At 35.9% G+C, this 72,089-nt stretch overlaps 1 long non-coding RNA gene across 1 annotated transcript; it reads left to right on the top strand.

Moving 5' to 3' along the window:
- Window positions 1-30,076: 30,076 nt before the first annotated feature.
- Window positions 30,077-37,762, top strand: LOC116538711. The gene is made up of 3 exons (XR_004263760.1): window positions 30,077-30,162; window positions 30,953-31,006; window positions 37,616-37,762. It is a non-coding gene; the product is annotated as an uncharacterized LOC116538711 (long non-coding RNA).
- The last annotated feature ends 34,327 nt before the right edge of the window (window positions 37,763-72,089 follow it).

Raw genomic sequence — 72,089 nt, 5'->3', positions numbered from 1 at the left:
TCAAAAAAAAAAAAAAAGAACATTGTACATAGATCTTAAAACATCACATAGATTACAATTTATTTATTTCTTTTATTTACATAAACCAAACTTTATTACATATCCATAAAGAAGAGTATATGCAACACGCATGGATAGTTTATAGAATAATAATAAAATGAATATCACTGTTCTTGCCAGTCAACTTTTGTGACTGTAAACTTATGACTATCTCTGAAGCTTCCCATTTGTCATCCTTGCTTGGATGTCCTATCTTCCTACCAGACGTACCAACAAATTTTATATTATTTATTCTTTTCTTTATGGATTTTGCTGTTCATAACTATTCATAACTTTTTCACACCTTTTTTCTGGATTGTTGGGTTAATTGTCTATTTAATTTTGATTCACAGAAATAAGTATATTATATGTTATATGTGTTGCATATGACAGGATTTCATTAACTTTTATGGCTGAAGAGTATTCCATTGTGTATATGTGCCACATTTTCTTTATCTATTCCTCTGCTGATGAACACTTAGGTTACTTCCAAATCTTGACTATTGTGAATAGTGCTACAATTATCACAGGAGTGCGGTTATCTCTTCAACATATTAATTTCCTTTCTTTGGGGTATAAACCTAGCAGTGGGATTGCTGGGTCATATGGTAGCTCTATTTTTGGTTTTTTGAGAAACCTCTAAATGATTCTCCATAGTAGTTGTGCTAATTTATATTTCCACCAACAGTGTATGAGGGTTTCCTTTTCTCCACATCCTCGCCAGCATTTGCTATTTCTTGACTTTTGGATAAATCCATTTTAACTGGGATGAGATAATGTCTCATTGCAGTTTTGATTTGAATTTATCTGATGATGTTGAACACTTATTAATATACCCATTTACCATTTGTATGCCTTCTTTTGATAAATGTCTATTCAGATATTTTTTACCATTTTTCAATTTGATTGTTTTATTTTTTTTCCCTATAGAGTTGCATGAGCTCCATACATATTCTGATTATTAATCCTTTGTCAGATGGATAGTTTGCAAATACTTTCTCCTATTCTGTGTCTTTTCTCTTCACTTTGTTAACTGTTTCCTTTGCTGTGCAGATGCTTTTTAACGTGATCCCTTTTGTCCATTTTTGGTTTGATTGCCTGTGTTTATGGTGTGTTACTCAATAAATCTTTGCCCAGTCCAATATCCTGAAAAGTTTCCTGAATGTTTTCTTGTGGTAGTTTTATAGTTTGAAGCTTTAGAGTTAAGTCTTTAATCCATTTTGATTTGATTTTTGTGTATGGCAAGAGATAGGGGTTTAGTTTCATTCTTCTGCATATGGATATCCAGTTTTCCAAGCACCATTTATTAAAAAGACTATCCTTTCTCCAGTGTATGTTCTTAGCGCCTTTATCAAAAATGAGTTTACTATGTGACATGATTTGGCTGTGTCCTCACCCAGTTCTCATCTTGAATTGTAGTTCCCAAAATCCCCATGTGTCATGAGAGGGACCCCATGAAAGGTAATTGAATCATGGGGGCAGTTGCCCCATGCTTCTATTCTTTTGATAGTGAGTGAGTTCTCATTAGATCTCATGGTTTTATACGGGGCTTCTTCCCACTTTTGCTTGGCACTTTTCTTTGCTGCCACCATGTGAAGAAGAATGTTTGTTTCCTCTCCTGCCATGTTTGTAAGCTTCCTATGGCCTTCTCAGCCATGCTGAACTGTGAGTTGATTAAACCTCTTTCCTTTATAAATTACTCAGTGTTGGGTATGTCTTTATTAACAGTGTGAGAATGAACTACTACACTATAGATGTACTGAGTTCTGAGTTCTGAGTTCTCTATTCTGCTCCGTTTGTCTTTGTGTCTGTTTTTATACAAGTATTATATCATTTTGGTTACTATAACTCTGTAGTATAACTTGAAGTCAGCAAATGTGATTCCTCCAGTTTTGCTTTTTTTTTTTTTTTTTTCTTCAGCATAGCTTTGGCTATTCTGGGTCTTTTGTGGTTCCATATACATTTTAAAATTGTTTTTTCTAGTTCTATCAAGACTTTCCTTGATATTTTGATTGGGATTGCATTTGAATCTATACATTGCTTAGGATAGTTTGAACATTTTAATGATATTGATTCTTCCAGTCCATGAATATGGAATATCTTTCCATTTTTTTGTGTCCTCTTTAATTTATTTCATCAATGTTTTATGGTTTTCATTGTAGAGATCTTTAACTTCTTTGGTTAATTCTGAAGTATTTTATTTTAAATATAGCATTATAAATGGAATTACTTTCTTGATTTATTTTTCAGAGTGTTCACTGATGGCATATAGAAATGCTACTGATTTTTATACATTGATTTTATATCCTGAAACTTTTCTGAATCTGTTAGTTTTAATAGTTTTTGGTGGAATCTTTAGGTTTTTCCAAAATAAGATCAGGTCATCTGCAAACAAGGATTATTTGACTTCTTCCTTTTCAACTTGGATGATCTTTGTTTCCTTCTCTTGTGTGATTACTCTAACCAGGACTTCCTGCATAAAGATACTTTCTAATAATTTGTGCTAAATTTTGGAGTGCTGGTTTTCAAAGCTAAGTTTTCATCTACCTGGAGTCGATTTTTGTGGATAGTGAGATGTGAATTTAATGATCTTTTATTTACTAAGCCATCATTTTTTTATTATCAACTTTAATCTGTATCAGATCTTAATATATACATAGATCTGTTTCTGGTATCTCTATTCTAATTCACCAGTCTAGTTGTCCATCTCTGCATACTAGCAAACTATCTTATAGATTTATGATAAGTGTTAATATCTCCTAGAGCTTAGGTTTTAAAATGCCTGATACATTGCTCAGATTTGGGAAGCAAAATGCTATCTGCTTTATTTCTGGTAAGTTTTTACTTTATCTTCTATTTGACTCTCCTTCAATATAGCTACAGACACATTTCATTTAGAATGTGCCTTGAAGCTTTCTTTTTAATCTTTTAATTTGAATCTTTCTTTGTCTTTAGATCTGATTGTTTCTCATACTTTAAAAGTACATAAATTTCTTTTCACTTTTACTTGGAAAATATGTATATTTTATTGAAGAATTTAGCCTATTTACATTTATTGTGATGTCATTAAAATATATTTGAAATTATTTTTATTAAGTTTTTTCTATTTTTTTAATTACAATTCTTCCTGCTAGCTTTTGAGCTATAGTCCATATTTATTCATTTAGTGGTTACCCAACAGATTTAATTTATATTAAAAGGTTTAAGGTTAACAATATTATTAACTTGAACAATAATAACATTTAAGTTGGGGGTGAACTATTTAGAATACAGTAAGTTTATGTCCTTGTATTCTATGAAGAGAAGGTAATGTCTAGCAAACTCTACACCAGAAATACTTTACATTTAATTTTTTACTTTTTTGTGGGATCACATAGATAAGATGAGAGGAGGCCTCAAACTGATAGGGGGAATGTCTTGTTGTTAGGAATTCTTACAGAAAACTTTTTCCATCCACTCAAAAGTAAATTATCTAAACAATCCTTCTCCGCAAAACAGGTTTGTTGTTGATATCGCTTGTTTTTCATTGTTTACTTTTTGTTGTTTTTGGTATGGTTCTTCCACTAAACATGCACGTTTGCAAGAATATCAGATATGAGCTTCCAATTTTTGTAAAACCAACATTTTGTCTCCTCCTTGAGCAGTGCATCTAGCCTGTTATACCTAAGCTCATCTCAAATTACCTGAGATGAAGGATTAGGGTTTTAGTTGTTGTTAATTTCTAAACCTTCATAGACCAGTACTTTAGTAAAATACATTAAAAATATTAAACTTATGACAAAGTATATGTTTATAAACACGTCATCTCTTTCAAAGGTACTATTCCAAACCAGAAGATATTCTGTACAAATAAAATTTTTTAGCTTTTTGTGTCTCATATTGCAAAAAATGTAAGGTTTGCATTTTTTTTATTCTTGAAAATTTATTTTAGATAACTATGCTATATTCTAAAGTTAACCTTAGGAATTCTTTCCTGAAAATATTGTACTGCTGACACCTGAATTTATTTTAATAATGCCTTTATGTTATTTTCTTAATAAAGTAATTAATAACTCTAAATTATACCTTTTTTTTTTTTTGAGACGGAGTCTTGTTCTGTTGCCAGGCTGGAGTACAGTGGTGCAATCTCGGCTCACTGCAACCTCCGCCTCCTGGGTTCAAGCGATTCTTCTGCCTTAGGCTCCCGAGTAACTGGGACCACAGGCGCGTGCCACCATGCCCAGCTAATTTTTGTATTTTTAGTAGAGACGGTGTTTCACCCTGTTGGCCACGATGGTCTCTATCTCTTCACCTCGTGGTCCGCCAGCCTCGGCCTCCCAAAGTTCTGGGATTACAGGCATGAGCCACTGTGCCCAGCCAATTACACTCTTTACAAAGATTAAAATGTTTTTCACCAATGTGCATAATAGTCAGAGGTAAAACTTTTATTTTCAAGGGCAATACTTTTCAGTGTTATAACTTTATCAAAGTATTGTATATTCACATGCAACACAGAAATACAGGTTTATAAATTCAATTCTGTCAAAAAATTATATTGACTACTTAGTGATTTAATGTCCCTAAATTTGCTTCAATTTAACCTAAAGTATTTTCTTATGTGTCATTTACTGTAAAATTTGTTTTCCTTTTGTAATTAAATGGAAGGGAAAAATATAACATAGAATACAAGATTCATGATAGAAGAATACCAGGCGCAATGAACCCTGCATTCTAATTTATATGCACTCAGTAAGTGTTATACACAAAGTATGATCCCAGTTAGATTATATCTGAGACTTTACTATATTTGGCATGTCGTTATAAAACACAAATCCAGACAAGAAATAATTTCCTACTGACATTGTGCTTCACTGAAGAAATTAAAGAGCGATAATGTCATGCCTGCTGACAGAAGTGCAAAAATTCAATAGAAAAATTAACCCATGAGACATGTTATCTGACAGTTAATACTGAACCTGCACTATGTAAGGTTAAAGATTTTTAAGGTTATTACTGATAATGGAAGAAAACAAAACAGAGTTCATGAGTGATAATTTTCAAATATATGATGTGCAAATAGATCTCTGATTTGAAAGAATAATTTGCTAACCCATTTCCATCCTGTAAATAATATTCGAACTTCTCAATAATCTAATATGTTTTGTTGCTTTTATATTATTTATGTTCTGGCTATTTGAAATGACAATCATCATTTTACAGAGCAATGAAAATGAACAATGTTGAAGGCCTCATATGATAGAATTCACATTGACTAATGTAGGAGCTGCTACAGCAAATTTTTTTCTGCCAAACGTAATATTCAACCCAATGTTTTGGAAAACACTTGTAAAATTCACTAAAAAAATTTACCTGCTAATGATGCATTCTCATCACTCTCTTCATGAATGTTGTCAATTACAAATTTTTTATTAGGTTGGAGAAATGAATGCATTCCTACCAAAACATTTATATGTGGTCATTTTTGTTACATTCCCAAGATCATTATAACAGGACTTTAATCCATTTTAATAAGGAGAATGGAAATTCATTACTTCCTACAAACTATATTTTATTTAATAACTAAATGAACATGGTTTTAAATATACAATTTGAAATTGCTATCTGCTGAAACAGAATTTATAGGTGAGCAATTATATTTTGTTCAATAGTAGATGAGAAAAAGCACTTATATTTTTGTTCAATAGTAGATGAGAAACAGCATTGTAAGATTTCTATGAGTATCGATACCTTGCGGTAATCTTGAAATAAATAACGAAGATACCTCAGCTTCTTTTCCTCAAACACTTTTATAATGTTATGCTATTCCATTAAAAAATGTTTGTGTATTCATTCACATAAACTTAACAATATATTTGGCAAAATGTTCTTAGTTTACATATCAAATATTCTTCTGTAAAATTTCATTCATCATCAAATATACAACTTCTGCATTTTCTCTCTACATGTGTTATGAAAGTAATACTCCCCAATAGTACATTCTGTTATGAACTGCATAAGAACTATACTGGTTAAAATTTGTTAGTGTTTCTAAGACTATTCCTGAAAGTAGTAACTAAAAATGCTATATTGAAGAATTATTAGGTACAATAGTTAGAAACTTTAGTACTCAATTATTTTATACTAAAATTTTTGTGGGTATACTAATCCAGTGTAGAATATATATATATATATATATATATATATATGCACACATACACACACATATATATGTATATATATGTGTATATATATAAAATATTAAATATCAATCAAAATTCATTTGTATTAATTATACACAAACATTAAATTATGCAAATGTTATCTGTTTAGATTGAGCTGTACCTAAATTTTAAACAAGAAACTTTCAGAAAGTTGCTAACAGCATTTCTTAAAAAAGGAGAAATTATTACATTTGACTTTAGTAGAATACTTATTTTATTTTATTTTCATTTTTGAGATAGATTCTCACTCTGTTGCCAGACTGGAGTGCAGTGGAGCGATCTCGGCTCACTGCAACCTCTGTCTCCTGGGTTCAAGCTGTTCTCCTGTCTCAGCGTCCCAAGTAACTGGGACTACAGGGGCATGCCACTACACCTGGCTAATTTTTGTATCTTTAGCAGAGACAAGGTTTCACCTTTTTTTTGAGACAGAGTTTTGCTCTTTTACTCCAGTCTCCTAGGCTGGAGTGCAATGGCACGGTCTCGACTCACTGCAACTTCCACCGCCTGGGTTCAAACAATTCTCCTGCCTCAGCCTCTCGAGCAGCTGGGACTACAGGTGTGCACTACCACACTGGCTAAAATACATATTTATATAAAGCAATAATTTATTGAACACTTTCAATGTATTCAGTAGCTTAAATTCTATATTCATTTTAACACACTTCCCCTTACCTTCTGTAATTCCCCAGTGAAAATTATATCTTCTCATTGGAATAATATTCCGAGTACCATCCCCCAAAAGAGAATTAGAGAATATGTTGAAATAGTATATTTTCCAAGTATGAGGCACTTTATGTAGGTAACGTTGCATGAATTTCTCTCTGTATAATGCATTGCATTTAATTCCTTTCGTTCATAATTGCAGTTAAGTTCCAAAGGAAAATTTTTCTTTTTAAAAAGAGAAATAACGATAAACCTTGTTGAAGTGGAAAAAGTAACTGCATAAAATTTATTAGTTCTGACTTCATAAATATTTTAGCTTTGCAGAAAGTTAGCAAAATATTTCATGCTGCTGAAGTTTCTTGTTATTTTCTTGGTATCTTCATGTCACCACATATTATGGAATCCAAGTGGTAATATCAAAAAAACTAAACAGGTTATTTGTGCATACTGGATTCAGGCATACACTAGCAACGTAGCAGCCTGACCTTTGAAAGAGGACAAATCATGTGTGCATATCTTATGCTTGTCTGCATATCTTATGCTTGTCTGCTTTCCACATACTTCATAACATGATGGTCCCTCCCAGCTATGTTGATATACTTCTGTCCACTTGGCTGGCTGTAGATAGGAGACAAATGATCTGTCTTTTAAGAGGTGATCTTCTTTGCAGATGTCTCACTTATTCAGAGTAGAATATTGGTAAACATAAACAGGTGTGCTACTGTATCTAGTCCCACTCTTACATGCACTGCTTTCACTTGCCTTATATAAAAGGTCATTGAAAATACTGCTGTAAAGTGGCCAGAGAATGAGTTAACATGTTAGGGTCAACAACTTGAAGGGTCAACAAGTCACCTGTGGCAATGAAGAATGGGAAAGCCTCTCTGAGAAATATATTGCATGTCTTCACGAATAATCCAACTATAATGATGCTTTAATTTCCTTCAGGAAAAGGAATATTTTTCATTACATACTAGATTAAATTATATGAAATTGCCAATATGGAAATATTTTTGCTCCCTACTAATGCTGAACTTTTTAATGGTTCAACCTAATATATCTTAGGATCTAGTATAAAATTTAGAAAGTAATTGACATCCGCATTTTTTTCAGATTTATATCTTTTTAAAAAATATAGACTTCTCTCTCCCCCTGAATTTCCAGAAACATTTTTAAAATGATCAGTGTTGTCAGGCATAGTGATTCACACCTGTGATCCTAGGACTTTGGGAGGCTGAGGCGGGCAGATTGCCTGAGCTCAGGAGTTCAAGACTAGCCTGGGCAGCATGGTGAAACCCCCTTTTTACTATAATACAAACAATTAGCCTGGTGTGGTGGCCAGCGCCTGTATTCCCAGGTACTCAGGAGACTGAGGTGGCAGAATTGCTTAAACCCAAAAGGCTGAGGTTGCGGTGAGCCGACATGATGCCACTGCACTCCAGCCTGGGCAACAGAGCAAGACTCCATCTCAAAATTGTGTGTGTGTGTGTGTGTGTGTGTGTGGTCAGTGTTCCAGAACTCCTATAGCATTTTCTACTGATTTCAGTGGTTTTTCCAAGGTGTAACGTTATGTCTCACATGGTAGGTAAGGTGAATTTGGTATTATACTGATGAACATGAAAGCTATTAGAAAATATTTAACTAGCATTTCAAACTAGTATACATTTTTCTATAATATTTCTTAAAACAGTTAAATTTCCCTAAGTGTTTTAAAAGTGGCTCATTGAAAAAATAATTAAGTAGATAAAAGTATTCTTAGCCCTCATCCGTATGCTCAGAGTATGAAAAGCACTGGGCTACATAACTGCAACTTACCAGGCATTACCATGTACTATAGTGCATACATTCCCAGGTTACTTCAGGGAAGACAAGAGAACTTATACTTAGTTTGACCATATGAAATTGTCATTTTTGTTAATGAAGACAGATAAATATTGGTAATATCATATGGTTTGACCTTAATATATCTCTGTGACCACACAGCATATAATGTATAAAAGGTATTAGCAAAAATCAAATTTTGATTGAGTGAAAAGATTCAACACAAAATTTCAAGAGTTTTTTGGGTTCCTTTTTTTTTTTAGACAGAGTCTCGCTCTGTTGCCCAGACTGGAGTGCAGTGGCATGATCTTAGCTCACCACAACCTTCGCTTCCTGAATTCAAGCGATTCTACTGCCTCAGCCTCCCAAGAAGCTGGGACTAAAAGTGCGTACCACCATGCCTGGCTAATTTTTGTGTTTTTAGTAGAGACGGGGTTTCACTATGTGGGTCAGGCTGGTCTGGAACTCCTGACCTTGTGATCTGCCCACCTTGGCCTCCAAAACTGCTGGGATTACAGATGAGAGCCACTGCGCCTGGCTCAAAATTCAAGATTTTTGCAAGCAGGCCTCAGTGTGCAGGTTATGACATATATGAGGCCAACAAACATATGAAAAAATGCTCATCATCACTGGTCATTATAGAAACGCAAATCAAAACCACATTAAGATATCATCTCACACCAGTTAGAGTGGTGATCATTAAAAAATCTGCAGACTGATACTGGACAGGATGTGGAGAAATAGGAACACTCTTACACTGTTGGTGGGAGTGTAAATTAGCTCAACCATTGTGGAAGACAGTGTGGCAATTCCTCAAGGACCTAGAAATAGAAATTCCATTTGACCCAGCAATCCCATTAGTGGGTATACATCCAAAGGATTATAAATCATTCTATTGTAAAGACATATGCACACATATGTTCATTGTGGCACTTTACAATAGCAAAGAACTGGAGCCAAACAAGATGCCCATCAGTGATAGACTGGACAAGGAAAATGTGGCACATCTACACCATGGAATACTATGCAGCCATAAAAAAGGATGAGTTCTTGTCCTTTGTAGGGATGTGAATGAATCTGGAAACCATCATTCTCAGCAAACTGACACAAGTAGAGAAAATCAAACACCTCATGTTCTCACTCATAGGTGGGTGCTGAACAGTGAGAACACATGGACACAGGGAGGGAAGCATCACACACTGAAGCCTGTTGGGAGGGACTAGGGGAGGGACAGCAGTGGGTAGGGAGTTGGGGAGGGATAACATGCGGAGAAATGCCAGATTTAGGTGACGGGGATGGAGACAGCAAACCACATTGCCGTGTATGTACCTATGCAGCAATCCTGCGTATTCTGTACATGTACTCCAGAACCTAAAGTGCAATAAAATATATTAAAAAATATACATCAACATGTTTAAGAATACTTGCCTATAAACAAATGTCAACTGAAACATAAAGATACTAGTCAACATGCTTAACTCTTAAGTGAATATTAGAGAAAAATGAATCTTACACAACACTCTTCCCTGGATATTATACAAAAATAAATGATTATCACTCCTAGGAATTTACACCTTTGTTGACTGCAGTTCAAATTGGATCATGATCAAGGATGAATTAACTTAAGATATGGAGCCTAGTGAATTAAGAAAAAATGCCAAGGTAAGAATGTTTTTTAAAAAGAAAGAAAAAGAAAAAGATCCTGTGTGTCTTTTCCTCTAGAAAAACATGTAGTTAGAAGCAAAATAATGAAATTCAACAGTTTAAGTGAACCAAATCAAGCACTTTTTATTTTTTTAATGCCTTGTTTTAGACAACTAAGCAAAAATAACGTAATGACAGAAAATTTAATAAACTAACTTTTAAAAATTAGCTTACTAAAACTTCATCAGAGCTGAAATATGCCAACTTTTCTTAGCAGATCTTTTATTCATTCTTTTTTAAAATATAGAAAGACTGCATATTAGTAGTATCTTCAATAAGCAGTAAGAAATCCACAACCTTTTGAACATTGTTTGCCACACTGTGACTGGGAATGAGGATGAGGAGTGGTAGGATATTACTTAAGGGTGACCAAAGTAAGAAACAGATAAATTGCTTTAACACACTTTTCACCATCATGTGATTTCAACGCTTGTTCACGCCACTCAATCCCTATCCTGTTAGCATACACATTCTAGCTACGATACCAAGGACACAGAAAGGAGCTTAGAGAAAAGGCACCTTTATTTAGAAATTTATGTAGGCCAATGATATAAAAAGCACTCTCTCTCCACATAAATAAATGTAAATGTTCTTGTAAATCCTATATAACAAATGACTGTATACTTTAGAAAAATAGTACAGGTTTCAGTTTAACTGCAAGGAAGGAATATGTGCATTTTTATGCCTTTGAAAATATTACATTTCAAACCCAATGTCTGAATTTACTAGCCAGTATTAGCGCAACAAAGTTAAGAAGGTTCTAGATAATTTAGGTTGCCAGATAAAATGTGGAATAGCCAGTTAAATTTTAATTTCCAATAGAAAATAAATAACTTGGCTGGGCACAATGGCTCACACCTGTAATCCTAGCAGTTTGGGAGGCCGAAATAGGCAGATTGCCTGGGCTCAGGAGTGCGAGACCAGCCTGGGCAACCTGGCGAAATCCTGTCTCTACTAAAATACAAAAAAATCAGCTGGACGTGGTGATGAGCACCTGTAATCCCAGCTACTCAGGAGGCTGAGGCAAGAGAATTGCTTGAACTTGGGAGGCAGAGGTTGCAGTGAGCTAAGATCATGCCACTTTGCCCCAGCCTGGACAACAAAGTGGAACTGTATCTCTAAATAAATAAATAAAGTATAAGTATTCACAAAATATTGTATGGGAACACTTACAGTAAAATTTTATTTGTAGCTTATCTGAAATTTAAATTTTACTCTGCATCCCATGTTTTCATTTCCTAAATCTGGTAACCGTTAAAACAATTGATGTGAAAAAAGAAAACAAGTCTTTTTATGTAACAATCCAAAGAACAAAGAGCATTCCTGGGTTGGTAGAGGTGGTCAAAGAGTCGAAAATTTTAATTGTCCCCAAAGCTGGAGAAGATCTCCAAAGCTTCCAACATCCCCACCAACTCCACCATGTCTACAGGTTCTTGGGTATCTCATCTTCTCATATGCTTTCTTTGGTAGTGGCTATAGATTTCACTGCTTCTTTCTCAGAAGTGAAAAGAAAAAATCATTCTGAGTTTGCTTTCCAATATCTATATATAAAATTATGTATAGGTTTTTATATTACACAAAGGCAATGAAGACCAACATTTAAAAATACTACAGTTAAACAAAGTAATTCATTATAACATTAGAAGATAATATAATTTTGCTAATTACTCACAGCTTGGTGCCCATTTTTTTTTTCACTGCCGCCAACAACTGCATGCTTTTAATCTCTGTAATAACAATAATGGCATACATCATTAACCTTATTTTATTCTTTTTTAATTTTTTATAATGCTGTTAACAAAGATCATTAACCTATGTTCTGTTTAACATCTAATCAGCCATTTTAGTTAAATAAATATCATAGAAAACATTAAACATCACTTTGCTATGCTACACAGGCTCTCAGGAGGGGAATTCTTCCAAATGCATTATATTAACATTAGTTTACTCCACAAGTGTCAAATCATGAGTGGCAACAAAGAAATAGATAAAGAATAATTGACGGCATTAATCAAATCAGTTCAAAACTGTCTTTTTCCAAGTAGTTCTAAATCTTACTTGTATCATTGCATTTTGTTTGTGAGGTTATTTTCTGAAGCTGTTAAAAGAACGTAGATACCCTGGTACTGAGATATCATCAGATAATTGTACATGAGAATGGCAAGATGGAGAAACCCAGTATGTTTGTGAAGGGAATTTCTGAGAATAACTGCTCTCTGAAGCATGGGAATCCTGTGTGAGATTCCTGATGTTGGTAGTAGTTACTTTAAATGAAGATTCTCATTAAGGGCATGTGTCTGCTGGCTATAACATGTCTGTAAGTTTAGCAGCTGAATCACCATTTCATGCAATCAATGATGTCAAAAGAACTACAATGGTAAACAAGATTCATATCTAAAATATTTAGTAAAGCCCTGTCCTATATTCCAAATAAATAGTTATTTCTCTGCACATGAGTTTTTATTACCACCCTACCTCTAATGGGAATAAGCATATAGCTCAGGCAGTCCCATGCTATACAGTCTATCTCCCCTATGAGGCTTGGCTAAGGAGACTGATAAAAGGAAGATGGATCAGAACCACAGATAAGGAGAAGGGGTTTGTGATAACATTATTAAAAACATATATGTATTATTGACAGAGAAAAATACCAATTAGCAAAGGAGGTCAGGATAAACTCAGGCTTATAACCTGATAAATAGCAGTGTTTATAAAATACTTCTATGCTTCTCCCAAATTTCTGGTCCCAAGATTACAAATTGGTACATTTTTTTTCGAAAGCAAGCAAAGACATTTTGTCATACTAATTTGACAGCCAGGAGAAAAAAAAATGCTGTCCTCCCCCAAGATACATTTCTGCACCTTATCTAACTTTCTAATATGAGCACATCTCAGAAACTGATGTAGATGGTTTTCTTAATCAAACAGATTACATTAGATGTTTTGCAAACAAACATCTAGTTCCAACCATGATGTACTTTTCTAAGATAGCTCTTGGTCAGAGAAAGGAGAATAACTAAGGAAGAAAAGAAAGGGGCTTCTATAGGATCAGGAAATGAAAGGTGGTCTCTTCCCAGCTTCCTATGACATCCTGCTTGAATCACAGTCTGTACATACAAGTATACACAGTAATACAGCTCTCTCAATGCTCCACTTACTGACTCAGCGTTAGCTAACACACTCTTTTCAAGTATTCAAATACTATCTTTGAGTTTTAGATGCCACAGACACAATTTTAAAAACACAGAAGTCAGAAAACAGATTCAGAAAGGATATGACCAGAAACATGGCCTAAGAAGAAAAGCCGAAAGAGTTGGAGTTAGTTCTTACCAAAAAGAATAAGCTCAAAAAACACACGGCTATTATTTATGCTCTTTTGTCTGAGCACATTTAGGCTCTTCTACTGTTTTCCAAAGAAAAGGAAACATGGCTTCATAATTAGAGTCTGGCTTCTTGTCTTTGATTTACGATTCTTGACAATTTCTCAGAGCCCATTCCACAGCCAGCATCCGATGTTCCAGCACCTTTTTTTACCCCCAGATGTACCAGAGAGGTGGCCTGGGGCTATAGGATGCACACTGTGTAGGGTGGTACGTGGGGCACCGGACTAGGGAACGCCAGGCTGTAGCAGATACTGCCACCATTTTTCTATCACTTTTTTGTATTCCATTTATTGCTTCCTTAATGTCAGTAACTGAATGGCTATTATTCTTCCTGAACCTGACCTCTCTACTGAAAATTCTATTCTGTATTATATTACTTCCATTCCTACTGTCCTATATTTAGTTAGAAGTTCCTCGACTTTATGGGCATTCTTTAAAGACTGGTGGTAGGATGCGTCAAACAGTCTTTGATAAGGTAATCAATAAATGCAGATCTGATCTTAATGAGCCATGGACCCAGACAGCTACAAAACTGAGTGATGATGGCAAAAGAACTCTGACTTTTCTATACAATGATGTCAGAAAAAAAAAAGACAAAGACAAAAAAAAAGATCTTTCTGTATTTTCCTATACCTTATTTTGGCTAAAAATTCCTGATTTCTTTGCTCCCAGTGCAAAATGCTGCTGATTTAAGACACTGAATGAGATATACTGTCTTGTAAGATTTGTTGACATTTCACACTTTCGAATAATATATAACTAGCACAGTTCAAGAAATGAAATAATTTTTAAAATTTAGATTCTGTAAATTAAAAAGTGATTGCTTTCTAATGTACTAGTACATTAGAAATATCAGAACACAATAACTATTTGTTTGTATTTTATAACATGAAGTATCAATGGTGAGCAATATCCTTTCTGTAACTCCTGGGTATGATCAGATGGGCTTTGGTTTGAAAAGAAAAACATTGTAAGTAAAAATTATCACTACATGGATGTATATTTATATGACTATTGTATATGTCACAATAAACATTTTGAATACACAAACATATATTATAGCTTCTAATTCAAAGAAAAGCATTATTGCTATACTGGTACCATTTTCGTGAGTTCCATTAAGACTCTTTAGCAATGGTAAAAAAGAAATCATTTTAAGATTTGTATTATCAACCCTGTCCCTAATATATGGTATTATGATTTCAAAAAATTAAACCCAGTTATCTCAAGTGAAATGTTATCTACTATAGCCAAAGTTAAAAGGTGAGAACTGATAAACTTTATTGTAAACTTCTAGAACATCTTGAATCTTCCATTAGTCAGGACTCAATCCACAAACCAAGCTTTTTCAGAAAGCTGTTCCAATGTGGTAAAACGATTTTCTTAAAGTATAACCTAAATTCTTTTTTAAACAAGGTAAAATTTTCCTTAAAAAGGATTTTTTAAAAGAATACAAATGGTTTTGTTCTGCTATTCATAATATTAGGAAAAACCACACAAAATTTTATTTTTATAGATCAAAAGAGTGGTCAAATATTAGTAATCATATGTAGTTCAACTGAATGTTATTCTAGACAGATTTAATGTTCTTTATAAAAGTCATCTGTGAGACAGATATGTTGAAGTCAAATTTTCCTGGATTCTTTCATCAAGCTTAAAATAGAAAATACTCCTTCAATAACAAATGAAAGACAAAGATTTGGTGTTAGGCTATTTTCTAAATGTGGAAGTTATATATTCCATGCCATAAAATGTTCTGAGACTATACTTGATGTCTAAGCATTTTACTAAGCATATTCTTCTGGAAGCGGTTATAAAGAACCTTAAAATTTTTTTGCAAAACTATAAAAACAATAAGACTGTCCAAATTTTTTTGTTTTTGGGAAACATTTATTTTAGAATATGTAGTTATTTGTTTGGGAAAATATGTTATTTTTGTTAACTAAAATCAGTTTGTTAGTGTTATTTTTAAATGAATTAATTAATAAATATTTTAATTATACAGTTTTAATATTCAGCATGGTAAATATCAATAGATATAACCCACAAAAGTCAAAGCTCTGTGGGGTTTTCAGTAATTTTCAAGAGCATAAAATGTCTCTGGGACCAAAAAGTTAGAGAATCATTGGATTAATTAAAGAGATAAATCAGAAAAAGAGAAGGAATGTAACATACATAAGATATTTTGTAAATCATATTCTTTATTCTGTCCTAAGGGAAACTAGCCTAAACCTCATCTCATTACTCACTTGGGGTGGGATGAGTATAGAGATTTCCACATATTCCTAAGCCTGTTTCCATGTACTTTTTCAGGGCTCACAGGTGCTGCAGAATAACTTGTGGGTGGGAACAATCCTACACATTAATATAGTGCAGCAACAGGTATCCTCTTACATGATTCATTAAATTTAGATATAATTTCAAGGGTCATCAGATTCTTCTTTTATCATAACAATATTGAGAGATTAAGAAAAACAGAGGTGTTTTCTTCTCAGTTTACAGATAGGAAAACAAAGACGGACAGTTTCAGGGTTTTACCCTAAGGCACGTGGATTGTGTTGGGGCAGGTTGTGGAATTTAAGGCACCGGCTTTCATGCACAGTACTTTATCTACCAGGTCAGTGTCTTGAAAACTGCTCTTTAGCACTAGGAATTTTTCTCTTAGGAAGTCTTGCTCAGGATACCCTTATAATGCATGAGAAAGAGAGCTGCTCTAGACGGAGAGGGGCCAGCCATAGAGATCCACTCCCACCACCCCACCCACACCCCAGCTTGGGACACCAGTCTCCCCAAGACCCTCTCTTGTTTATTTGCCTCTTTATGTTCAGCTACTTCTTCTATTACCCTACCTTCCTATGCACCTACTTAAATATGTTTACTGTGTTTACTTAAATATGCACATAGTATTGGAAAATAGTACAATTGTTTGTGCTTATATGTTTACATTACACAGAATCTGTTATGCTGTAAATTGAGTTCCACTTCTTACTTTGGCCCTGTTAACACTATTCTTAAAAATCTATCCAAATTTTTATTTCTACATCTAGCTGGTTGCTTTTATGTACATATTTTTCTATAATATATATTAATAAATGATATTTTATTATCCATTTCTCTGTTGATGAATGTAATTCCCCACCAACAAAGAGTGAAGAATTGTTTTGACATATCACCTTTCAGTCAAAGGGAAAAATTTCTCCAGGATAATCACTGATTGTTGTTGTAGACAGACATAATCTTACCAAATGTTACCAAACTTCCCTATGAAAATTCCTCACTAATCACTAAAACTTGCAACTTTACTTTTCTAATATTCCTTATGTGTTTATGGAGTGCATGTCGTTGGGTGTCAAGTCCATCTCATTATTGTTCTAGTTAACATTTCTCTGGTAACTCTTGTTATTAAGCATTTCTTCAAACATCTATTAGATTTTGAGTTTTTCTGTGAAATTGCATATAACTTTTGTCACTTTCCTGCTGGGTTTTATGTATTTTTCTTGGAAATTTTCAGTTTTCTTTTCTATTTTAGACATGAATTCCTTGTAAGTTTTAGACATTTCAAATATCTCTTCTCAATATGTGACTTTATCATCTTCTTCATCCAGTAGGAATCCTTTATTTTGAGATTGTCATATTTCTATCTCTGTTTTAACCTTTGACTTCCTATTTTTGAATTTTGCTTGAGAAGCTGTTTTTGTTAACCTCTAGATCACAAAGATATTCTCCTACATTTTATTCTTTGTGTTATGGTTGTACCATTCACATTTAGATCTTTCATTCATTTGGTATCTACTGGTATACATGGCATAAGATACGAATCCAGCTTTAATTTTCTCCATTTAATGAGGCGATTTCCCAAACATCAGCTGTCTACCTTTCTTTATGGTGCCTCCTCTACTACATGTTATATATTTTAATCCAGTTTGTGTCTGTTTGATTAGTGAGTTGTATTTGTTTTCTGTTAAATTAGAACATTTCTTTCCTCATATTTTTAATCATTATTTATTTATCTTTTTTCTCTTAAGTACTATGAATATTCTTCTACCCTTAAAATCATACATTCACTTTATTCTTCTGGTCATTACTCATTCACATTATGTTTATCTTTCTCTAAGAATTTCTTAACTGTATCTGGATTCTTACCTCTCTTCTGTAAAACAGGACATGTACCTGGGCTTCTCCTTCAGCCCCACCCAGGTTGACATGTCTGAATTTTTATTTAATTGTCCAGTTATTATTTTTGCTTGTGTTATTTTTCATGCCTTTTAAAAGAATACAACTAGCACTTAGTAAGTTACTCACACCCTCACTTTCCATTTGCCTTATTACTACCTTCTGTATTTATTTCTCTTATTTTTGGAGTACAACCTCTAATACATTCACCTCTTTAAAGATTTTCTTAATGTGATGTATTTTCATGCGTTATCTGCATGAAAACATATTTATGACACCCTCACATTTAAATGAGAGCTTAACTAGATTTTTAAGTTCTAGTCTTAAAATCATTTAACTTCAACACTTTGAAAAAAAAAGGGATCCTTGCCTTTTTTCCTTCTTTTCTGCTTTTTTTCTATTATTTGACACTAAAGTTCTATTTGACCCATAGACATATAGGAGAAAACAAAGGATAGGGAAGATTGAGATGAAAAGGGAAATCACACTTAGTGTAAGGAACACAGACTTCAGAGTTACAGAGATGAATTTGAACATGACAGAGCATACCCAGAAGAGAGAAAAAAAGTCCACAAACTAGGGCAGTGACCTGCGTTTGTTAACACAGGAAAAATAAATTCCCCAGTATTTTAATGTGGTTTTTATTCATGAGTTGTAACCAAGAACCCACTTAAATTTCAGGAGCTGATGGCCAGATTCAGGTGTTTCACATGACTTATTATACCTACGTATTTTTTTGGCAAAAAGAAGTTGGACAGTATATATATATAATATATATAAAGTAATGAACACACACACACACATATATATATATATATATACACATATATATGTGTGTGTGTATATATGTGTGTGTGTGTGTGTGTGTGTGTATATATATATATATATATATATATATATGGGTTCATTACTTTTTTCTGTGGGTTCATCACTTAGTCAACCAATACAGTGTAAGTGTTAGATCATATGGTACATAAATATGGATATCCGATTCACTCTGAAGATTGCACCATTATCATTATAAAATGCTTTGCATTTGATTCAATGTTTTCTAATGTTACTAAACCGCCTCTGCTTTCTTTTGTTTGCCTTTGCTTCTTATATCTTTGCTTATACTTTTCCTTTCAATCTTTCTCAATTACATGGTTACAGATGTGTCTCATATATTCATATGCCAAGAAACAGGTTGGAATCTGTGAATATGATAAGCCCATTAGATACACCACCCACCCTCATGGCATCTGCATTCTTTCAGGACAAGAGATATCAAAGTAGGCATTATGTGTGCTTTACTTGCTACTTCATAGAACTAAGCCCAGTACCTGACATATAAGAAGATAAGCATAAATATATATTGAGTAAATAAGTTTATTTTCTAAAAGCAATTACTTAATCAAAATGCTGCTGAAGGCTTTAGAATAAAATTGCACAGAGCTAGAGGAACATTTAAAAGAGAGATCTGACCTCGGGATCAGAAAGCTATCCTTTAAAGTGACTCTTCAGCTCAGAGAGGCTGGACAATGAAGAATGGGAAAGTGTTCCAGAAAAAGGAAACAGTATTCTCTTCCAATTTTCATTTAGCTGTATTTTCTAGTTTTGTACAGAGAGTAACATTTATAAAACAAGTAAATATCTTAAGCAGAGCAATCACTAAAAAGAGCAATTTCTGGTCGCATTAAGGGCTTATGATAAACAGAATAAGGCAAGGGCAGACAATCAGGAAAAGACTCCCCCAAAATTGCCAGTTGATGATTTATCTAAATATTAAATGGATAAATAAAAGTTTACCAGTAAAGGTATCTTTTCATCACCTCTAAAACGAGATTTCTATCTTCGGAATTCCTATGAAAATTAAAAAATAGTTAAAATAAGCTACCTTAAATCCAGTTTCAAATAAGGCAATACATAATCATGTAGAAAGATATTAGGCTCCTAGTGCAGTGCCTAATACATGCAGTCACATATCACTTAACGACAGGAGTGCATTCTAGGGAATGTGTTGTTAGGCGATTTCATCATGGTACAAACCTCATGAGTGTATTTACACAATCCTAGGTGGTGTAGCCTACTACACACCTAGGCTATCTGGTATAACCTATTGCTCCTAGGCTACAAATGTTCATAGTATGTTACTGTATCAAATACTGTAGGCAACTTTAATACAATGGTAAGATTCTAAACATATCTAAACACAGAAAAGGTGCAATAAAAATACGGTGTTATAGTCTTATGGGACCATCGTGTGTGCAGTTCATTGTTGACTGAAATGTCGTTATATGGTTCGTAACTGTATTAGGCATTTAATAAATGATTGTTATTGTTATTACAAGTTCACAAGTAAAATACAGTTTTTATTATGTAAACTATATGTAATACTACCTATTTTATAGAATTATTTTGAAGATTAAATTAAATTTAGAAATGCATGTACAGTATATATTACTGTGTTTGGAATTTAGGAGGTATCGGCCAGGCGTGGTGGCTCATGCCTGTAATCCAAGCACTTTGGAAGGCAGAGACGGGTAGATCATCTGAGGTCAGGATTTTGAGACCAGCCTGGCCAACAAAATGAAACACTATTTCTACTAAAAAAAAAAATAAAAATAATAATACAAATAATTACCCAGAGTGGTGGTGCATGCCTGTGGGAGGCTAAGCAGGAGAATCGCTTGAACCCAGGAAGCAGTGGTTGCAGTGAGCTGAGATCACGCTGCTGCAGTCCAGCCTGGGCATCAAGAGTGAAACTCCATCTCAAAAATAAAAATAAAAAGAATTTAAGAGGTATCAAAATTACCATGTTTCATAGATAAAGATACATGAATCAATAGGTAGATACCTAGACAGTCAAAGATATTAGTAGCATAACAAAATTTAATGTGATGAAGAAAAGAATTCATAAGCATTTGGAAAAGGAAGGTGTGTGTGGCAAAATTTCTAGAAGAAATGAGGAGCTATGAAAATGAGAAGAAATTGAATAAAAAAGTAAAGATGACTTGACTTTCCAAAGGATATTGCCATTCTGAAAGAGTCACAGAGCTTCTTACCATTCAAAAATTTCAAAAAATGAAGAGATACTGTAATTCTATATTGAAGTCAGAGAATTAACAGACATAAAGTAAAATTTAATGACCTATAATTTTAACAATCTGAGAAGGATCTCAAGTTCATGAATAGAGCTAACTGCCCATTTTATGTAGCAACTGAAAATCCTGATTATATCTTGATATGGTTTGGCTGTGTCCCCACCCAATCTCATCTTGAACTGTAGTTCTCATAATCCCCACATGTCATGAAGGGACCCTGTGAAAGGTAATTGAATCATGGGGGCGGTTTCCTCCATGCTGTTCTAGTGATAATAAGTTCTCACGTATCTGATGGTTTTATAAGGGGCTTCCTCCTTCGCTTGATTCTCATTCTTTTTGCTGCCACCATGTGAAGAAGGACATGCTTGCTTCCTCTTCCACAGTGAATATAAGTTTCCTGAGGCTCCCCAGCCATGCTGAACGGTGAACCAATTAAACCTTTTTCCTTAGTAAAATACCCAGTCTTGGGCATGTCTTTAATAGCAGCATGAGAATACACTAATACATGTCTCCAGCCACAATTCATGAAAAAAGCTCTGTCATTTTTCCATTTTAGACGAAAAATAAAGCAAGATCTCCATACCCTCTAAGGTTAGCCATTATTATCAAGACAAAGAGTTTTTACAGCTCAAAAATAATGACTTTAAAGGTTTATAGTTAAAGATAATGTATTGAGCCATCAAAGAAGAGAAAAAATGAAATAATCAATCTCCTGGCCTGAATTTCTTCTTAGTATTTTTATGAGAATAAAGAGATTAGAGAAAAACCAGGAAAGAATAACCTACAACTAAAAGCCCTTGATAGATTTACTGGTGGGATAGGGAAAGAGTGAACCTAGAAAAAAGGAAAAAAAAAAAACCGCATGCCTCAATAGAAGAGGTAGTGAGCACCTCAGCTAAATGTTCCTGTAAACATTTCTTATTAAAAAGGTAAATCATATGGGCTTACTGAAGTAAGCAATAAATTCCCTCAAATGCACAAACATCATGGAATTATGAATAAAAATCTGAGTAGGAGTGTCTATTTTTGTTACGACATCTCTATGGGAGAACCCCAGAGAGACAGTGAAGCTGGTCGTACCCCATAAGCCTCTTAAAATGTTCACTCAGGGTTTGCTGCATACATCCAGTGTGGAAATAAAATGCTTCTTGGATTTTATTGATTCCATCAATCCAGGATCATAAGTATGTAATCAGGTATGTTTCAGGATATTACATTTTAAAATAGCATACTTATTTTATTTGTGTAATCTCTTATTGTCCTCCAAATCGGTTATTTGGGCACTTGACTTGAGTAATAAATAACCTCATGTTTTCTTCTTGAGTTCTGTAAACAGCATAAAAAAGGAAGCAATTTGGCATATCATTTAAATATTAACTAAACATTTCAAAGTAGAGAATTTTGTTCAACACTATACAGATTATCTGACACAATTCCTCCCTGGATGCCACACATATTTTTAAAGCAAAAAAGAACACATAAAATGTAAAACAAGTGATACTAGACTGCTAAAACAATCATCAAGATCATTCAGGGATAAATCCCACTTTCACCCAAGCCTCAGCATAATAACACTGAGATGTAAGACATTCTTCACCTGAATCAAGCACAACATCAGTCCAATTCTCCATGTACCCCAAGCACCAGAAACTTGGTAGGAAATGAATTATTAAAATGAAAGTATATACCTATATTGCTGTCTTATCTTGTGATATGAAAGAGAGCTTCTTAAACTTGATTACAGGTCTGGATAAAAAGAAAAATTTGTCATAAATCCCCAGTGTTTACTTAGGTTGCCTTTCATGATAATATTACTTACACTTTCCTGGTATAAAAAATTACATGTATTTAACAAGCATTTTCGGAAGTGTCTCTAACTCCATGCTAGAGACGGTAATCCAGGCATTAGATATGCTGAAAAATAATAATAAGTAAAATTTTGTTTCTACCTTTTTACAAATATATTACATAGGAATTGCATACAGCTACTCACAACAGGTATGTGTATATAGATGAGCAGCCCCAGGCTGGTATGGTGGCTTCTGAAGCCACCAAGGACTCAGACTTCTTTGATCTTATCCTTCATGGTCTTTAATCCTCAAGGTCACAATCTGGCTGCTGGAGCTCTAGCAAGAAGGAGATTTTGCCAGAAAGAACACCCTCCCCAACTCCACATTCAAGGAACTTTTTTCTCTACCTCCCACAACTGCAAAGAACACTGGCAAGAACTTAGAAACATGGGCACACCTAATCACAAGGAAACCTGAGAATTTTTCATTAAAAAGGGGAAGAGGAATAAGAGTTTCTGCCGTAACTAGTATAAAAATAATTAGCAATGCAATGTGATGAGTACTTTAGTGCTGGATTTTCAGGATAAGTTGTATCAAGTTGTATCCTGTAAGGGTACAGGAATCCTAGGCAAAATAATTAATGTATGCCTAAAGTATCAAGGAGCCAATTATATTTAGGAAATGGGAGGAATATTAATGTGGATGAAGAGTAGCATGCTCAGGGAAAGTGGTAGATAAGACTAAGGTTAGCTATATTTTTATAGCATAAAGGTTAAAGCTCAGACTCTGGATTCAAACTGGCTGGATGACCTTGAGAAAATTAGTTAACTACCTTGTGTTTCATATGTAAAACGGGGACAACAATTCTACATACTCCAATGGGTTGTTATGGGTATTAACTGAGATAGACTCAGAAGCAGCTAGAAAACTTGCTAAAATATAATTGTCTAACAAATAGTATCTATTGCTGGTAGTCTATGAATGGCCTTGAATGTGTTTGCATAAGGGACACAGCAACTCCGTTAACTAGGGATTGGGACCCACCGGGGAGCATAATCAGGTTTATTTCTTGGGAAGAATTCTCTCTGGTGTGGCAAGATTTAAGCTGTTGTCAAGGAGATTAATTAGGAGGACGTTTCAACTGAGATGATCAGGTTCTGAACTAAATCAAGAAAATCTGCTACGTTTTAGACTCTTGATAACATTTCTGGTTGGAATTCTAACAATTTTGACTACCACTGAGAGTACAAGTGATACGTCACAAAAACCTAACATACATGTTCATCCTTTTTAAAAGAATTGCAAATTTGTTAAGTGAAAATGATGTTTTATTATTTCTTTAACTTGTAATTCTTTTTTGAGGCTGAATTTTTTAAGTTTACTAGCTGTGTATTTCCTACTTGTGTTTATATGTTTATATCCCTCTCTGGTTGTATTTTAGAAACAATGCTTTCCCTACTGTTTGTATGAACTGTTCATATATAAGTGATCTTAGCCATTTGCATGCCCTATTAGTTTCCAAGATTAAAGCTGCATGGAAAAAGAGTCAAAGGAGGACCGCCCCTGACTTAATTATAGATTGCCAAAAAAGAGGCAGACAAGGGGAGACAATATCAGGGAATGTTCTTGTGGATAAAGCCTTGTAACACTTCCAGCCAAAAGTCAATGACATCTTTGGTAAACTGTACAAAGTTCTTAAATACTTTGAGAGTATATTTCCTACAAAGTGAATATGAATACCCACTGAGTCCTGCTTTGAAGTCAGAATCAGTGGGAAGTAAAAACAGAATTTGTTCAAAGGGACAACCAACCACGAGTTACTCTTGTTAAGATTATGCTCATGTATTTTATATAATCAATGTCATTATAAATTGAAAGATTTTTTCTATTATGATTTCTAAGTGGTTGTTTCTGGCATATAAGAAAGCAATTTTATGTCACTTGAATTCATTCTTAGAAATCCTGACCTTTCAGTTGATTGTCTTGAGTACTAATGATGATTTTAGTGATTATAATCCTTGATTATGCTAAATTAATAAGAGTGAAGTATTGTTTAACTGTATAAGAATCAAGGAGAGAATAACATTTTATCAGGAAATTAATAAAGCATTATATCAGACTTTATGTTTTTTTATTTTTGAAATACTAATGTGTTATGTCAATATCTTCACAGCATTTTACTCATAAATTTTATTAAATTCATTAAGTATATAAAATATGTACAGATTGGAAAATCTTGCAGGGCAAGGCTAAGAAAGAAGACCAACAGAAATAAAACTTAAAGATCATAAGTTGAACCTTAATCAATATGCCCTGTCCTTTTCTGGTCCAATTGAATCTCACCTCCAGAAATAAATGGAAATGAAAATGGGAAACAGCAAAATTTAACAGAAATATGATTTGGCCAAAAATAGTAAGAACATGACATACTATTAGTTTTTAAAGTTAAATGATTTGAAAGAACTGTCTACATTTTTTGTTTAAAAGGAGACTTCTTATTATATATGATTGTGTGAAAAAAGAAAATCTAAATACAACCTATCTTTCCAGTTTCTATAATAATTCCATTTATCAGAAAGAATTTTTAGTAGATTTAAGATGAAGATAAGTTAATATATCTACATAAGAATTTCTGATCAGAGGGGCACCACACATTTTGATAAAATATGAATATTATTATTGTAATTTCATAAAAACTAAAAAGTAAACCAAAGCTTTTGAGTAAACAGATTTCTCATCAGAGAATCTTCATGTTCTTTATGGTCTTGACTCATACAAAATGTTCACTCATTCAACATGTTGCTTTTTTGAATTTTCTGGACAAGTTATTCAAGATGGGGCCAAGAAAAATGAAGTCAAACATAAAGAATATAGAAATTGTGTGTGTGTATTCAAAAATTCTGGACAGAAATTATTTGGGTAAAAGATGTGGTTCATCTCTTGTTTCACTTTAAATCTCTTATCTGCAATTAAATTTCTTCTGGGATTTTCAACTATCTTATCTTCATGTTTTTGTCTTTATATCCAGCCTTAAGATTTACTTGAATTTCTCCATTTTCCTAGCAGGAAAATGCTATATGTACTTAAGCAAATATAAAACTTTACTGATTGACATTCAGCTATGGAAAACTGTCTCCTGTTTTTTCCAGAGTTTTGTGAACCTGAGGTTCAACTTTGGAAACATCTTTATTCTAGTCTCTCTTTTCCTTTTAAATATAGAGCTTCAAGTAATGTGGATAATTCAACTCAATACAGAATAATCAAGTAAAAAAGGAAGCCTCATTCATTGCATAACTCTTTTGTTTCTCTGACCCCTTCCTTTTGATACATCCTGGGTTAAAACACAGAGAGTCAACAATTTCTAGCATTCATATTAGAATGTTGGTTTGCCCTTGCTGGGAATATTTGTATACCCAACACTTCTGGTGGGAAGTTCATTTTATATTCTGCACTGTCTTTAACAGAAAGTGACTAAGCATTCAAGTCAAGATTTCTGGAAAATAAGACCATAGCGTAATTGAAAAATGAACATTTGCTTTACAGGTAATAATGCACTTGAACCACCCATGCTAGCTACAGTGTAAGTTAATATGGCACTTTTAGTAAAAGTGAACTTTAAAATACTGTAAAACAATGCCACATGATTTTGGGTGACTGCAATGCTCAAAGCTTCTTGGCTCCACAGGACATTTTAAATATTTTCTTTTATATCTCTCCACAAACATTCAATTCTCTAGAAAAGTTTGTCTAAATTGCTGGAAAATATGTTTCTGGCCCCTTCATTTCATATGAGCACTACATATTGAGACCCTCTAGCCGGCGTTTCAGAGCCATAGTTATAATGTGACTGTGTTGACAGTTATTCAAACCTACTGCCCTTGTTTGGTGAACAGGGATTCATTTGCTCCAAATACAAAAGGTCCCTGAACTCATTTAGAACACAAAAGCAAATTATAATCATTTTAAGGCAATGGAATTCTGAATTATCATAAACTAATATTTTGAGCTTTTTCTGCATCTTAGAACACACACATCCTTGTTTAAGATTCAAACCTCTGGACACAATTATGGTTGACCAGTAGGCTTTTTAGCTGACAGATGACTGGCTGACTTGGAAACCAGTTCTTAAAACCTCCAGAGAGCAACATGTATTCCTGAGCTCTTGGCTCTAAGATTTTTCACATCATTTTTACAAAAGAAACACCTCAGGTGTACCAAAGCTTTGTGTAATGAAATCTTTCAGAGCAGCCAGAAAAATATAACTCTTCCCCACCTGGATTCAGTCATGGGTTAGAGCACATTTAATTTCAAGTCAATAGGTTCCCTGCACATCAGCACTTAAGGGATTAAAGACAAGTCTAGTTTTGTTGCCCTAAATGTACTGTTATTGTTATCAATTCGTGCAGCCTTGCAATAAGTTTTCAATAAATCTAAGATTAACTATTATTTTCTTGCCTATAAATAAAATATAATCATCTTAAAAATCAATGAAGGGAAAACCATCAAATCCATTAACCTGGCTCAGAATCCCTTCAGGCTCTTGCTATGAAACACAGTGCTGTGGATCTTTCATTTTATTGAGCTATATCTCTTTGTATGGCAACCAGCAGGCAAAAGAAAAAAAATATCTAATCTAAAAACCAAAGACTATGAGGTTTTCTAAAACCACTAAGGTAAGGGCTGAATATTCTTTTTTGCCTGGGGTTAATTTTTTTTTCTGCTTTAATTTGCAATCATGCAATAAAAAAAGGCGGGGGGACATTGCCTCAAGTAGCTAGTGGCTTTATTACCATCTCTCCTGCCAGTCCCCACTTTTTATCACTTTCAAATCCTTTGTTTTTAAAGTCACCTGCACAACCCTGCAATGTTATAAACACCTTCAGTTGTCTTCACCAACTGTCATTTCGTACTATCTGCTGCTAGAATCTCAAAAGCAGTAATGCATGGGGGTCAAGGCCACTTTCTCTCAGGAAACTAAAAAACAACAGAGCCAAGTCATTTAGTTGGAGTTTTTTTCCCCTGTCAGCTTTACTATACCCTGGAGTGGACATTTTCCTTGCCTTTCAGTTGTGAATATTCCTCAAAAGACATGAACTTCACAATAAGGTAACCACACAAAAACAAGGTTTTATAGACAACCCATTATCTACTAGCAGAAGGGGGTGATTAGTCATCTGCTCCACTTGAAATAGATCCAAAGAATTCAAGCTAGTACTGCAAAGAGAAAAATGCATTTATGTCAGGATTTTAGAAAGGGAGCCATTCTGCCTTAATGTCATGGGTATCAGCACAACCTTTCAAAAGGCTGTAAGCAATCTTAGAAGTCAAGCAGCAAGGAATTGACCCAAGATTCAGTATTTTTTTTTTTTTTTGCACTCCCATACCTCTCCCACCTGAATGATCAACTCTTCTGATCATTCTTTGGACTAGAGACAAAAAGGACCACCTTCTGTTTTTGTTGGCTGCTAAAAATGGTCAGTTCGGCTGGGTGCAGTGGCTCCCACCTGTAATCCCAGCACTTTGGTAGGCCGAGGTGGGTGGATCACTTGAGATCAGGAATTGAAGACCAGCCTGGCTAACATGGTGAAACCCCATCTCTACTAATAGTACAAAATTAGCTGGGTGTGGTGGCAGGCATCTGTAATCTCAGCTATTCAGGAAACTGAGGCAGGAGAATCACTTGAACCTGGAAGATGGAGGTTGCAGTGAGCTGAGATTGTGCCATTGCACTCCAGCCTGAGTGAGAGAGACTCTGTCTCAAATTAAATAATAATAATAATAAATAAATAAAATTAAAATGGTCAGTTCAATTAAACTAATTCAACCACATATACCAGATAGGATGTCTGAAGACTTAATCATTTCTTAAAATGAAACTTACTTATCATCATATTCCCCTTTTTATATTTTCCACAAACCATTACAAATTCACATGAAATTCTTCAACCTGCAAGAGGCCTAGTTTACTCTCAAGACAGTTCACATACAAGTCCAAGTTTTCCCCCCATAAATAAAATATAATCATCCTAAAAATCAATAGGAGAAAACAATCAGAACCATTAACCTATCTCAGAATCCCTTCAGCCACTTGGATGAACCACACAGTGCTGAGCCTTTCATTTTATTGAGCTGTATAATTCTTTGTATGGCAAATGGCAAGGGAGAAAAAAAATCAAAGACTCAGGTGTTGTGTTCTGAAAATCAGAGAGAAGTGGGAATGTGATAGTAGATTTTGACCCTTTTTGATTATAGAAATAAATAGATTTTGGAAACCCCAGAAACAATGGTTTTGAGCAACTGGACAGAAGTTAGTTTGGTTTATCTTCTCCCTTTGAAAATGCTTCCTCATGAGCAGTTTATAAACCTGGACGTCAATTATTTTTAAATTGTCAAAAATTTTTCTTTAAGATTTAAGGGAAAAAAATAAGACGTAGAGAAAAAAAAATGATTATAAAAGTGGAAGTGTGAGTCAAATGCACTAAAATGACAAGACTGATTGAAGATAGGCCCTGCATGGTGGTGCAGACCTGTAGTCCCAGCTATTCTGGAGGCTGAGGCAGGAGAATTACTCATGCCCAGAAGTTTGAAACCAGCCTAGGCAACATAGCAAAACCCTGTTTCAAAAAAAAAAAAAAAAAAAAGACTGATTTAGTCTCAAGCTTATAATATTTGAACTGAAATGAAGATACTCATATGAAACTGATTGCTATTTACCACTGCTCAATGGTCACTTCTTAATTCTCTTCTTTTCCACTGAAATTTGTTTTGTAAAGTTCAATAATGAGGAAATTTACAAACTATAACTGGACTTTTAAAATCTAATTTCAACTGTTATTTTAGATTTGGGGGTACATGTGCATGTTTGTTACCTGGATATATTGCAAGATATTAAGGTTTGGGGTATGATGATCCCACTACCCAAGTGCCCTTGCTCCCCTTACTCCCTACTCATTCTAGTAATCCCCAGAGTGTATTGCTGCCATCATTAGGTCCATGAGTACCCACTGGTCAGCTCCCACTTATAAGTGAGAACATGTAGTATTTTATTTTCTTTTCCTGTGTTAATTCGCTTAGGATTATGGCCTCCAGTGGCATCCACATTGCTGCAAAGGACATGATTTCATTCTTTTTTATGGCTGCATAGTATTCCATGTACCACATTTTCTTTACCCATTCACCATTGATGGGCACCTAGGTTGATTTCATGTCTTTGCTATTGTGAATAACACTGTAATGAACCTGAAAGAACATGTGTCTTTTTGGCAGAATGATTATGACTGGATTTTGAACATCTAACTTCATTAATGTAAGTAAAGTCAAATAATAAATTATATCTCATAGATACATTCTTTTAAAAAATAGCCTTCTTCCTCTTCCTTATACTCTCTGCCCCTTTGGGAAAAAATGGAATACCTCTTCACTTAATACAAGGATAAAGTAAATAATTTTCCTGTGGTTTATCTAATTAGCCATGAACATGTTAAAAATATAAGGACATCATTATAATATCCACACAAAAACAGTCAGCACTGCATGGGATGAGAAAAGGAGCAGCTTAGTAATTAGTCACTATAAAAATAGAGAGAGGTTTTGTTAGGATTTTGGGGAAAAAAACACATTTTTAATATCTGGGTAACACTAAGTTTAAATGGTCATTTTGCTATATATCTCCACCACCCAGTTTAATAACTGAACATTTGGAGAAAGAAAACTATATATGGCCTCCTTAGTAAGAAGATAATAAAGAAATAACAGAATCTAAAGTAATAACAGAATCTAAAATACAAATTTTATTTTCCATAACTAAATACAAAAAATAACATTTTTTATCACTTCCAATTTTAAAGTTTTAAATTACATCCTATGCCAAACAAAAGTGTTAAACAAAAGAGAGAAAGAGAGATACTATTCTTTACCAGCAGTTAGCATATGGCCAGATATTTAGCCCATTTGCATTTATTGGAATGATCGATCTTTTTTAATCTCAGTTTATGTTTAGTATTTATTGTAAATTATTGTTGTTTCTTCTATTCCCTTTTCATAAATTTTGCTGGCTTAAGTTTCACTTTATCTTCCCCCTTTTCCTCCCTCTCCAGGTAATCTGTAAATTAAATTGTGCTTATTGATTTCACTAGTGATGCCTAATAATGGTAATTCTAATATTCTTTATTAATGTATCAACATTATTTAATAACTGTGTCATGCTTGCTCAGTCACTGCTTCCTTCCCTTTTAAGTCTCCCACTGAAGGAGACTATTAGAGTCTCTTATTCCCCAACTCCCCATTTCCCCCACTGTAAAGGGGCTTTTACAGTGCTTTTGTTTGCCACAGAATTTTACTTAGGTAGTCTATAAATTTTAATTTTAAGCTATTATTAGATTATCCCTTTTGGAGTTTCTCTATTGTTGAATTAATTCTTTATATAATAAATTCCCAGTTAATTTTTAAGCACCTACTAAGTCTTAATTATTGCAAGATTTGTTACCACTTTTCCTCTTCTATTCATTTCCCATTCCCTTGAAATGGATAATCTGATTCCATTAACAAAAAGTTGGAAACCATCCTCAAAAACTTTACTTAAATAGGTGACTGAGTAGTATATTTTCCAATGTCTTGACTTGCTCTTATTCTGACAGATAAATAGATAGGTAAAGAATCTTTGTTTAGCAGTTCTTTTTCTCTGATTTCTTTAAAATGTATGATCTTTTCTCTGTAAAAAAAAAATATATATATATATATTATTTATATATATATATATATATACATATATATAAAGAATGTTTATAACAGACTGATTCTCTTTCCTTCACAATTTATCTTTCAATTTCACAAGGATATGTAGAGTTGTAAGTTTGTTTGTTTTCATTAACACTCTTTGTAACTGAATGAATCCTTTCCATTTAAATATTCAAGTTTTCTTCAGCTCAGGAAATTTTCCTCAATTATTGTTGAATTATTTTGTATTAGTCATATTTTTGCTGTAAACATGCTGCCTAATCTATAAAATCTTACTGACTTACAAGCCGCCTGTTCAAGTCTGTAAGTTGGCAATAGATCAGCTGGTCTTGACCTATAGTAGGCAGCGCCTTTGGGAAGTAATTAGGTTCAGATGAGGTCATGAGGTTAGAGCCTCCATGATGAGATGGATGACTGCCCTTGTAAGAGAAGAAACAGACACCCGAGCTGCTTCTCTCTACCATGGGAGGATACAGAAAGAAGGCAACTCTCTGCAAACATGAAAGACTGCCTTCGCCAAGGACCAAATCTGCTGACACCTTGATCTTGGACTTCTGAGCCTCCAGAACTGTGAGACATAAATGCCTGTTGTTTAAGCCACCTAGTCATGTGTTTTGTCATAGCAGCCAAAGGTGACCATGACAGCTCTGAAAAATCCTTTTTATACTCTAAATGTATCTCCTTGAGAGTCATTACTTGTTTCTTTAATTTCTCTCCATCTTTTTCATTAGTTCTAATTTGATAGTACTGTTTCTAGTCTAGTTCTTCAATTTGGTCTTCATCATCAGGTGACTTAGTCTTGAAAAATTAGTTATGCTCTCTATGTGACTATACAGGGCTGTGTCTTCTTTCATTGTTACAATGGGTCAAGTTGTTTGTCTCTCTCATGGAGAGTGAATCTGACTAGATCATGCAGGAGAAAAGTTTCTGTTTGTGTGGACTAGCAGCATAAACTGGTAAAATGTCATCCTTCTGCTGACACTTGAAAAAGTCCTCTCTACTCTCAGGGCCATCTTAGTCATCTTCTAGCTGCAAGACCTAGAAATGCTTCCGCATACTACTGTGGTCCTCTTTCGAAGGTCCGAAGTTAACAGATCTAGGAGCTCTTCTGGGCTGAACACAGCAAGCGTTTACAGAGACACCTTGAAATCTAGGATCTTTCCCTAAATCCTGAACTAAGGCAAGCCTTCAACTTTTACACTGGTAATAATTTTTTTCTTAATGATACCATGAAGTCTCACCAATATGGTAGCCATTTGCTGTGTATGATCACCAAGCACCTGAAATATAGATAGACTGACATGAGATGTCATATAAGTGTAAAATACACACCAAATTTTAAAGGACTAGTACAAAAAAAAGTAAAATATCTTCTTAGTGTTTTTATATTGAGTACGTGTTAAAATATTTTAGACATATTAAGCTAAATTATTTTTTAAATTATTTAAAAATTGAGTAAATTACTGAAATTAATTTTTGTTCTTTATCTTTACCTTTTTATTTTTTTTTTCTTTTGGAGATGGAGTCTCGCTCTGTCACCCAGGCTGGAGTGCAGTGGCATGATCTTGGCTCACTGCAACCTCCGCCTCCTGGGCTCAAGTAATTCTCTTGCCTCATACTCCCCAGTAGCTGAGACTACAAGTGCACACCACCACACCCTGCTAATTTTCTGTATTTTAGTAGAGACAGGGTTTCACCATGTTGCCCAGGATGGTCTCGAACTCCTGAACTCAGGCAATCCACACACCTCGGCCTCCCAAAGTGCTGGAATTACAGGCACGAGCCATGGATCCTGAACTATTTTTACCTGTTTTAATATGGGAAGCTGGAAAATTAAAAATTACATATATAGTCTGCAGTGCGGTTCACATTATCCTTGTATTAAACAGCACCACCACAGAGACTGAGGCCCTGTCTTGCTCAGCTTCCCCTAAAAGAAGAATAGTTCAGTCTATCCTTCAGGCTTCACCAACATAAGGGGAAAAGGATGGAAAAGAGGTTGGGAAAAGTACTTAGACAACCTTCATCCGAATGACCTTGTCTTAAATGAGTTTACATTTTGTTTCTATTCTTGAGCTTTATTCTTACTACCATTTATGATTTTTATTTTCTCAAATTGGCATTGTGCTTTCAAAAACAGGAATAATTCCTAGGAAAATAATACAAATTGGGAAATTCAGCCTTCAAAAATATTTGTAATTTAAGGATACTGAGTAAAATATATTCAATATCCAAATATACATGAAATGTTAATAACAAATTGCTTAAAACTTCCAGAATATCCAACTTCTGCTTACACAGACTCATGAAGACATTTAACATTTCTGCAACTTATATGGAAAAATCTATGTCCAGTGTGGTTACAGGTATACTCTTAATAACTCGAGCATTTGAGTAATTCACGCTAGAGAGAACTGTCAAATTTTAGAAGACTGAATAATAGTCCTCACAATTTTGAGGGGCTTAAACCATCAATAAAGGAATGTAAAATAACTGAGGGACTTGGTTTTCATTTAGTTTTCATCACTTCACTCTTCCAAATTTACAGCACTTCTCAAATAAAAAAATGAGAGATTCGCACAAAGTATTCAATAAGCTTTGATAAGTTAGTGTAGGCTCAATCATCTCTGAGGTTCTAATGATTACACGTCACGAAAAACCCAAAACAGTACTAACTGGTTAAGCACACAAACTGCTGAAGTATAGGAAATGTATCACCCTGTTTCCCTGCCACACCCCTTTTTTGCTAACACTTGCAGTCTTGCTGACGTCTTCCAGGTTTAGGGGTTTCTTCTCCCCTCATTCTTCAAGGTTCCCCCTTAGCTTTACCTGTCCTGAACGGACACCATCTCCTAAAACTTACCCTTTCTAACTTCTTCTATAAAGTTTAGTAGGCTTTTTCCCCCACAAACTCATTTCTGTTGTTGGGAAATATCAGAATTCAATGGTGACTCTTCTGTCACTATTGTGAAAATTTAAATATCTATTACTTATATGACATATTCTATGGGAAACACCAGCAATTTGAGGCAACTATATAATTTTGTAGCACTGTCAAGACTTAGCCTAGATGTGTACTAAAAGCTTAAAGACTTTCTATCTAAACTAAAATTTTCATTCAAAAATGAAAGCGGTGACTATAAACAATAGTCAACCCAAGGGAAGTTGACTTGGTGAAATTTAAAATAATAAGCACTTCAGACAAACCCATATGTCTAACACTCTGATAAGCAGCTTTTCTTTTACTTACTTAGGTACTTAGCAGACTGCAAATTCAGAAACTGCAGCTACGTCAGAGAGTCATCTGAGCACTCTTTAACTTACAACCCACGTAAAGGCTGAAGTTTTGTCTCTTAAGCTAATGAGGTCTTGATACGTGGCAGCATCTGTTTCTCTCTAGCCTTCAATCTCCTTACTGACCCATTAACTGGTCATTCAACATAATGACTCGAAGTTCTGGTATTGCTATGATGTATCTTCCTATGGCTGAAAATGTGAGGAAGCTTTGAGCATTCTTCCCTTCTTACTGGATATTCTGTTTTACTGAATGCTCCAATTTGGGGTTCAAATCCTAACTCAGCAATTTGCCAGCTATGTGTCATTGGGCAAGCTACTTACTGTCTCTGTGTTTCAGCTTCCTCATCATCATGGTGAGGATAATAAACCCTATCATAGATTGTTATGAGAAATAAAGGAGTGTGTGAATCATGAAGAACACTGCCTGACAGCCAAATAAGGATGCAGTGAAAGCTGCTCATGGGATATCCTGTTACAGAGATCACGGGTTCTCAATGTTGGAGGCATGTAAGAAGCAAACACTGATGCCTGGTTCCCTACCCAAATTAATAAATTAGAATATTTGGGTGTAGGTCCCAGGTTTACATATCGTAAGATCCTATGGCCAGCACATCCTCAAAAATGTTAATATCTGTTTAATTACTATTCGGTGTTTACTGTGAGCCATGCTATGTGTCTGATGGCTTTACTTAGGTGTTGTCCCCTGAGCCACACTCCAGAGAGGATAACAACACCCATAAGCCATATTTGAGATGTCAGTCTGAGAGTCTAGTGTGCCTATGTGGAGCTTTCCCAGCCACAACAAGCCATGATGGGAAGGTTGAAACTGAGAGTGTAATATTGGGGTTCAGGGGTTCAGGTTGCCCTCAGCTCCCCTGAGAGGATGTTTCTCCAGATTCTTGGTTTCCTACCCTCTCAAGAACGAGACAGGGGACCATGGTGCAGTGCACAGTAAATGCTGGACTCAAAAGTGTTTGTAGAAAGTGATTTATTTAAAGAGAGTGAGAAACAGAAGAAGGAGAGAGAAAGAAACAGCTACCTCTTACGCTGAATGAGAGAATCCAGAAAGATGGAATCCAGGAAAGGAAAGCAGCTTCCACGCTGAGTGGAAGGGAATAGAGAGAGATGGAGTTTAGGAGGGAAGACAGGCTTCCACGAGAGAGTGTGGAAGGGGACTCCAGAGGGGGAATCCAGGAGAGAGAAAGATGGCTTCCACGAAGGGAGTTTTCGTGGAAGGGGACCCAAACATGGAGTCCGAGGGGTGTGGAAGAAGGGGACTTTTAACCTGGGAGGAACCCCCACCTTCTCTAAGATCCCAGGCCAATGAAAGGAGTTCCTTAGAACTTCCGCTGGGGTGACTGACTTTTAGTTTCTTCCCGTGCCCCTGAAATTTAAACATAAACCCGTAAGTCTCCCAGATGGAGAAAGATGGGAGGGGGGCATGGCGCTAGCAAGTTCTTGCCCTGAAAACTACACCCCCTTGTGGACCAGGAAGGAGAACACCTTCCCTCATTCCCCCCTCTGAACAGGAAAGCCCAACTTTTTTAGCGATTACCATTGATTCTCTTTAACTACTTCCTGCTGAAATGGGGTGTAGAAGGGGCCTTGCAGTTGAGGTTTCCACAAGAGGGGAGCCTTTCAGGGGTGCAGGTTGATTTAAAGATCCAGGATAGAGTTCATGAGCCAAGGACATCTGGGGTTCCAGCGGCAGGATTATTTGTGAACTTATGGTTCTAGAAGAAACGAATGTGACAAGGTGGTTAAAGATGAGAGGCCCAGAGGCCAACAAATAGAGAATGGTTACAAACGAGCCTAGGAGAGAACAGAGCCGGGTTCTTGAAGGTCTTTAGCCCTGTGTTTGATTCCTGAGTTCTATGTTCAAAACAACACTTAACTGGTTTACAAAATAGCAGCATTTTGCCTAGAAAGAGACAAGTTCCCTTCCCACTATGAAAACGATACTGAGTTTGAGAGAGAGCAAAGTTGAGGGTTATAGTCCTGTTAATGCCAGGATATAAATTAGACTTACGTGTGGTTACTTCCCTGAGGATCTTGTTGGAAAAGCAGATGTAGATTTTCTAATGGCTCACAGGTAGATGAAGGGTTGTCTCCTGGAACTTCAGGCTGAGGAGTGGAGGGTCTGTGTCTTTCCTCAGGCAGTATCCAAGGCTTCAGCCGAGCGTGATGAATCCATGAGTCTATTTCCACTACCTTAACTGCGGTTGGAGTGGACAGAATGACCAAAAATAGTCCTTCCCAGGATGGACCTAGAGAGGGAGAGTCTGAGGGGAGAGAATTAAGAAGCACCAAATCTCCAGGGCAGGAGAGAAACACTGAGAAGGCCATGCAGTGTCCAGGAGAAGATTAACTTCCTGGACGTCTATGGTCAGCTTTAGCCGTGGCTCTGTGAGGGTGATGGCTCGTGCTGGCACTTGCTCCAGGCACCCTCAGTCCTGCCATTGGGTCATCTGGTCAGACACCTCAGGCCCTGAGATCCTTCTTCCCTTGGGACAGTGTGGTTTCCAGTGATTCCCTTGGCACAATGGGCATGAAGAGATGGTGGTTTATTCCTCTGGGGACAATTTCTTACAGAGTGTCCCTTCAGACCACACTGGTAACAAGTTCTGCCAGACTGGCGGCTAACCCGAGCCTTTCCCTCGTTTGAGCCCCTGGGGTCTGCTTGCCCAAAAGCCATGACTGAGCCTGATCTCTCTTGTTCCTTTCAGCCTGTTCTTTCTGGTCTGTATTATAAAACACCGAGGTTGCCTGGTTCAGTAATGATTCTAGACTCTGCTCTGGTCCCAAAGCCAGCTTCTGGAGCTTCCGCCTGATGTCTGCTGCTGAGTGAGTAAGAAACTTTTACTTTAGTATTAACTGACCCTCAATGGAGTCTGGCGAAGGGGGGTGTGGGGTCTTTGCTTAAGGCCTCCCGTAATTGCCCAAGGAAAGCTGCTGGATTGCTTTCTCTTCCCTTTGTGGACTACATTTTCCACTCAGGAGAGGGTAATTTGGCCACGCTGTTTGGCAGAGAAAAATAAGCCGCTTCCTCCTTAAAGACTGTGCGCTAAATTGGTCTCACTTTTCCAGCATACATTTTAATGGGGACTTGGGCTTGGGAATAGAAGCACCCATCTGAAATCAAACACAAGTGATGCCCACACCCGGGTTAAAGAAATTACTGCCACTTCGACCTGGGGCGTCCCCCAGGTAAAATGGGTACTGAACTGATTGCTGGTTTGCGGCCACTGCTGGGCCGGCCGTGAGTTCCCCCGCCCCGCGGCCTTTGGTTGCCATGTTGACTCTGCCAGAACCATGTGCAAGGTTGGGCCACTCCCCAGGCTGCTGCCCACACAGGGACCAGTGACTGGCAGGCAAATGTCCTAGGGAGCCTTCTTACCCTGCTGCCTGGGGCTGGAGAACGCCAGAGAGGCCTTGGAGAACCATGGGCCAGGCTGCCGCTCGCCCCCGTCCCCTGCAGGCTCAGGCTGTACCTCGCCTCTCCCCACGGCTTTTCTCTGCGTGCACTGGGTTCCACCCCTGCGGCTGTACTCTTCCAGGCTGGCAAGCAGTCCTACAGTCTCCTGCAGGTTTTGGTCCCAGAGATAATGTCAGAAGGATAGAGAAGGAGAGGGAAAGCAGAGAGACAGCTTTGAGGTAAAAAACAAAAACAAACAAAAAAGGCCTGCAGTTTTAATTTGGCTGGGCTGCGCTGCTGCTCTGATTCTCGCAGCCTTGCCTGGCTGCAGCCGCTTCAGGTGTTCTTAAAGAGGCAGGACAGAATGGGGCCAGTTTTACTAAAAGTTTTGAAGTCTTTTTCTCTGGTTGTATCCCTTTCCTGGTGTACCCCTCTCCTGGCTGTACCCTTCTCCTGACTGGCTTGCTAAATGTAATATTCGGGTTCAGGGGTTCTGGGTGCTCTCAGCTCCCCTGAGGACATTTCTCCAGGTTCTTATTTCCTACCCTCTTAAGAGTGAGAGAGGGGACCATGGTGCACTGTACAGTAAATGCTGGACTCAAAAGTGTTTGTAGGAAGTGATTTATGTAGAGAGAGAAACAGAAGGAGAGAGAAAGAAACAGCTAACTCACACTGAATGAGAGAATCCAGAAAGATGGAATCCAGGAGAGGAAAGCAGCTTCCACACTGAGTGGAAGGGAATAGAGAGAGATGGAGTTTAGGAGGGAAGACAGGCTTCCACGAGAGAGTGTGGAAGGGGACTCCAGAGGGGGAATCCAGGAGAGAGAAAGATGGCTTCCACGAAGGGAGTGTTCGTGGAAGGGGATCCAAACATGGAGTCCGAGGGGTGTGGAAGAAGGGGACTTTTAACCTGGGAGGAACCCCCACCTTCTCTAAGATCCCAGGCCAATGAAAGGAGTTCCTTAGAACTTTCGCTGGGGTGACCGACTCTTAGTTTCTTCCCGTGCCCCTGAAATTTAAACATAAACTGTTAAATCTCCCGGATGGAGAGAGATGGAAGGGCGGCATGGCGCTAGCAAGTTCTTGCCCTTAAAACTACACCCGCTTGTGGACCCAGAAAGACAATACCTTTCCTCAAGAGTTTGAGAGGAAAGAGGAAGACACTGGTCAATGAATGAGGAAGAAACAGCCTCTTGATTTCTTTTCCTACACTGCCCACACTTGCTCCATCCTGGATGAATTTGTAACATAAGTGATATGCTTCAGCTTTACAAAATATCTTTAAAAGCCTAACAGAGTTGCTCCCACTGCTGGTCCTGCATAGTTATTAGTATGGTTGCTTTAGGAAAGAATATTAATTTTAATAATAACCTTTAGGCTCAACTAAAAGATTAATTTTCTGCAAAAAGTTAACACATTCTATAATATGGTAGAAAATATAATCTTATAGTCATGACATTGTAAGTGAAAAAAGCAAGATGTAGAACAATGTGAACATTATGATCCTATTCCTCCAAAAAAACTTCCTATTAATATTATATACAGTTGTAGTCATGTATATTCACTCCAAAATATTATCAGCTATACATAAATATTCCAACTATACCATTAACATTATTTTTAGTTTCTGTACATAAAATATGAATAATTTTTAAGTTTCTAAAGTATGATGCTTAAAATGACCTCTTTATGACATAAAAAGTGCAAAAACAAGGCTATCGTAATTTTTTCAAGAGATTCCCAAACCAAAATGTTCATGTTGTTTCGCAAGCTTCTTGATTTGCATAAAAGCATGCTTGTCACATTTCTATATTTTATTGAACTTCTATTAAGAATATATAATCCAGATGTTCCTTGATTTCAGAAAGCAGTTTTTCTTGAATCTGAGCTTGTTTACATTACAAGAGATTCTTTTTTAAATAAAAGAATCAAAGTCATGTTACTTTAAAGCACAAATTCCTCTGTGAATGTATGATTTTATTAAAAGTAAGGTTGCAGCTCCTCAGATGTACCCATGATGAAAATATATTAGGTGTCTGCATTATTTGTTTGTAAAATATAGTGACTAGATTTATGTTCAAAAATCTTGGAGGCAGTCACGCCTTCAGTGTCCCAAGAGTGAGCAGCCCACCTGTACATTTTCTGTTGACCAAGGAAAAGAAGTGCTATTCCAAGCTATGCTTTTTCCATCATCCCTCAGACTCTCAAAAGTTGTAGTTTCTTATTTGTAATTTTTAGATGACATCTTTAACTGCAGATTGAATTTCTGGATATCTCTTTCCTAATAATTTCATGTGGGTTTAACTTATGTGAAAATTCTTTATCAAATATGAAAATGGTTGAAATAGAAAATTAAAAGAAGTAACATTTTTCTTAATATTTGTGGTGTGTTTTGGAAAACTCACTCCAGTAGACTCTGTTGGTGACAGGGGCAGCAGGGGGATAATTCAAGAATGTGTTGGTCTATGCCAGACATAAAACTCTTCAGTCCTGCAAGAACAAAGAAACTTGGAGAGAAAGTGGAGAAAATGACAGAGATTTTTCCCATTCTGCTTCCTTCCTGGCAGAGCCTGCCTCTACTGTAGAAGCCTAGAAAGCCAGATAGACAAAGAACCTGAGTGACTGTGAGACCCAGTCCTTACCAAGGAACCAGCAGGGAGGCTGCTGATGGTAGTGGCAGGAAGGGTATCCCTAGGAAAGATTTTCCACCCTGATAAGAAGATAGAGGAATTCAAGAAAGAACCCTATCCTTTTGGCTTCTGGATACTGTTAAGGGAGAACGTGATGCTTATTGCTACATTGCTATGTTGCTGAAGCAGAAGATCAAAGTATTTGTAGAAGTGTTATCCCAGAGTTCCAGTAGTTTCAACAGCTAAACTAACCCTGGAAACAGCCTGACTCCAGAATCTTTTTTGATGTGTAATGACAAAAGTCCTTGATGTTTAAACAACTTGTAGTCAGCTTTGCCATTTCTTGCCACAAAGTATTGTAACAAAAACAGAGTGAATGGATTAAACATGATAATATTCAGTAGGTAAAATCTATCTTTCTTGATCATTGACAAATTATAGATAATGATGAAGAGAAGGAAGTCTAAGTTGGTTCCCAAGAAACTTAGGTCAAAGGGCTTGGGGGTGATATGATGTACTAAATAGAGGAATACAAATACAGAAAAAGTAGAGAAGGCCGGAGAGACAAGAATGACCAATAAAGTTTGGGATCTATTGGGATAAGTTTGTGTGTGTGGTTGTGGGATCTTTCAGGTGACTGTGTAGTAGGCGCTGGGGTATAGTCCTAGAGCTCAGACATTAAATGAGTGAAGATACACAGTAGATAAGAAGGCAAGCTTTGATGTTTGGTTGGCTCCTAGAGTATTTTTGTTTCTAAATTTTTAGCATAGACTTCTTGTTTTATCCTGACTCATCTCTCTAAAAGCCTTTAGTACAGTCTCTCCTTGAAAATGTCACAGGTACCTTAAATTCAACATGACCACACCTAAGCATCTAACTTCCCCCACACCTACTGATCTCTTCATTCCCACATGTCATATATAAGATTATGCTAATAGTGCATATTTTCTGAAAAGGGCAGTGGGCCAGGAGAAACCTCTGGGAAACACGGTGCTTAAAGTATAAACAGAGGAAGTGTTTCTCATGAAGAAACCAGAAGGAACAAGAAAGATCAAAATTGACTCAGAATTGTTCAGTAGAAGCCAACAAATAGAGTTTCACAGGAGAAGTGGTCCATAGTGTGAAGTGTCACATAAGAAGTTCAGTGAAATACAAGCTTATGTCAGGTTCAAGAAATGATTCGCCACTGCCTCACATAGAGGCATTCAATCATTAAAGTCATTTTAGAAGGAATAGTATTCACAGAAAACTACTTTCTAATATTTAAACTATAAATGCATTATGCAATCACGTATTTTGTGCTTTGATAATTAACTGAAAAAAGATTTGAGACGATTTTGAGGAAAATGAACAGAGTGAAGTCAGAGTGCAGAATGTATTTTCTCCAATATTCAACAAAGCTACAAATTATACTTTTTTTAAATAAATGAGGCAACCACCAACAGCAACTAAATGTAAAGATATTCAACACTTTACTAAATATATATATATATTTTAAAGGCAGAGCAAAATACCAAAAATTTCCTAGGGGGTTGTTGCCATTCTCAACCCCACTTGTACATCCTGGAGGTAATACCAGAAAAAGGTGAGTCAAGGAAAACCTCACTAGCATTTTCAAATTTGAAAAGGAAAAAATACATTAGCAAAGGAATAAGTAGGCAACGCTGGGAAACATCTCAGAATTCTCAAGATTAGAAGCTTCCTCCAAAGATTCCAAGATGTCAGCAGACACAGTAACCAGGGTCTTAGTATTTGGAGTCTGTCTTTTTTGGTCTTTTAAATCAGAAATCAAAGCAGATGAGAAGGGAAAGTGATTGTAAGCAACCAAAGCTGCTTACTCCCAGCAGTTAAACAGGGACTTCATAGAACCAATACCAAAAGAGAAGATACATAAGACAAGATCCTGTGAGGATGAAGGGAGGTGGAGACTCTTCCCAACTATGGAGTATTAACCACAGACCCAAACCTATAACTGTCCATTTATTTTCCTTCTTCTGTCCTAACCAAATGCTAGAACTAGAGTCTCACAAGAGGTGGCTATAATTCAGGATTAAATTCAGGCTCCAGAGCTCAATGCCCAATAAGGGACGCAGCCTGAAGCTCTAGATGGTCCGGTATTCCCTTTGCCACCTCCAACTGAAACAGATATACAACCACTAAGTGGAGATAATTCTGGTGCAGGTTATTCAACAAGAGATGCCCAACCTAATTTTAGCCTTAATACACTCTCTAACCTTTGCCCTCATCATCCTTGCACAACATTATCTCATTTGTAAAATAAAAATTATTTTGGGGAAACATTAATTACACCAACTTCCTCTAGAGTCTTGCCTAAGGATTAAAATAAGATAACTTATATAAAAATATGAACTATGCAAAGGCTAGAGCACTGACACAAAAATTTGCTGCTGTCGTTTTTCTTTTGTATTTGAAAAATACGTTTACATCTTTTTCTAGGCTAACAGTCTTATAAAAGCAGAATATGCAACTGAACTGCCCACACACACTGGTTTCTCTTCACCTTATGAAAGTGTGTCAAGAAATGTCTAAAGCAACAGTACATTGGATACTCAAGATGCATCTGTGTTTTCACTGAGATTCTTTGGCTTTAAAAAAACATTGTCTTATACAATAGTGTATTTGAAAATTGGTTTGTTAATACAGTTTAATTTGACATAACGGGGCTTCATCATATTTTAACAAAACTTCAGTGCTGACTTTGCACTTGCTTCATTTTCTGTTAAATATAGCAAGCGCATAATTTGTCCGGCTTACCTGGTAACAATATTGCCCTCAGCTGTTTGGTAATTGGGTAGATATTTATTGGAACATCCCATACTCTCTATGTAAACACTTGATATTACTAGCTATTCATAACTGCAGCTTGGCATGTTCATGAAATTAAAAAAAGTAATTAATTTGGTTTCAGGCATAAAACAAGACAATATGCAGGGCTGTTGAAGCAACATGCACATGTGAAAACTCACAGAATTATTGTAATAACAGAGTGCATGGCCTGCAGTAATAAAGCAATTTTTAAATTATTTTGTCAAAGACAGACACTTAATTTATCATAAGTAGCCTTAAAGATACAAATTTTAATATTTCTTCCTTTCATTACCAGGCTACTTTCCATATTTATTGGCTATAATCATTCTGTTAGTAGAATCCCAAACTTAGCTACTAAATGCAAGAAGCATCATTTTTTACGTGTGAAAATCTCCTTATTCCGCCAGGATTAAACCTCTAATAATACCATTCAAAACAACCTGTTATCTAGGGTGAACATTATGGGAGGAGAACAATGATGAATATAATCAAAGCTAAAATGATAGAAGAAATGGGGGAAAAACAGCTTCTCTATTCTATAAACATAACCTGGCTTAGGCACCTGGCTCCATACCTTGGTCAATCTGTCAGTAACTAAAGGATGCTATCATTTGAAACGTGCTTTAACATCTTTATATGAAAAATACTGTCTAGCATGGATGGACAATAGAGGATTCTAATCAACTTTTATGGAGTCTTATGAGAAGGGAATTCAAACAGTTCATGGAAAATGGAATTAAAATAATAAAATACAGAAACTTTATTTTTTAACATAAACTTCAAGTTTAAAATATTTTGTAAGTGATAACACCAGTCATTTAGTTCATCCCTAAAGAACTGAGGGTACTGGGGAATGGCGATTGTTAAAAAGTCAGGAAACAATAGATGCTGGAGAGGATGTGGAGAAATAGGAACAATTCTACACTGTTGGTGGTAGTGTAAATTAGTTCAACCATTGTGGAAGACAGTGTGGTGATTCCTCAAGGATAGAACTAGAAATACTATTTGTCACAGCAATCCCATTACTTGGTATATATATCTAAAGGATTATAAATCATTCCACTATAAAGATGCATGCACATGTATGTTTACTGCAGCACCATTCACAATAACAAAGTCTTAGAACCAACCCAAATGTCTATCAATGATAGACTGGATTAAAAAATGTGGCACATATATACCATGGAATACTCTGCAGTCATTAAAAAAAATGAGTTTATGTATTTTGCAGGGACATGGATGAAGCTGGAAACTATCTTTCTCAGCAAACTAACACAGTAACAGAAAACCAAACACCTCATGGTCTCACTCATAAGTGGGAGTTGAACAATGAGAACACATGGACACAGGGAGGGGAGCATCACACACTGGGGTGACGTAATAAAAAAAGAACTGAGAGCACTGGGAATTTATGTCAATGCAGTCTTTTTTTACATTATTAACTGAAGAAAAATGAGTGCTCTTTACAGAGTTTTTAATATTAGGAAACAAAAAGAAGTCAGAAGGAGTCAAGCCAGGACTTTAAGATGAATGCCCCATGGTTTCCCATCAAAACTCTTGCAAAACTGCCCTTGTTTGATGAGAAGAATCAGCAGAAGCATTGTCATGGTGGAGGAATCTATAGTGAAGCATTCCTGGGTGTTTTTCTACTAAAGCTTTGGCTAACTCTCTCAAAACAGTGTCATAATAAGCAGGTGTTGTCATTCTTTGGCCTTCCAGAAAGTCAACAAGCAAAATGTTCTCAGCATCTCAAAAATTGTTGCCATGATCTTTGCTCTTGACCAGTCCATGTTTGCTTTGACTCGGCCACTTCCACCTCTTCGTAGCCATTGCTTTGATTGCCCTTTGTCTTCAGGGTTGTACTGATAGAGCTGTGTTTCATCTCCTGTTACAAATTTTCAAAGGAAGTTTCAAAATCTTAATCCCATTTGTTTAAAATCTCCATTGAAAACCTGGTTCTTGTCTGCAGCAGCTCTGGGCACAACAATTTGGGTACTGATCAAGTGGAAAGTTAGCTTAACTTTAACTTTTTAGTCAGAATTGTACACAATGAATGAAGTGGCTATTGCTCCTACTGGTAATCATCAGTACTCTTCAATTATGGCATGAAGATTAATTTTTTTTTGTCACAAATTGCTGTCAGTAGTCTGCTGCTGTTGACTTCATTTTCAACATCATCTCATCCATTCTTAAAATGAGCTCTATATTTGTAAACTGCTGATTTACTTGGCCCATTGTCACCAGAAACTTTCTGTGAGCATCAATGATTTCATCAGTCCTCTACCCAACCTTCACCATAAATTTGATGTTTGTTCTTACTTCAATTTTAGCAGAATTTATGTTGCTCTAATAGGTGCTCTTTTCAATTCATGTCTTATCCTTCTTTGTACTTCAAACGAGATCCTACGTAGACACGTTACAAGTTAGTACAAGTTTATTTTGGCACAAAGAAAATTTGAAATCCATGCATTGTTTTTTATAATACACATTTTCCATGAACTTTTTGAAGACTCCCTCTTATATGCCACACTTTGATTTACCATTTTCAGATAATTACAATAAACAATTGTAATACCATAACCACACTGAACGTAAATTAATCTCTCAAAATTCCAAACATTCCTCAGAATCTTGAAATATAATCCTGTTATACTTGCTACAAAAGAATCCCAGCTAAATTGTGCATGTTGGTAAAAGGCTCGATAGCAGAGCATTTAATATATGTTAAAACTAAAAAAAGCAAAGCTCTACATTAAGAAACAATTTTACATTGAGAAAATGAACAAGCAAAAAGTAAATAACATAAATTTATATATCAACTGCTAAAATTGCATTTATTAATAAAGAATCAACTTATGCCTACTATACTTCGTACATTTTAGAAATATTGTTGATAACAGGAAAGACAACAGAAGGAAAGGGAGAAAGAGAGAAAAGAGGCAATTCAGAGGTGAAATGGATTATAGGAACAACCTTTTGATTATATATATTTCTTTCTATCATGTGCTTTCAAAAAAATATTTTTTTGTCATCTTCCGTAAGAGACTAGAGAGAGACCCTGCTTCAAGAAGGAAGAGTGAGAGAAAAAGATCAAAATAACTCCTAACAACCTACACGTTTTAATTCATGGAACACCAAAAAAGCTAGTCATCCTAAATGCTTTACTTAATGAAGCTAAAAAAATAGAGAGGGTCCCTTGCTAAACAATTGAAAGGAAGATAGAAAAGCTATGGAGGAATGAAGGTTGCTTTCACTTTTTAAACCTCCCTCTGGGAACTACCTTTCCCCTCTCTCCACCTCAAAGAAGTTTAATATGTTTCTCTCTATTTTGGCTTCTCACCTCACCAATTGTTTGTTCATTTAAAACTCAGAAATTCTTGAGAGGTAGGAAGTGGGGCTGATGATACAGTTTCCATGCGAAAGGCCATAAGAATGTTTTTGCCCCACTCTGCGGAGTCAGTCATTGTGACCCATGGCTGAGTTAACCCACATCATTAGCTGGAGGCTGCTATCAGCCTCTGCTTCCACAGCTCTCTTCTTTCTTCTCTCATTTCTGCTGGACTGAAGCTGCCAGATGAGGCAGACGAATCCATGTTATGGTTTCCTTTGACCCCGTCAATAGTGAACATGAAGTTTAGGGAAATCTATAGCTCAAAAAATGTTTACTGTCACTACCACCATTTCTAAACACATGCACGCACGCACACGCACACGCACACACCAAGCTGAATGAATGAATTTCTTAAATATGACAACCATAAATCCTTAGTAGCATATCTACCTTCGTAAAATTGTCATAGAGTCCTAAAGTTTGAAATGTCAGTGTGGTCTCCAATTACAGTCAAAAACCTGTCTAGTTTTTGGAGTATGTTACGGCTGTTATTACTGTTTGTTTGGTACTGTTGAAACCTCTCTATTGAGAATAAAAAGCTAAATTCATCAACACGATTTCTTTTATAACAACGTATTTTGTTATATTAATCTAACTGAATTATTTGATTATGCCATTAGAATATTGCCTATCTGTGTAATTCATGGTTCTAGTCAAAATCAAGAGCCAAAATACACGGAAAATGTGGCGAGGGAAAGTTTCACTTATAGGTTTTTTTTCCCCCTATACCACAGTAAAGTTTGGATTCTGTTTATATCACATCTTCCCATAGACACTTTACCAAACCCAAGGCACATTGAAAACTTTCAGTAGGACCCAAGCCTGCTCAACTAATGTCACATTTGCAAAGCACTACTAACAAGTCCACTTTCTGAAGTTTGCCAAATTTCCACAAATAAGAGAATCAGAACTGCTACTATAATTAGAATTCATCCAAATTTCTTCCTCACTTCGTGCTCTATTAACATCAGCTCCATATTTGGGTACTTAATAGCACTATATCTAACCACATCAACCGCAGTCTAAAGAAGACTACTGAAAAATTAAAACTAGCTCCATCCTGCAGAATGGATTCTAACTTATCACCAAGAAAATAGTTCTTATTCAAAACTTTATCAGAGAAGGGGTACTTGATATGACAGAGCAGCCAATGGGAATCACCAAATGGTGATTTAGTCAAAATAATTCTCTGTTTTGCGTCATAATTTCAGCCTATCATTTAACCTCTTCCTGCCTCTGTTCCCCAGAGTATAAAGTGCTTAGAACAGCTAGAGCTCCTTCATAGCTATGATACAGTATATAACTATGATACCTTGTTATGGTACAGGAAGCTATAAGAACAATTCAGACAACAAAGAATAATATTTTTGTAAAAGAGAGCAGTAAATAAGTCAATCTAAATAATTTCCTATTTGAATTAATTTTTAAAGATAGATTTCAAGACATTCTAATTAAAGATTTCTATTCCTTTAGTCTTTTCCTATACTCAGTGTTTATTTTGTTATTAAAATCTTGCTAAGAAAGTGATGAGTATATACTTTTCTCAATTACAAACCAGAATTACTGCATATTTCCATTTAGTTATATTGCATATCTTGGCCACAGTTGGGTAGTGGGGTGGGAAAAATAAATTGAGAGAAGAAAAGGAATGGGGAGATGTTTTGCAAGACATTAAAGAGATATGAAGAATAAAATAATATGTGCAAATAAGTTTAAATGACATTGTTTCACAGAATTAAAAGTAAAACTTGACTTTATTGAAAAAGAAACAGGATATAAACAATACAGAGTATTATATAACATTTCTGTTACATGAGTATCTTATTACCCTATGTGTTGTGTTAGTAGAATTGCATCAGAAATATAGAATAATCAGAAGCAGCTCTTGAATAGAGAAATGTCCTCTCTAACCCATTTAAAATGAGAGCATAATCTTCAGGCATCATGTGACATCGTCAGAATATTTTGCGTGACCATTTCTTAGGCTCTCTTTCTCTACCTGATTAGAGCAAATGTTTATATGTAGCAGAGCTGTATAAACCAGATTCTTAATAGGAAAAGACACAAATCCCTTTCTGATTGGAAACTCTGATTCCAGTTTATACGTAGCCAGTCTTATGTTGCTTGTCTCTTTGAATGGTAGTGTCTTTCCTTAACTGCAATGAAACAAATAAGGCTCACGCACAGGTTTAATTTGGCATCAAGCTCCATCTTAGTCCCCTGCGCCTGTTTATTGCATGTTTGCAGTTGTGATTTTCCTGCTTCTTCCACAGTTAGGCAATAGAGCCAGTCTGTTGTCAGCCTTGCTTTGCCTTTATTTTGTGCTTCCCATTTTTACTGATGAGCTTATTGTCCCGCCAATTAAGTAAAAATACGTTTTCTTTATAATTTCCCCAAAAAAGAAGTCTCTGAGTTTTCCTTTTAATCATTATTTTTCCTTTAAAAGTTTATGAATAAAAAACCCATTCAAATGCCAATATGCCTGATGTACAAAGTCAATACGATTCTACTGAACTTTTTTACTCATACTTTTTTTTTCCCACTATAGCTCAAGACTTACAATAATATACTAAATGATGACTGATTCTCATAGTGTCTTGCTAGAAAAGTAGCAACTATTTCCTAAACGTTGGTGTGTCTAGTTGCTCAAATTTTACATGCTAAGAAAACTAGGAACAAAAATCTTTCAAACTTTTAGGCTAGTTCTCAGTAGTCTCTGGAGGTAAGAGGTGAAGTCAAGTAGTACCATTCTTTCTTAATATTATCATTCTCAAATAATCAAATGTGATCTTTCACTCAGCCAAAAATTCTTTCTTTCTTCAAACTCCAATTCAATTGTTCACGATTTAAAAAAAAAAAAATCTCACTTTATGTATTTATTCTATTTATTCATTTATTCTATAGTTATTGAATAGATACTTATTGAGCATTTATTGAATACCAGATTCATAGAACTTTAAAAGAAACGATTACTGGATATAGACTCAGAAGATTGTTCAGAGCTAAGTACCAGGCTATCTGCCCTCCTCACACCATGCTGTGTGTCAGCCTTACGTATCTCCTGGAATGCATCATAGGAACAAGTAGATTTTTTGCCCCTTGGGTTACCTGACGGTGCAAAGAAATGGATCTCATAAAGCATGTGCCCAGAATGCCTGGGTTCAAATAATCTTTTTTCCACTTTTAGCGGTATGACCTCACAAAATATGTTAACTTTGTGACTTTGTCTGTAAAAAAAAAAAAAAAAAAAAATTGTTAACTTCTAAGTTTTTATTCAACTGAGTCGATATCTGTAAGGTATTAAGTAACAGTGCCTGCTACAGAGCAACCTGTATGTTTTGTCAAGTAAATGAGAACAAATTATGCATGTTATGAAAATTGAATGAATTCGTACATATGTGAAATATTTAGATCTGTGCTCAAGTGCTAAAAACAGGTTGGTGATAATTACTGTTAGTGAATAGCCTCTTTCTGGGAAGCCCTGGCCTCTTCTGTAAGAATTCTTACTCATATTCCACCCTTCAAGATGCTGCCTCCCAATTGTGATTGGCCTGACTGAGGAGAAAGCACCTGATCAAAAGCAGATGCTCTGCCGTGAATAACTGGACTAATCCAGTTGTCCATCTCTGTACTTTCCATAGAGGATATAATAAGTAAGGCAGCCAGACAGTAAGAGCTAAAGGGAATATTCACACAGAGAAAACAGTGGGGACTGGGAAAGTAGCTGAGTCATATTTTCTGCAGAAAATGCAAAGGGATCCCTGGACCTCCTTTGATGACTCAGCCACATTGCTGAATCGTGAGTCATCTTCCTATCTCTGAACTGTGATCCAGTCACCTGGACGCTCCACTTCTGCTTGTCCCATAAGACTTAGTGCCCTGCCTGCTCTTTTCTGTTTCCCTGAATCATGGTCAAGTGGCTGAGCTTCCTCTCTTTCTTATATCCCCTCTATGTTCATCATAGTCCACCCTAATGTGTGGATATTCCTTGCAATTTAAAGAGCTTCCTCTGTATATCATAGGGAGATAAGAGGTACAGAGCAAGTTCAAAAGATGGCTCTCAATTTTGTCTTGACCTCAGAATCCCCTGTACTGATTTTTCAAATGCAGAGCCTGGGCCCTAACACGTAGATGTGAATTCAATAGGCTGGACCAAAACCCAGAAATTACTAATGTACATCACAGACTGAGAACTATTGAAGGTAGTCAAAGAATGGTGTAGGCCAGGCAAGGAGAAAAAAGAGAACAAAAGAGAAACGTTGTCCGATGCTTAAGGATAACATGATTCTGTGGTCTTCTCATTGATAATGTGTGGATGGATACTTTTCCAGCATGTAAGATAATTTTCTAGAACATGTAGTAGTCATTCACAATCCTCACTGACACCCTGTTGGACCTGGAATAAAGCCCAAACTCTGTAATGCAGCATTCAGGCTCTCCATAAAGCACTTCCCTGCTCCATTGAAGAACTTCCTTCTATACCCTTACATTCTAGTCATACCTGCCTTTTGGCCATTCTTGAGCATTCTGTATGCTGTTATACTTCCATGCCATTAATTCTTGTTAGTCTCCCAAGCTAAATTGTCTTTCTCATTCTTTCTGTCCACCTGACACTAATAATTACAAGAGTAATAACAATTTACAGAACACAATATGGTTTTCTCAAACATTGTCACATCTCTTCCCCATAGCAGCAACTTTGAGAAACAGATATGCTCTTTATTTCAACTTTTTGATCCAGAAACTGAAGCTCACACAAATTAGGTGACATACCCAGTGCCTGATATATAATAGAAAGTTGATTTTAAAAATGGCCAGAAGTAGGAAACTGAACTAAGTCTTTGAACACCAAAGTCCAAGATTTCTTTTGCTTGTTTTGCTTTGCTTTAATTAATACATACCCTAATTCCTGAGGCTGCAACTTTAATCTTTCAAAACTCAGTTCCAAAGACATGCCGTGAAATCTTCCATAATGCACCTAAATGTACCACTTAGCTTATAATGATTAATAATGTTAGTTACCATTTTTGAATTTTCAGTACATACCAAGCCCTATACCAAGGGCTTTAGACATTATCATAGTGCCACTTTACCAGGGAGGAGACAGTGGCTTTGAGAAATGGAACAACTTGCCTGAAGTTACATAGCTAACACACGGCAGAACCAGGCCATGGATTACAGCACTCATGTGCTTGACCCTCAAGCAGTGCTCCCTTCTCCCCCTGCCCATTATTTTATTTTGCTCATTTTAAGGTTAATTATTAACATGCATTTCTCCTCTCCACCCTAAAACTCTTTGGGTTTAAAAACCTTCTCATATCCCACCAACCTCCAACATACACACACATAGACATCCAGGACGCTTTAACTATGTAATAAATATCTAGCAAAGTTATTAATTTGAGTCTAACAAGAATGAGATAGGAATCTTTCAGAACCAAATGCCCAGAAGAAGTAGCTTCAATTTAACTGAATGTATCTCTGTTTATCTGAATTGTCATTATACCTCATTGAATTCATCTAGAACAAAATATTTCATGAAGGCTGTTGCATCATCAGGTATTCCTCCACTCTGCCTGCCTCATGAGGTTCAAATGAGTTAAGGTAAGGGAATTCACTTAGGAAAGTAGAAAGCGTTGATAAATTTGTATCTCCCCCTCAGTTTATCCTGCTCCACGAGAAAGTCATGGACACTGACAAGCATATTTCTAAGAAGATGTTCACCCCAAAATTTGGTTTATTTCCCAGTACTGTATATGTTTTCCAAAGCCAGGTAGTCTCCTGACTCACTTTATGCCAACCATAATTAGAGCAAATAATATGAAAAATAAATGGATCCAGGAATCGCAGTTTTTCCAGACTACCAATGAATAAATTCTGTTCTCATCTTTCTGAAACACACTTCTACCAGGCTTCTGACAGAAGTCACACCTGTTCCTGTATTTTTTGTTCTTGAAGGTTTTTTGCCATTTGACTCACTGATACTGTTCAACCTTTCTTTACTCATCTTACTTACATTATTTTGACCTGTATCCCTTGATGATTTTCACTACTTCCAAACCTGTCTGGCTTACAGGTGGTTCTCATCGCAACCCATTTAAGGATATCAACAGTGGTTTAGCTACAGTGACTCTGTTCACCCAAACAGCTTGTGACAGTCCATGCACAGATTTTTATCTCTTTACATAAAACTCCATCAGTGTTGCAGGCTCAGACACAGAACTTTAAAACCATATGTTTCAGATATTTGAGGGTTTTTTCCCCTTAGGCTTTGTGAATAGAAGAGAGATATCACATCCTCCTCATTCTTTCACTGCCAAAAGTTTCATTCACACAACCTGAAGTCATTTGAGCATGAGTTTCCACGATGTCTTATTTTCAAGTATTGTTATCAATTCTGTCTAAATTTATAAAGATTGCAATACATGCTCACATATGAGGAACACTCAGTGAATCACTCTTGTCCAAGAACATTTAGCATTTTACATTTGTCCATTTTAATAACATTTCAGCTGCCACTGTTATAAAACATTTAAAACACTTAGAATACGGCCTCTCTGCAGTGTTTTTACTGGTGATAAAAACCCATGTCATTTTTTAACCCAATGTGCTATAAATAGGGTATTTCAATTGTATGACTCCTACTCAGATTTTCAGGACTACTTTACTCTAAATACTTTGTATTATGACTAGCATGATTATATCAGCTGCCCTTTATTAGTTTCTACATATAACTTATTAGCTAAACTGTATTACGTTCACACTGAGTATCAGGACCTCTACTATGCATGTTCCACATGTAGTCTCATTTCATAGCAGATGAATACTATTATTAAACTTCAACAGTTGGAGAAATTGAGGCCTAAAGAGATTTTTTAAATCTTCCAAGAAACTCATCTAGTAACTGTGGAGTGGGGATTTGAACTTAGGTGTGTCTTGACTCCAAAACCCAAGGTTTTAACCACATGAGCCACTTCCAAAGGACTAAATTGCGATACACGTGATGAACATTCAGTCCTGATCAGGGTTCAGAGGACATTGCTGACTGGATTTTCTTTATGCACAACCCATGGAACAGTCAAACTAACGCATATTTGTGTATAACCCATGTTTGGTTTATGTGCAACCCATGTAATAGTCAAACGCCATTTAGCAACTGCTATGTCTGACCTTGGGCCTCCTGATGAAATTGGGAAGAACCTGAGATCAGTGATATCCTGCTCCATCCAAATTATATTGAAAGGGTTTTCCAGAACCCACTCTTTGTAATCATCAGTTCAGTCTCTCCCCTGCCTTCTTTTAAATTATTTTAGCCAGTATTCTGCAGCTATGCAGTAAAAAACTGCCCAGGTTTTAGGGTCCTTAAAAATAAATTTCCATGTCAATTCTTTTCCCTCTCTTTCCCCTATCCCACATAAAAAATACCTCCCAAATTCCTAATTCTCCTAGCCAGAGAAATAGGGAATTGCATAACAATTTGCAATATTTCTTTCCAAGTACCCTTTTCGGGGTCTTTGACATTTTGTGGAGTGACTATGTAAGAGCAAAGTCGAGTCTCTGAAACTGTTTTCTGCTATGGAGTGACAGGTAATTTAAGATTTTAAAAAACTTTTGCCCTAGATAATACTTCAAAATCCAGCCTCATATAAAGACAGGCTTTCTCCCCTTTAAACCTGTTCTGGGACCTCAGTTCCTTGTTTTCCAGCCTATATATGCTATCATATATAATGTCTGCAGAAACATATTGATTTAAAGATCAAGTCAGCAATGGCATTGGGCTTTTTGCAAGTTACCTTGGTTTAACTACTGAAAACCTCTGTAATTGCCTCTGAGACTTGAGTCACTGGAACTTTGATTCATTTGTGCTCTCACATGGAGGAACTTAACTGCTCACTCTAGGCTTCCACCCCTCCTAAGTACCTTTGGAAGGGAATGACAATCCGAGCAAACAGCCTATTTGTGGGTGTAAGGGGCAACTCCAGTAAAATCTTAGCCACAGAATAACATTCTAGATATTACCCATCTGTGAGACTGGTTATTTGCCACCGCTGTCTTGGGAATCAGACCTCCTATGACAGTCATGAATTTTAAAAAGTATCCATTGACTTCTGACCTGTTGGTTTTGAGAAGGTGAGTAAGCAAACAGTAGGGTGGTGACTCGAAGTTACATATATTTTAAGGAAAACCTCAAGGAGAGGTCAGACCAGTGAAATTCAAAGGCAAAGCAATGGCTTCTCCAGGAAGAACTATCATTTTTCCAGTGGGACATATAGATTCTCCATACCTTTCAATGAAAACCATGTAGATTACATAGCCTAATATTTGTGCGTACATTCGCTTCAATTTAAAGGGTACTTTTCCACAAAAGTCTAATGCATTTTCCTGTTTAGAGAAGTAATTTTTCTTTGCTCATTTTCCAGATGGATATACTAAGGCACTGAAAAAAATCGTGTGTAGAATAATGCTAGAACTAATTTTCTGGGCTCTCCATTGAACCCTTTCAATGTACAACTGTACTTTGTATACACATGCATAACTATGTGCATAAAATGTTAACATTATTCAAGGCAATGTGGTAATGAGCTCCTTAAAGTTTTCGTATGTATGTATATATTTCCTGTCTAGACAGTTAAGTGAGTTATCTCTGTCAGTTCATCAGCAAGAAACAATATAGAAAATAATTTTCCTTTCCTACTATTTGCATTGAAAACTAAAATTATAAAAAGAAAAAAGTACCAGTCACTCAAGCTTTTCACACCTCTATATTTTTTTCATAACTGAAACCCCAAAACATAACTTTACAGTTCACTATTTGGTTTAGACCTACTTCAATGTATTAGAATGCTTCTGTGGTTTACTAAGATAGTCAAAGATATTCACTACACTTAGTAGCAATACTTATAAAAGACTAAAGAGATAAAAGTGTTATGAGTGGTTATATGCTACAAAGTAGTCAAAACACATCATTTATCAAGCTATCTCTTTGTCTCCACAGTAGGTGTCTATAAAATAAACTAGGAACAATCCTCTTGTTGGCTAGTTAACTAATTAACTTTGATATTAACAAGGAAAGTTTTGACAAAATATATGCTATCTTATATGATTTAGTCAGGTGAACAGATCTGAAGGATATACAGAGATTTTCTGTATCAGGAAGAAGGATATGTTCAACCTACAAACATTTGGCCTCAGAAGTTTTGTGGGAGAAAAACAAAGCCAAAAAGCCCCAAAAACGATCATGAATATTCTTAAATAAAATTCCAAATGGCAGAGCCAATTTTCACAAGTTCCTTTGCTTGCTAAAAAAGCACAAAGTATAAGCAGACAAGCAAATGTTTCAGAATTTGTGTTTTCCATAAATACAGAAATCTTGTAATTATCTCAAGAACCATACATTATTTATTTAGTTCCATGCCTTAATGAAGGAAGACTCAATGTTTATCATATTAAAATGGGAAGTTGAGGGCTAAGGCGGGGAGGAGAAAAAGCATGGTTCTTTTCCTAATGAATCTGGCCTTATGTTTCTTCAATTTTTTATCAGCAATTTTATGCTCTGCAGGTAGTAAACATAAATGGTGACAGCCAAACATGCATTTTGCATTGTAACAAACCCATTGGATCTGCAAACAGTTGTTTAAGGTGCTCCTTTCCATTGGGAAAAACAATAGCATTTATTAGCAGTGTTTCACTCCACTCACATGATTTGTGTGTTCTTCACTCCCAAAGTGTCAGCTGTCAAATGAAATGATGGGGACTGACAGTTCAGAATTTTAAAAGTTCAGCTCCTTTCAAATGCACTAAATGAACAAGAGCTGCCTAATTTGGGCTGAAGAAAAAGCAACAAAAATCCCCTGTAAGTATGCAAGGTTTTATTCTACTTTTGCATGCTTAGTATGCATACAGAATGTTAAATAACTTTTCAGCTGGATACACTGTTAATTCTATGAGTGAGAAAGATTTCATTAGGTGAGCTTCAGGCAAGAGTAGGCTACAAATGGAATTCCCTTTTATTTTCTGAAATTCACAGTATATGACCCATATCCAAAGATAAATGGTCTATAAACTCTCTTGCTGTATTTAATTGCATAAACTTCCATTATATTCTACTATTAACACGGGAACACTTTGGCACAAGATGTCAGAAAAGGGGAAATGAGTAAAAAAAAAAAATCTTCACTCTTAAAATCAAAATCATCTTCGTATCCCACAGAATCATGTTCAATATAGAAGTTCCAAGCACACAATTTTAAATATTTTTTCAACCAATTAGTTACTTTTAATTTTGGTAGTACAAAAATCTATTAATCACTATTTAATTATCCGGAGCTCTTGCCTGCCTAATTAGTGCTTTCCGTATTGCATCTTCAACTAAACTGGGGACCCTATCAACTCATTTATCTGATACGTATTTGGTGCACTGGTGAGTTAATTAATGAAAAAAGAAAAAAAAAAACTCATTTAAGTGGTTCATTCAAAAAAAAAAAAAAGCTTATTAAACACTTTGAACATTAAATAAGCCGACTGATTTTATTGGGTTTTCATTGCCCTAAAAAGCATTATATAAATGCAAAGTCCCATGTGACATTTCTCAGTAAATATACATTGTAGAAGGAATCCGAAGAAGCATTGATCAGTTGAGTAACAATCCTTCTTAAGTACACCACCTGAGGCAGTGGGCTTTTGAAATCTTTTGTACAAAAATGAGGATAATAATTAGAGATAAGATTTTATTTGGAATTTTTTGCTGTTAGGAATGCTAAGCATGATTATAAATGAAATTACATTGTTATATTCTAGGTAATGTAATGTAAAATAGTCTATACTGTAACTATGCTTATAATACTAAGGAAAACACAGAGAAATGTCCTGAATCCAACCCATCTCTTTACCACATCTCCATTTTGCTCTGCCTTGCCAAGGGGCTGTGCACTTGTCCTTGGGCTTCTAGCTGAGATAATGACACCACCAGCAAGGCTTTCATAAGCATCCTCAGTCTATTAGGGACCCCTCCTGTATGTTATCACAGTACCTGGACATAAACCTTTGTCTTTGCACTTACATGAGGTGGTGGGGGTGGAGGACAGTAGTGAAAAACAAAGCTTTGGCCTCAGCAAGACCTAGGTGCAAATCTAAAGTCAGCCACCAACCAGATTGTTAGAATTAAAGGAACTGATGTAAGTAAAGCATCTACTGTGGCCTCTGACACATAGTAAATATGTCGTAATCACTAGTCTTTTTTAAAAAATTTAAGGATCTCTACTGTACTGTTTTCTCAGGACAGTAGAGAGTGATGTGTCTCCTACTAGATCCTGAGATTTCTGTGGGAAGAGACACATGATCCATAACTATTATTTCCAGGGCCTAGCACAGTGTCTGATGGACAGTGAGCACCCATATATGCATGCATTAATAGACGGATAGAACGATGAATCTGCAGCAAAGGAGTCTAAGGAATTTAAGAATAAAATAAGCAATCTGAAGGCATATTGCCCCTTCTTACACAGGGCCATGAAAATTCTAAGGCACAAATGTTTAAATGCTTAGAACATAGTTCACTTTCAAAAAAATGTTAGTGATTTAGCTATTATTAATCCCTGCATTGTTTTATCTAGATCTTGAGTAGATTGTCAAATGGACACAGGTATCTGATTCCTCATCAAGAAATCCCCCATAGGAAATCAAAACTTGTCATAGCATGAAAATATTCACTGGTGAACTGACCAGTTGTAAAACTAGTTCCAACCCAGACTCCCCTCTGCAATTAACATAGTACCTACCTTAATCCACAAAATCAATATCTCAATCAGTTATAAACCTGCTGGCAATCTGAGAGTTATAACTTCCTATGTAAATAGAAAAAGAAACCTAAAAAGTTAATCTGAGAATCTTTTCAAAATGCAGGCCTTCATAAAATTTATTCAAATGATATTGGAGACTTGCTCAAGTAATAGGCAAAGATTTTATGGATCTATCAAGGTCAGACAATTGAAAAGAGGGAAAATTGAAAAGATAATGAGATTCAAAAGAGAACAAGCTAAAAGCCAAATAATTAGGAAAACTCATTTGAAAATTAACAAAGCCATGGAATATTTTTGCATGATTGATTCTTTTTATGAGCATGCTCTTCAAGTCAAGTACCCAGTGGAGAATTTAATACCCTAAAATTATGTGAGAAGATAATTGAAAAAAATCTAAGATTTGGCTATTTCTTCCTTTGTTCTAAGGACTAGAGAATAGTTTTCATTGTAATCATTTTTATTTTTTTCATTATTGTCTATTTTATTTTTAGATAAAATCTCAACCAAATCTTTCCTTTATCCACTATTGTCTACAAAAGGTTGGTTTCAATTTTGAGTAGATTCACTCTAAGTGGCCTTTTCTGGTGGCATTCACACACTGATCTGAAAAAGTGTATTGTTCTTTGATGTGGACACCACCCGCACTCCTCCTGCCACATTTCACTGTCCTCTGTTGGCTTCCAAAGAACCCTGAGAAGCTAATGAGGCATCTTCAATTCAAGTTCATGAGCAATGCATGTTTTAAGGAGAAATGCAGTGGAGTTCTGCACAGAGATGATAGCAAGGCAACCCTCACCTCAAGAAAAGCTCCTCGGCATCTTATAGTCCCCCTTTCTGGGAGTCCTTTCTTTCTAGAGAAACAAGGTGATGGAAAGATACTAACCTTTCTGCCCTGAGTATTTAATACATAGTGGCTCCATAACTAAATCACATTCAGGGCCAGATAGTGCAATGCTCCAAAGAGTCAACAAGAACCATGTCTTTCTGGACATATTATGTAGAATGTTCCAGAATGCCTTAAATCCTCTCCCATCTTTTTTTCTCTCCTTATATAACCATTGGTTGGATAACAAAAGAGAAAATGTATAAAACATTTTTAATCCATATTTCTTTCTTAAGTTGAAATCACAAAAAGGAGAAATGCATAATACCAAATGGTTTATATTTTATTATACCATATTCAAGTTCAATATTCTTTGAAACTATTCTATGGTCTGTATCTTTTATTCAAGGATATTTACTTTATATCATTGGTAATTATGTACTACACATCCTGTGTTTTTCAGCTGTGACAAGGTAAGTACTTTTGTTGCTATTTTAGTGATGCCTTTAAAGAAAAAAATCAAATACATTCATCAGAATACCAAAGGTAATTTTTTTCCTCAATCTCCCTGTCAAGATAGTTCAACTCTAATTCAGGCAAATTCCTGACAGACATCAGAGTTCTATTTACTGATTATCTATTCTTCCCATTGGGATCATAAGATTTTAAGTGAAAAAAAATCTAAAAGATTTATTGCTAATGGGATTCTACAAATGTTATCTTTGTTCAGAGTAAAAGTAATATATGATCCTGGCTTTGTGGAGTATCTTCAATGTTCCATTTTTGAATATGTATAACTCATTTAGAGACCAAGAATAGACAGTAACTCATCATTTTTGCTACCTGCCTTAAAATATCAGCATTTTGTCTGTTTGAAAATAATACAAACTTGTGATTTAATTGATGTCATAACTTCGATTCATCACCACATTCATTGTAAATAAAGAGGCTCTGAATAATGAACAAAATGCTTATTGTTCACCAGAAGAAAGGTCATAACATGTTATATTTACATTTATGTCGTGTCTTATTACTAAATCTGTATAAACCATCTCCCTTCATTATTTCTGAATGGGAGACTGATGATAAGTGCTATTTTCAAGATTTTTTTTAATCCTTTTTATTTGTCTAGCTAATTAGTGTGCTGAAGCATTGCAAGGCTAACTCTGTGTTTTGCTCGCTAAGTTATTAGGGATTTGTAACTCCCGAATATTAAGAATGAGTTCCTAAATGTAACATTTGCATGGGTCGACAGCTTCAAGGGAGGGAGGTCAGCTGCCCCAGTGAAGGAAGAAGAAATCTGTCTGTGTGATCCTAATTTGCTTTGAATAATAGACATTGGACTTGGAATTGGAATGATTTGTTGTTAGGTTAAGCAGCAGAGAAGTCTATGGCTTATTATTTTTACTCCTGATCCAACTGAAGCAATGGGTGAATAATGAGACAGCTGTAGATAAGCACAATGATACTAGGCAATGAATTGTGTGTGCCTGGGTGATAGTGCAGGTCTATCAGACTACGATAGCCAATAACCTATTAGAAACTATAAATATTCAGATTAGTCAAATCTTTGTTACATCTTATGCTACTGGCATGCTTTTCCTATCTCACTTTATAATTTTGTGATTCTGACTCCAGGCCTTACCTTACAATTGAAGGAAGCTTAAATTCAAAGAAATATATTACATTGTGATAGAAAAATTTAAATGTGCCCAGGGACACCTAATAGTCACACAATTAAAGCACAGACATTAACACTAGGTTTCTTATTTCTGAGACACCTAGAAGTGGATTCCTTACCTAGTAGAAGTCTCTCCAGTTTCCCCCCTTTCCCTTCCCCATCCCTCCCCACCCATTCCAGTGAACTTAGCTCACCCAAGATTTCTCATTTGCTGTGCTCTGTTCCTTGTTTAAACTAAAGAGAATACAGGATCAGTCTCCTTTTTTCCTCCACTATAAAGTCTCTTCAGAATCTAATTCAATGAGATTGTATTTGTTACAATGAACACAGATTGTTCAATGGAACAGATTTAAGAAATGCTGAAAAGAGTTCAGGGGTTTGTAGGGTGGGGGCTAGACTTATAGGTGGGGGAGTGCAGTTTTATACATCACCCCATGTTTGTTAAGGTCTAAAAGCACTGAAAAGGATTTGTTCTGTTTATGTAAAGGGCCTCCGTGCTCTGGGTCTCTAAGATGTCATGCCAAGCTTTTTAGCACATAAGTTTCTCTTGATCTTGGGCTTGACATGACCAAAATGCAGGAGCTCAGGCTGTAAGGGACTGACCCACATTGTTGCTACACTTTAGCATCTAGGAGTGTGTAACCCAAACAGTCAGCTTCCTGTAATTAACACATTATTATATTAATATGTGAACTCGGAAAATTGTTTCTACCTATGATATTATTTCAAATAACCATTTTGTTGACTGAATGTTTTCCCTTAATAAACCAGCAATTATTAAAAGATCTGAGATTGCCCAGGAGAGTGAAGATTTTTAATCACCTAATGTAAGCTAAACAGTCAATTATTAGAGTCATTGACAATATTAACAGCCCTGAACAGAAGTACAAACCATAGGTTTAGTGTACTCTGCTGATGAATCTGCCAGTTATAAATTTGGGTTCTATTGCTTGACTCCATCATTGCCATGTATTCTGTTATTGAAAATTCCATGCAGTTTTATTTTGCTATCTTTTATGAGGCATAGACCAAAGAGTTTCAAGATACTTCATCAACCTAGAAAAAATGCAATACTATGAGAATATGTAGATACGTGCATGTGTGTGCAGGTGAACAGGCTAATTTCAATGGGATATGACCAAGAATTCATTTCCTTTTTCTCAACCACTATTTTAAGAAATTCTCTGTTAGATCTCCTTTCTGCTGTCTTGGAAAATACCTCAGGAAGTTTCCTATAGCTTTTTTTTTTTTTTTGTCACTTTTGGGGATTAGAACAGTAGTATTTTCAAATGTGGAAATATCCAATCCAATTTTAATCAAAACGAACCATTTCAAAGCACCTTTTCCTGCCCTAACACAAGCAACTGGCTTGCAACTAGAGAACCACAAATGGGTAGATGATTGCAGGAAGTGCTGTTTGTATCTTCTCTCTGTTTGCTACTTCTCCTTAACTGGATCAGTTTCTTCTGTTGCAGGATCCTCCAAGATTGGGGGCTGGTGGAGTACCCTGAGGAGGGTAGACAGAAAGGACAAAAGTTTTTCTTGATTGGTGTTTATGTAAAAGTAAACTCTTTATCTCATGGACTGCTTTGAGGACTCTTTGAAGAGCTCCAGACTGGGACCTGTGTACTGTCCTCCACACTGCCTAAGTAACACATGCTCTGGCTAGCTACTTTTGATTCTGCTTTAGCTTTTAAATTGGGGCTACATCCCTAGGGACTCCCGCCCCCATCAGGTATCACCCATGGGCAGGGTCCCTTCCTTTTGCTATTGTTGCTTTTTGTTTTTTGTGGGTTTTGTTGTTTTTGTGTTTTATTTGCATGCACAACACACAGCACAGGGTCCCTTCTAAAAGACTCTAGCCATGAAAAATACAGATATCCAGGTGGCCCCCTAGTAAAGCTCATTACCAATGCCCTTAAAACTCTAGTAGTACAAGTCACTTTCACTGTGGCTCTCTCCTCAGGCTCCACTTCCAATTCGGTGGCAGTCCTGGACGTGGGAGATTCTGAAGGTCATAATTTCCTAATTAGGGAATGACGTGTCAGTCTTCTTTTCTCATGTCCATGCATTGCAGCTATTTCATATGGCTGTGGGAAGCCAAAGAATACCACCAGGTTTCTTTTATGACAGTGACAAATAATCCAATTAAAAAACGGGGTAAGAGATCTGAACAGACAGTTGTCCAAAGAAGATATACAAATGAATAATAAGCACATGAAAAGATGTGCAACGTCAGCAGCCATCTTGAAAATGAAAATTAAAACCACAATGAGATACCACTTCACACCCAACAGGATGGGTATCATCAATAGGACAAATAATAGCAAATGTTGACGAAGGTGTAGAACATGGGAACCCTCATACATTGATGGTGGGAGTGTAAAATAATGCAGCCTTTGGAAACAGTCTGGCACTTTCTCAAAAGGTTAAACACAGAGTTACCATATGATCAAAAAATTCCATACCTAGACAGGGACCATGTACTATACATGAGTGAATTGTGTAGTGTATAAGCTGTATCTCAATCATGCTGTTAAAAAAACATATTCTCACTCTCTTCTTTTGAAAATTTGTAGAATTCTTTTCTACAGAACAGAAGAGAAAAGCTAGTCTTAGGCAGGTGTCTTGCACCTTTCCTTAGAATGTACAACACTTACCTCTGATTTCCTTAGCATTTGGGTCCCTACCAAGACTGCAAGACAGAACGAAAATCCCATTTAACAATCTGTTAAAATTATTAGAATTTAAAACATTACTCAGAGCATTTCATTTGTCTTTTCTTCATGCTGCAATTTCAGGGTAATGATTAAACATCTAAACTTTGCAGAATGGTACATATATTGTATAGGCTGCATTATCCTCCCAAGTGATTCAGTTTTCCATAACTCTTCCTGGTTATGTATTTCAATTAAAGGAATCAGTACTAGTCTAATAATAAACTCAATAAATATTTGGTAATCACCCAACTGACTATTCTAAAAAGAATATCATTTGTTATTTCAGGAATGCCTACATACTTATTCCTAAACAGTCCTGGGAGGTATGGTTAAATAATCATTTTACAGATAAGGAAACAAGTTCAGAATGGTTAAGAAATGTATGCATAGTAAATGAGTGAGCTTGCGTCTGAAACAGCCTAAGCAGCCTGTGTTCCACACAGAAACTTCACTGCATTTTGCCACCTCGGCATGACCTTCTACAAAGATTAATCCACATACAAGTCAAAGACAATGTTGCTTCAAAGAAATTTAAAGTGTGTTTTCTTTATAAATATGATTATTGAAACAAAAGTCATCATTGCTATTTTTGACAAATAATTTAACCTTCTACCTGTTTCCTCAGTTGTAAAATGCAGTATTCTGCCTATAGTTTCAAGTCCACTTCAGTTCTAAACAACCTGTGTCAACTGAGTTATTTGTCCTTTTAGATGTACCGCCTTCTTTTATCTTCCATCCTCCCATTCTGTTTCTTCCTGGACTTTACTAAAGAAAATATGACCAAATCATAGTATTAAAGTGTGTCCTGTACTATACAACTACAGTGTAAATTAAATTATGTCAACTAAATTTGCCCATCATTCACTAATATGAACTGATGATCAGGGAGGAACAAATATTTAGGGAAAGCCAATGGTATAAAGGAGAAGCACGAAATTAACAAACAAAATTCTGACCTTTGAAGAAATGGAAAAATCTTTTTTTTTTCTTGTTGAGACAGGCTGGAGTACAGCAGTGTGATCAGGACTCACCGTAGTCTTTTCTTCTTGGGCTCAAAGCAATCCTCCCACTTCAGCTTCCTTAGTAGATGGAACTACAGGTGCTTACCACCATGCCTGGCTGGTTTTTAAAATGTTTTTTCAAACAGGTCTTAATGTAATATTGGGATTCAGGGGTTCACGGTGCCCTCAGCTCCCCTGAGAGAACGTTTCTCCAGGTTGTTAGTCTCCTGCCCTCTCAAGAACAAGACAGGGGACCATGGCGCAGTGCACAGTAAGTGCTGGACTCAGAAGTGATTGTAGAAAGTGATTTATTTAAAGAGAGTGAGAAACAGAAGAAGGAGAGAGAAAGAAACAGCTAACTCTTACACTGAATGAGAGAATCCAGAAAGATGGAATCCAGGGAAGGAACGCAGCTTCCACGCTGAGTGGAAGGGAATAGAGAGAGATGGAGTTTAGGAGGGAAGACAGGCTTCCACGAGAGAGTGTGGAAGGGGACTCCAGAGGGGAAATCCAGGAGAGAGAAAGATGGCTTCCATTTGTGGAAGGGGACCCAAAAATGGAGTCCAAGGGGTGTGGAAGAAGGGGACTTTTAACCTGGGAAGAACCCCCACCTTCTGTAAGACCCCAGGCCAATGAAAGGAGTTTCTTAGAACTTCTGCTGGGGTGACTGACTCTTAGCTTTTTCCTGTGCCCGCAAAATTCGAACATAAACCGTTAAGTCTCCCGGATGGAGAGAGATGGGAGCGGGGCACGGTGCTAGGAAGTTCTTGCCCTTAAAGCTACACCCCCTTGTGGACCCAGAAAGAGAACACATTCCCTCATTACTATATTGCCTAGCCTGGGATCAAACCCATGGGCTTAAGTGATCCTCTCACCTATGCCTCCCAAAGTACTGGGATTACGGGCATGTCCCACCATGCCCAGTCCAAAAAATATTTTTTAAAATTTCTAATTAATTTTCTCAGAGAGACTAAAGAAGCTAGAATATGCATGAAATCCAAATAGACCACGATAAGAAAAGAGCAGTAGAAGATATTGCATTATTATAGACATTAAAAGGATTAAAAATATGAATAAGAGAATAGAAACTTTAGTATATAAACTAAATAATAGAAGAGTGCCAATAAAACAAATTGGCAATCGGGAGTTCAAGTCCAGCTTGGCCAACACGGTAAAACCCCATCTCTTCTAAAAATACAAAAATTAGCTGGGCATGGTGGCAGGCGCCTGTAGTCCCAGCTACTCAGGAGACTGAGGCAGGAGAATCAGTTGAACCCAGGAGGTGGAAGTTGCAGTAAGCCAAGATTCCCACCACTGCACTCCAACCTGGGTGACAAAGAGAGACTCCATCTTAAAAAAAAAAAAAAAGGAAAAAGAAAAAAGATAAGAACAAAAGATGATAATTGAAATTACCTTTGAGTGCTAGAAAACAATGGAGCGATTCCTCTAATAATCTGTGAAGGACCCGTTTGAACCTATAGTTTTCAAGTAAAAGCAAAGGCATTATCAGACAAGACTCAGAAAACTTACCACTCAACCCCTCCCATTAAAACCATTCATTAAGAAGGATGCCCGAGAAAAATAAAGAGGAATAGAAGCTAGATGATGATTTCAGATAAAAGGAAACACTATCAACTGAGCATGAATGAGAGGAAGTGAAGGAAGTTCAAAATATTTAAAAAGATATTCTGACATACCTTCATATATTATGCTAGGAATATTTTTCTTCAAAGGGATTTAGTGATTTCAGGTTCATTATACTTCTTCTGTGGATCTATTTACACTATTTGATTCTGCAATAAATAACATATAATCATAATACTATAAAGCCTATTTTATTTTAAAATTTTAGATTCAGAAACAAAACATGAAGTCTTAGTTACAGTTAATTTTAATTATATAATGGAATGTAAATGTTATAACTTGAAAAGTTAAAGATAATAATATAACCAAAAAATCAACAAAAATCACATATCATTAGATATTGCCTAAGGTTAATAAATCATAAAACATATTCTTTAATGTCATAAAGATAATATTTTAATTCAAATTAGCAGAAATCAAGCCTAGAGATAAAAATGTACTGATGAGGAGTCATAAGATGTTTCTAAAGTTGATATAGCTAGAACTAAATAGACAAAATTTAGTATTTACGTTTACAAGAGTGTCAGAATAACTGAAAAATAAAAACTGTTAAAGCTGCTTATCTTGGTACAGAAAAGATTTGTCCTTTCTGTTTTAAACCTTTCTACAGGGGCTGAATTTTTATTAAATAGTTCAGATTTTGCTTTAAAATTTTTAAATGTTTAACACATTTCATGCATAAAATTGTAGAACAGAAATACACCCAAATATTAACAGCAGTTCTCTCTGGGTAGGAGAAATTCCAGATGACTTTTTTCCTCATGTTTTCACATTTCATTAGTTTTCAAACGCCCATGCATAATACTTTCTTACTCAAGTCATACAGTAAATTTTCAAGTATTTGATTGAGCCATCTAAAATAATTTTGAAAATTCAAAATAATTAAAGTTTTAGAATTTTAACCTGCATTGTAAAGGTCATAATGACATGAAATCCAGATAAAATGTAAAGTTCCTCCAAGAATTTACGTCTTTACCCATTTTCCAACTCTGCAATGTCTCTTTTCATCATGGAGGTAATGATGCTCATAGCTAGTAACAGCCCTCACAGCTCAGGTGTTTCACTAAATGTCCGCACTTGGTAATTCTCGAAAGTCCCAGTTCTTGTCCTCCACTTTTTATACTAAAAAATCATATTTCCAAGCTCATTCAAAAGTGATAGAATTCTGAGTGACTGATTCTCATGCACCTAGCCTTAGAAGTTAAAAGATTATCTAAAAGTTCACTGAAACACCCTCAAAAATAGAACCAGCAAAATTTCCATCAAGACAGCCAAGTATACTCTCCCTGAGTAGCCTTGAAGACATCTTGATAAGGATGATAACAAAGGCAAGTCATTGTTGAGTATCCCATGTGCTTAAATTATTCGTCAGGTTCTTTGCCATTTTAATATCCCTTTTTCATCTATTATCTCCTTCCATTTTGTCAATAATACTCCCTTGACATACTGTTAAAATTCAGTTCTCTACTTCACTTATTTTAGTCCTTATTAAAACTAGTTTATCTCCACTGGATTTAAAGGAAGTTTATGGGGGCAGGCATAGCGGGTGAGTGGAGAATACAACCAATTAAGACAAGAAGAGCACATTTTATCACCTCAGTATATACACAATTTGTGCCCCTCTTGCAGATTGCTGACTGCAGCCATTTCATCTCAATTCTTTTTCATTTCCATTACAAAGAGATGCAATTTCAACTCTTGCCCTAAGAGTCTAGATGTTCCTGAAACCTAGAGCTCAGACTGGCCTAACAGTGGCTATGAAAAACAATCAATGCATTTCCTGCCCTGAGACCAGAATGTATGTTTTGAAAAGTATAAGTGCTGTCTATCTGCAAGGATATTTTTGTTATTGTTGTTGTCATGTCCAATTGACTATGATGGGAGAATCTAGTTCATTATTAAAAGCAGAAAAGAATCGCTTGCATGACTATGGATCGATTTGTCAGCTAAGAACAATGTGTGGTAGCCCTTTCTGCAGGGAGACTGACAGTAACTTCAGAAACATACACTGAATATCTAATGGGGTTATTCCATCCTTAAATTCTGTGAAAAGATATTAAATATCATTAATTCATTAAAGAAATGTCTGGTGGTTTTTATGAATGCTCATGAATATTTCATAAAGTGATTAAAATTGTTAATCTTGCTCCCAATTAATTTTCAGTAATTCTTAGAACACACATGTAAATAATAGGTAATTAGAATGTCTTATTACGTGTCATTTATATAACTTAGGCCATTAAAGTTGCATTTTTGATGTGATCATTTCTTAGGGCCCTATGTTGTTTGCTTGTTTTTTTAAGCAAAATTCATTTTTCCTTTTTTGAGACCACATTAATTTTGAGGGGATTCTGAGAGGAAATGTTGAGGGTCTTCTAAGAAGAGGAAGAATAGGTTGTACAAGTGCAAAGAGTGGCTGCTCTATGAAGTAGCATTACCAGAGTTCAAGATTTTTCTCTTCCACCCTTCTGGTGAGGTGGTATTCAGCAAATTTAAGAAAGCTATCACCTGTGGAATTCGATGCAAAGCTAATTCTGCCCCTTTTTCTTTCTTTTCTCATGCTTTAGCTTTTGATTGCACTTGACTACTACATGGGGAGAAAAAGGAACTTAAATTTGGAGGCAATTTAGAATAATGGAAAGTTCACAGAGTCAAAAAGAAACTTCTTGAAGGGATCATGACTCCAAGCTGTATTGTCTTGGGCAAATTATCTGTCTGAATTTGAGTCCCTTTATCTGTAAACTTTTGAAGATAAAACTTTCCCTACTTACCTTACAAGATTTTTTTTGAGAATTTAGTTAAATCACATGTTGAAGACATTTTGTAAAATGCTCTGCAGATTATCCCAAGTATGCTAAGCAAATAGATAATTCTGAGCAACTTACTTCAACATTTTTATCCTGGGCCTTAGTTTCCTAATGCCAAATGAGAGAATTAAAACTGCCTAATTTGAAACCAATTTATTTTTATGGTGATCTACTTACATATTTCTGACCTCTTCTTTAACTTTCAATTCATGGATGATTTCTTACAAGTTCAGTTGGTCCAGGACTTGGAGACAAATGGGGGATGAGAAAGGTGGTCCAAATGTCATGGCATATTCTCTGGTCTTTGTGTCTCATGGCATCTGGTAGAGATTTCTGTACTTGGACATCCTCCGGAACACATTTTGAGCTCAGTCTTGAGCCACAGGGCTTATATCCTAAATACCCATCACTTCCAAAGAAATGTTTTTGTCAGTAGCTTGACTTACTCTGAGGCGGATTGTTTCCATCATCAGTAGCCAAGTGAAGATCTGTTTTGCCTTTGCCTGTTGTGCTCTGTAAGCAAGAATTCCAAGTCTTTGACACAGGGAGGCATATTTATGACATTTTTCTTCTTTGTTCAACAGATTTTTCCTTTCTGTGTTTATGAGAGTTCGCATTAAATAGTGCTCTGATCTACTGGATTCCTTTTCTTTGAAACATTTTGTTTCTTTGCATTGGCCCTTGTTATGAGGACCTAGAGGCATGGAGGCCCTGTTCTAGAGTTGCTTGACTGCTTTTATGTCCTTTTATAAAAGATTTCCAAATCAAGAGAATCATATATTTGTTATTCATGGGTCCATTAAATGCCCAAGTAATTAAAACTAGCCATTTTACCACTAATAAAGGTTGGAAACCACAATGCTTTTGTGATGTACAGTCATTTCAATGTCAGCCTACAGTTGCACAAGCCCATCTAATCACCTACATGGCAATACAATGAAATAGGTGCTGAGATTATATTGTTAGGCATCCAAATGACTCATATTGTTTGGAGATACACATGCTCTGGCCAACCCATAATATCTTAAAGTTTTGAAGTTGTGCAAAAGACTTTTTAAACACAGATAGTAACGGTTAGTGTCTGAAAAAGTGTGTAACCTGTACCCAGCATTAACATAAACACCAAAGAAAGTTACATTTTAGACAGGTTCACAACACAATCAGCAGGATCTGACGTTGCATATTCTCAATTTGCAGCTGCATTCCTTTCTAAAAAGCTGCAATTAATTACAAACTAGTTTTGATGCCGTTTCTGCTTTCCTTAAATATGTAGTGAATTCACCCCATAAACTAATGAACCAAAGTAGAGCCAAATAGAGACCAGCTGGCTGGATAGCTCAGTAATTTTATCCACATGATTTACTTTATTATTCTTTCACTGAAGTAACTAGTCTTTATTTTTGCAATAAGCACCAATGAATATTTGGGAGGTGGTGGGGAATTATCAAAATCTGGAGAAAGAAGAGGCACTGATTGTTTGCTGTGGAAAAGGACATTCCTCCACACAACTTCTCCAGCATAATAGGTGCTGGATTCCAGGTCTCTCTGGCTTCCCAAGTAACACACTTAGTTGCCACAGAGGCGTAATAAGCAACCAATGCCCCAATAATCATTACAGATACTCCATTAACAGCATCTAAGTGTGCGGCTTTTAACCATACAAATTGTTTTTTGACAGCTTGTAACCTTTTCAAATACTTTCCTTTGGGCATTACACCACACTCATCTAATTTTAACTTTTGCTTTGTCTATAATTTATGAGTTTCTTTGGAGCTGCATAATGTATTTGAGGAGAAAGGATACATTCAAATAAAAGCTAAAAACAAAATCAATTACTGTTTTAATCCATGAAACCTTTGCTCACTGGGAGATCACTACAATAGGATGAAACAAAAAGAAGGGAGGGAAGGACCTAAATGATCTAGAGTTCCCTTAGAAGGTGTTTTAAAACAAGCAGCTTTAACCTATTTAAGCAGGATCATAGCTGAACAGAAATGAAATATATCACTAGTACATGCAAAAGTTTCCTTTAAGATGCATGAAATTTTACAACATACAAATTTTAAAATTATAAAATGGCTTAATGAGGCTGTCAGTGAAGAGCTAAAATATACAACACTCCTTTTGCAGAGAAAATCTCCAGGTTTGCAATTTTCAGATACTGGAATCCATCCACTCATAAAAAAGGGAAGCATATTCCAAAAATTGGTCCAAAAAAGGTGGATTCATCTTAAAGATCATAGATCACAAATGGTTGGCACTAAAAGGAACATTAGAAATCATCTAGTTGGGCTCAAAATGAAGCCTAGTGGCTGGCTTTGTTCTCGGCTGTTCTCTTCTCTCACTCCCTACATCCAAAGAATCAGCAAATCGAGCCTGCCCTGTCACAGGAATCACATTCGTCCCCCGCTACACCGTCAGCTCTTAAACACTAGCACCTCTCACCACCGGGACTGGTACG

The sequence above is a fragment of the Sapajus apella genome, unplaced genomic scaffold, assembly GCF_009761245.1.
Source record: "Sapajus apella isolate SASKATOON/1434 unplaced genomic scaffold, GSC_monkey_1.0 scaffold122, whole genome shotgun sequence".
Taxonomy (NCBI): domain Eukaryota; kingdom Metazoa; phylum Chordata; class Mammalia; order Primates; family Cebidae; genus Sapajus; species Sapajus apella.
Note: the sequence above shows the minus strand (reverse complement) of the source record. Positions and strands in the feature narration are given on the sequence as shown.